Below are 72,089 nucleotides of genomic sequence, written 5' to 3'. Positions count from 1 at the left end.
TCAGGCCAACTTCAACCTTATGCAGTTGTGGCTCTGTGAGCACACTGAATCTTCTGTTGTGGGGACTCCATCTGGAGGACTAAAGAAAGTAGCCTCTTCACTCAAACATGTCCTGTATCATTGAGACATTTGGCAACATCATCCCCAAGGAAAAGATCCTGATATGTTCCATGAGAACTCCATAGGTGGCATGTATTTCTAAAAGTGGCATCCCAGCCCCGCAGGCATAGGATGGAATCATGACTAAATTGTGTCTGTGAGAGGGGCTGAGCAGCTGGCTCAAATCAGCCAGGCTTCTCCCAGCTCAGTAGCCAGGCCTCCTTGCCTACCGGGGCCCACATTCTCAGTGATGGTGGCGGAGAAAATGAAAAAGAGGACCCCTTCCTGCTCTCACTTTGAGCCAAATTTTGTTTTCTTGAGATTAAAAATGCTTTGGTATGAACATAATGGTATTTTTGTAGCCCTTCTCTTGTCAAGTCATAACACATTTGCCTGATTTCAACCATGATGTTCTCACTCACCTAAAATGTTGACTTCTATTTCAGCTGGAGGATATAAAGAACTACGGTCACTGCTCAGTGAGTGCTTTCCTTCACACAGAGGCCAGCAGGCCTAATCATTAGTGACTTGAAGGGCTCCATAGTAAGGTATTAAAATAAAATAACCTTAAGGATGGATCTAAGGGCTGTACATACCAATAGGCAATGGATTATCCCCTGGTAACATTTTCAGGGACTGGGTGCTTGGTAGGTAATTCCCTTGTACTTCTGAAAAGTAGGCAATGTGAATGAACACGTGAGCAGAGATGAATACTTCTTCTTTCCCCAGGGTGTAGGCTAAATGTCACTTCTTTTCTATAACTATCAACATTTCCTGACTAGTCAGTCCCCAGATTCTGAGGTCCACCTGGGGCAGGTGCAAAGGACATCCCTCTAGGCACAAGCTTGCCAAGGACTTCAGAGTCCTCAGTTACCCAGCAGTGGTTCTCAACCTTCTGGCCCTTTAAATACAGTTCCCCATGTTGTGACCTAACCATAAAATTATTTTCGTTGCTACTTCATCACTGTACTGTTGCTACTGTTATGAATCGTAATGTACATATCTGATATGCAGGATGGTCTTAGGCGACCCCTGTGAAAGGGTCATTTGACCGCCAAAGGGGTCGCGACCCACAGGTTGAGAACCGCTGCCCTACAGCCTTCAGCTTCTATCCATTGCCCACAGTTCAGGATTGCAGTGATGTCAGGATAGGTAATAGGAAAGTCCAGCCTTCTGCCCAGCCAGTGTGGCTCAGTGGTTGTGTCTAGATTTATGAACCAGGAGGTCACAGTTCAATTCCCGGTCAGGGCACATGGCCAGGTTGCAGGCTCGATCCCCAGTGTGGGGTGTGCAGGAGGCTGCCAATCAATGATTCTCTCTTATCATCGATGTTTCTATCTCTTACTCCCTCTCTCTTTCTCTCTGCAATCAAGTTTAAAAATATTTTAAAATAAGAAAGTCCAGTCTTCTTGCTAAGGACACACAAAGGCCAACCATACATCTAGACTAACACTCTATGACAGGGGTGGGCAAACTTTTTGACTCGAGGGCCACAGTGGGTTCTTAAACTGGACCGGAGGGCCAGAACAAAAGCATGGATGGAGTGTTTGTGTGAACTAATATAAATTCAAAGTAAACATCATTACATAAAAGGGTACGGTCTTTTTTTTTTTTTAGTTTTATTCATTTCAAACGGGCCGGATCCGGCACGCGGGCCGTAGTTTGCCCACGGCTGCTCTAGGAGGAGAGAGACACCTCCCAGAGTCCTGTGGTTCACAATGTAACTCAGGAAAATAATCACAATTTTCCAATCCACAGTCAATATGGAGAGGAGAGAGCTTACTTGGGGGTTACCTCTGTTGCCCTTATTAACCAGAGAGAGACAGAGTCTTAGAAAATACAAATTGATCTTGGCAAGAAAAACCTCGGGGAAAATAATTAGAGGTGTATGCCAACCACATTACTGAAGTTGTGAGTAGCCTCTAACGGCAGCCTCAATTATAAACGTGGCCTTGATGGAACAAACAGATTGACCCTTTGTGCCAAAGAGTGACAACAAATAACAAGTTCATGCTGCAACCTCACAGCCCAACACCTGGGACTTCTGCACTCCTTGTCCAAAGCTGCATTTCAGATCCTTTGAGGAATGAGTGATTCTTGTTCAGACACCAGAATTATTAGACCATTACCATCATTTACTATGCCTCTCTCCTGTGCCAGAGTCTATGCAAGAGTTACAGACTAATAAGGGACCAAACACGGACCCTTGAGGTACACAAGAATCGAACATCAGTCTGCTTAGAATAGAAACTGAGAGCAAGACTTGACTGAGGGGTAGACTGGAGCTGGAGTTTCAAGCTCAACTCCACCCCTTCCTGGCTGTGTGATTTGAGATGAGCTGTGATACTTAATCTCAGCTTTAGAATTTTTTCCTCCTTGACATGGGACAAATACTAGTTATCTCACCTCATTTGTGGCGAGCCAGCAAGGCCATGGCATACTCAGCCCCAGGGCACCTTATGTGCCACGCCAGCTCAGCCAGGTTCAGTGACCCTGAGAGGGGGCGATGAAGGATTGAGAAAAGACAGATAAGAAAAGAAGGCTGGGTCTGGGTAGGACACTGTCCTCTCTGATGGAGAGCCTCTCCGACGGAGAGCTACCGATAGCGCCACAGACTACAAGCTGAGTCTTTATTTTATAGCAGATTCCACGAGGCAAAGTCAGGGCGTGGTCAAGATGTTTACAACATCCTTGTGGGTTTTGACCCTAGTCAACTACATGCACCTGAACTCTATCAAGCCCACATCACTCAGGCACGTGGGGCCACGTGTTCGGACCATAGGTTCAAGCTTACAACTATAGCTGTTGGCTATAATTGTGCTGGGAGGGCTTTGCCCTCCAAGCTGGGACGTGCACGTGGCAATGAGAGGACTGTTGACCTCTCATTAGTCCGAGGCTTGAACCTGTCCAAACACTGTAGCCGCTCTCCACACTCGTTGTTTGGAGGAATATCGAGAAAATACATGTGTAACTAACTGGTCTGTAAATACAGGTGTTCATTCAGGAAAAAGCCCAGCATTTCCCCACCCACCCCAGCAGGGCATTTACACTGGAACACAGTTGCCTCATATCAGCACCAGCAGGTTGAGCATCAGTCGTCTAGGCCAGTGAATTCTCTTTGTCTCTTCCCTGGTGCCAAGGTGGAGACAGACCTCAGACATGTTTCCCATGAATGTTGAATGTTCAACATGTTCCCGAGGGACAGAGAGGTGGCTGAATGTAAACCAAACTGGACAGCCCTGTGGTCAGGAGTCAGGCATGATATCATAGTTACTGGGGATCAGACATGATGATGATGTACAACTCAGGAGTTCTCTACCATGATTAGTGTTCTTAGATGCACGGTGGTGATAGAGTTGCACTGATGAAAAGAATGTTTCCACTGAAGTTGAGAGAGGGTCTAAAAGTCAGGTGATGGTGCAGAGCCAGGAGTTAGGGATGCTGGCACTCAAAAGGGTTTTAATTAATGACACTTTCATATATCACCTAAGGTTAAACAGAAATTTTCAACTCTAGGTCAAATCTGGCATGGTTAAATACTCACGCAGGTTTGGACAATTTTCTTCATGTACACTTGAATGTAAGATTGCTAAGGAACGCCTGTGAAATGCATTTGTAAGTATTCACATAGCAATCATAGCCTAAATGCTGATTGATATCACTATACTGAGATGATGGGGAGGAGGAAGCATGTGTGTGGTGTGTGTGAGAAGGCTAACCCCTATTTTTGTAAAAAACTACTGTTTGAAATTCCCTGCTATTAGATGATCCCTTATTCTGTGAGTCAACTCTGTTATTTTTAGATGGCCCCTTACTCTGTAAATTAACTTTGCTGTCTAGCTGCTTGAATAATAGGGAAGATAAACTTGGCTGTCTGACCTTGTAGGCTAGTCACCTAACATAAGGTCTGGAATAACCCTTATTTGGGAGACAAAAGGGGTAGGAAGATATAAGTAGGGAAAGCTTCCTCCATGGTTTTGCCCAGAAATTTGAGAAACATCTCCCTCTGGTCCCACTGGCAAATAAATGGTGTAACTCCATTTCTCTGGGCATTGCTTGGTTTTTCTCCAGTCTTCTGTAAGCATCATTTCTTTCATAACATGTGCATGGTGGTTTCTATGAAAAGTGGTGAAACAGGGTTAGATTCTGAACTTCCAGCGTGGGATATAAAACAGAAAGCAACAAGTGAACTCATAGACACAGACAATGGTATGGTGGTTGCCAGAGGGTAGGGAGGTGGGAAGAGGAGAAACTGAAATAATATGATTTATGTTCTTTTCCATCTGACTTATTTCCCTTAGCATTATATTCTCAAGATCTTATCCATGTTGTCATCATTTCTTATGGCTGAGTAGTATTCCATTGTATAAATGTACCACGTCTTTATCCAAGCATTCATCAAAGGACACTTAGGTTGCTTCCATGTCTTGGCTACTGTGAATATTGCTGCAATGAACATGGGGTTACATAACATCTTTACAAATAAGTGTTTTCAAATTAGCCAGGTATCTAAGAGTGTTTGCTAGGTCATATGTTAGCTCTATTCTTAATTTTTAAAGGAACCTCCATACTATTTTCCATAGTGGTGTTACCAGTTTACATTCCCACCAGCAGCGAAAGAGGGTTCCTTTTTCTCCACATCCTCTCCAACACTTGTTATTTCTTGTCTTATTGATAACTGGAGTCCCAGTGCACGAAATCCATGCACTGGTAGGGTCCCTAGCAGCTGCCAGCTGGGTACTCCCTCTCTTCCCCCAGCTGCCTGCTGCTGCCTGGGCCTCCCTCCCTTCCCCCAGCCAGCTGTCTCGTCAGACTCCTGGAAGAACTCCTGGTCAAGGGGATAATTTGCATACTACGCTGTGGCGAGCTAGCTCGGCCATGGCATACAGCCCCACATTGGGCGCCTTATGTGCCTCGCCAGCTCAGCCAGGTTCAGTGAGCCAGAGAGTAGGCAGTGAAGGATTGAGAAAAGACAGACAAGAGAAGAAAGCTGGGTCTTGGTGGGACGCTGTCCTCTCTGATAGAGAGCTAGTGACAGCGCCATGGACTACAAGCCGTGTCTTTATTTTATAGCCAAATTCCACAAGGCAAAGTAAGGGCGTGGTCAAGATGTTTACAGTATTCTCATGGGTTTCGATCCTACTCAATTACATGCACCTGAACTCTATCAAGCCCACATCACTCAGACACGTGGGGCCACGTGTTCGGACTTTGCCCTCCAAGCTGGGACTTGCACATGGCCATGACAGGACTGTGCCCTCTCATTAGTCTGAGGTTTGAACCTGTCCAAACACTGTAGCTGCTCTCCACACTACACTTTTATTATATAGGATAGCCACTCTAAAGTTGTGAGGCGGTATCTCATTGTGGTATTCATTTGCATTTCCCTTATAGCTAGTGAAGGTAAGCATCTTTTCACATATCTGTGGCCATTTGCATGTCTTTTTGGGAAAAGTGTCCCAAAGTACTCTGTCCATTTTTAAATTAGATTGTTTTTTGTTGTTATGTTGTATGAATTCTTTATATATTTTGGATGATTCCGTTTGCAAATATCTTCTCCCATTCTGTCGGTGGCCTTTTTGTTTTGTTGATGGTTTCTTTTGCCTTGCAGAAGCTTTTTAGTTTAATGTAGACTCATTCATTTATTTTTGCTTTTACTTCCCTTGCCTTTGGGGTCAAGTTCACAAAAACCTCTCTGAGACCAAGGTTCATACGTTCGGTAGCTATGTTTTCCTCTATGCATTTCATTAAGATCTTATATTTAAATCTTTAATCTATTCCAAGTTAATTTTTGTGTATGTTTTTAAAGAACAGTCCAGGTTGTGGCTTTCCAATTTTCCCAACACCAATAAATATCACTTTAAACAATTGGCTTCCCATGCACGTGCACACAAAGGTGGATCCCTATCTCACTACTTACTTCAAAATAAATCTCAGATGGCTCCAAGAGTAAATACAAAAAAAATGAAACATTAAAAGAACTGGAAAATCACAAGGGTGGATATGTTATATTCTGAGAGTGTTGCAATTAGTCTGAGCTCAGAAACCCCAGAGGAGAAAAACAATCAAGTCACTACTAAAATTTAAAATGTATGTGTGGCAAAAGGCAAATGGGAAAAATACCCATCTCGATTTAAAGGAGCTGATTTCGTTAACAAATATTTTTCAAGACAAAGCAAACAACCCAATATAAAAGTAAGCTACGAATCTGTCAATGTAAGTAACAATCAAACCTGTAGTGAATTTTTGTGAGCTTATTTGAGCCAAACTGGACAATTGCCGGGAAGCAAAATCTCAATGGATTGAGAAAATGTTCTGGAAAAAAATGGCAGTTCTGTACCCTGCTTCATACATTACAATGAATAGGTGGGTTACATGATATCCATTGGTGATAGATTAGAGAGGTGGGAGAAAGCAAAGCAGGGAAACCTCTGCGATTGGATAAAAAGGAAAATGATGGACATACACTTCTTTTACGCTGGTGGCTACGGGATAGTTAACAGTCAACAATTAACTCAATAACAGTGAGGGGATTTCTGGTCTCCGCTGTGGTGCAGTATCTGTGCTTTCAGGGCTCCAGAAAAAGGAAATTACTTTGACATTCCAAGGTAGGTGCAAAAAGATAACAGACAGGCTTAATTAAGGTAAAGACTGACTTTTGTCAGGGAAGATTTTAGCCTAGGACATGACCACCTGCCATAAACTGCTTTTAGTTGATAAGTTTCCATCTCAGGCCATCCTTTGTGCTTACTGTAGGTCTCTGAGTTTGGAAGGCTGCCATGCAGGCCTGCCCTGAGCTTGTCAGGGTTAGCATGTGGCCCCTTTTTGTCCACAAATCTATGAATGTGGACATGGAGGTCATAAGAAAAAAAATACAAAGGCAAATAAACCAAGAAAAATATGCTCAGCCTCGCTAATATATTTTTAAATGCAAATTAAAACAAAGAGTCGTTTTTGCCCATGAGATTGGCAAAATCGTAAACAACTGGTATCCGTTTGAGTGAGGCTGTTATGCTGTTGTTGGAGCAGCCTCTCTGGAGGCCAAGTTGGCAGCATTGTTCCAATGTGAAATGTGCACAGCAAGCTCAGCAGGGGGGAAGCAGAGAGGGTCCAGATGGTCGCGGGAGAAAGTTCGGAAGGAAAGAAAAAGACAGGCAGGCTTCCTGGGCTGCTATTTCTGTGTCTCGGTTGAAGGGCTTCCTGTCGGCCTCGCCCTGTGCACTGCAGAGAGTACAAGTGGAGACTGTGGAACAGCCTGAGCAGCAGAAAACCAGAATGCTTTATTTTTGATTTTTTAAATATATTTGTATTGATTTCAGAGAGGAAAGGAGAGGGAGAGATTAAATAGAAATATCAGTGATGAGAGAGAATCATTGACCGGCTTCCTCCTGCACGCCCCCTACTGGGGATCAAGCCTGCAACCTGGGCGTGTGCCCTGACCGGGAATCGAACCCAGGGCCCTTCAGTCCTCAGGCCGAGGCTCTATCCACTGAGCCAAATCAGTTAGGGCCAGAAGATGCTTTAGAACCTCTCTCAAACCCATGTTCAGCATCAGTCCTGTTTGGAGCTCCTTTCCTGGGGTTAGACACTCAGGTCTGGAGGACACAGGCCTTCAATCTCAAGGCCATGGTAGCACCCTTTGCTCTCCTCTTTACTCATTCAATGACTGAATGGTGCGCCTGATTGCAGACTCCCAGGGTAGCCACTAGGCAGAGACAGAGGAATGCTCAATAAATGCTCATTCCAGAACTGAGAGCGCGTGGTCTGGAGAGGAAACATGGAAAGAGGAAGTGGGGAAAAAAATAGATGTTTGCTGGTCAGCTTTGAATAGGTAATTCCCGTACTCTTGAGCTGCTTTTGCATGCCAAGACCCTCCCTTCTCATTCCTCCTGGTGGCCTAGGATATGACCTGGCATGAGAGTGTGGTGATAATGAGGCAGCTTTCACCATTAGATAACACCATAGTGGAAGGTGAAGGGAGGAATCAGACACACTTAGGTAGGTCTTCATTGACTGCTATGCCTTGACATCATCTTGCACATGAATTTATGCTTCGAGTTAGCTGGCCGACATCCATATTCCCAACATCTCCTCCTACCATTCTCATTGACCAGCTTTTCTGGCTTCTGCGTGGAGATTTGGGACAGGCAGAGAATCCCGAGGTTGCTTGTGGCAGTAGGGTTTTGAAGTTATCCCACACCGGAACTGTCTCCTCTAAATTTGGGAACTGTTGGTAGTCATGTTTGCCGCCATTTGGGAGCTGAATCGCCCATAAAAGGGGCCACCCCAGAGTTGCAGCCACGTACTTTCCTTCCTTGCCACAATGTGCAATGCATAGTTTCCCAAACAAGTACATGAGACCGGCCAATGTTTTGGGGGTGTCCCCACACTCACACAGTCGTCCATGTGCATCTAGCATACAGGCCACCCCTCCCCACATGGAATTAGATGGCCAGCTCAGGATTTCCCCCACATAGGACCCTTTCCCAAGACCCATTTCATCAGTCTCCTGGATGGCTCGCCGATTGTTGGGATATACAGACCCAGGGCAAAATCCAGGACTGAAAACTCTACCTTGGTAGTCGGAGGGCAGGGGAAGACCAGAGGGAGGCTGGCTACTCCACTATGGTAATCGAGTTTATGAAGGGAATCTTACACCTGAGGCACATTTGGGGCGGCTGCAAGACCAAATGAATCCCCACACCACTTGACAGGCAGCAAAGAATTATGTAAAGGGAGGGAGAGTCACAGGTACTAGTACATGAGTGCTACCAATATGGAAATTGCATGCTTGATCAGGTCAGGACAGTGGCCTACACCAGGAACTAGCCACAGTGGGAGGCAGAGGAGGGGTATGGAACCCAAAGTGAGGGAGGTGAGTCTGGAACCCAAGATGATGGCAGCACAGAGGTTCTTTCACTACCTTAATTGGCAGCCAATAGGTAGATGGGCACATTTCCCCTCAGGAAGCCACTCCATGGCCGTGTCCAGCCCTTTCCCTGGCATTGTCAAATGCAATCAGTATCAGCTGGGAATAATGACTCTGATGGACTCCTATTTCATTCATTAAATAGTCGCTTGCACCCCAGTTGGTTGAGCGTTACCTGGTGCACTGAGAGGTCAGGTCAGCACTTGGTTTCCCGGTTTTCAGGCTCCATCTCCAGTAAGGGGCATGCGGGAGGCAGCCGATTACTCTCTCTCTTTCTCTCTCTCTCCAAAATCAATAAAACATTTTTTTTAAAAGTCTTTTGGTCTGTGAGCTAAAGATGAAAGAAACTGAAGTCCCGACTCACTCTCTCCAACCTCCCCCCGCTCAGACTCAGAGGTGCTTGGTGGTTAGCGGAGCCAGAGTTCTGCATCTGGGCCAGCATCTAGAGCAGCAGTTCTCAACCTGTGGGTCGCGACCCCTTTGGCGGTCGAACGACCCTTTCACAGGGGTCGCCTAAGACCATCCTGCATATCAGATATTTGCATGACGATTCATCACAGTAGCAACATTACAGTTATGAAGTAGCAACGAAAATAATTTTATGGGTGGGTCACAACATGAGGAACTGTATTTAAAGGGCCAGAAGGTTGAGAACCACTGATGGAGGAATTGGCCTTGACAATTAGGTTATTTCAGTGCCAACTCACCCAGGATTTTCTCTGTTAAAGAGTCCAAATAGTTAATAGGATGCACACAAATCTCTACCCCTGGCCATATAGTCCTAGCAGAATGATGGTCCCAGAACTCAGTGCCATATTGGTCAAGAATCTGTGATGTCTAGTGGGAAAGAGATACTGAAAATCTGGATGTTTTTGAGCCAGATGGTAGCTGAGCTATCACTGCTTTAGAACATCTGGGAATTTGCAAAGGTGGCAGCGCCAGTTACTTTGGTCTCATTTGAAGTGACTTTCTTTCAAAGTACTAAATTACTCTTTTAAAACCTCTTACTTTTGCCCTAGCCACTTTGGCTCAGTGGATAGAGCATTGGCCTTCAGACTGAAGGGTCCCTGGTTCGATTTTGGTGAAGGGCACATGCCTGGGTTGCGGGTTCAATCCCCAGTGAGGGGTGTGCAGGAGGCATCCGATCAATGATTCTCTCTCATCATTGATATTTCTATCTCTCCTTCTTTTATCCTCCCTGAAATCAATAAAGATATATTTAGAAAAAATACATAAAACCTCTTTCTATTCCTCCCTTTGGGCCCCATTTCTAGGTAATGCCGGCTCTAAAGCGAGTCTTTGCACTACCTGGTGCAAGCGCGGGCACTTTCAGCCCTGGGCCACGTGGTGTGTCCACGGTCCTTGCCAAAGAGCTGCTGCGGACTTGACCTCTGCCTCCAGACCAGATTTCTGTCTTGGGCTTCCGTTGGTTTTTGCGGAGCCAGCTTGCTCCAGGAAAGCTCAGTGACTGTGTTTTCCACACGTGCAGGACAAGGTCGCATTGAGAAGGTGTTCCCAAAGCCTGGTGCATGGCCTCTGTCTCCATTAGGAAGCAGAAGAGCTTTTGTGTTAAAAACTGTGGCCAGTCCAGCCAATGTTGCTCAGTGGTTGACCGTCGACCTATGAGCCAGGTGGTCACAGGTCAATTCCCAGTCAGGGCATGTGCCTGGGTTGCCGGGTAGATTCCCAGTGTGGGGAGTGAAGGCAGCCGATCAATGATTCTCTCTCATCATGGATGTTTCTGACTTTCTTTCCCTCTCCTTTCCTCTCTGAAATCAATAACAATATACAGTGGGGCCTTGACTTACGAGTTTAATTCTTTCCAAGACCGAGCTCGTTAAGGAGCTCGTTAACTCAAATTACTCTATCAACTCAATGCAAAAAATCGGCCAAGAGACAGCTGGTATCTCAAAAAACTCGTTAGTCGGGACACTCGTAAGTCAAGGCCCCACTGTATTTTAAGAAAAGAAAGAAACTGTGGCTGAGAGGAGAGAGGGGGAAGAGGAAGGTGGAGGGACTGGAAAAGTGGCGCACACCCACCGTTGACAGTTGGAAGACCCTAGGCCCTAGGGTCTTTGGCCCCTTGAGTGTGGTCACGAAGTTTCAATCGCACTGTACATGTGCGCTCGCACGTGGTGTTTTGTGGAAGAGCCACACTCAAGGAGCCGCAGTTTGCTGACCACGGCCCTAGGGGAAAGGGTCGGAGACAGAGTGTATGGGAATGATTTAAGGGGATAGTATGTGATTCTAAGCACAAACAAGCCTGTTTTGGGGTCCTGTTTCCTTTTTCCGGGGTGTGGCAAAATGCTGGAAAGAGGACCTTCTTCCTGCTGCTGCTAGAAGCCAGCACCACCCTGGCCCTCAGAGGACTGGTAGATTCTAAGATATGACAATGGCCTTGGCTTGGGCAGTAGTGCTAAGGAGGCTTTTCTGAGCAAGCCCTGTGGGCAATGGAGGTGAACAAAATGGAAACCGGCGGCGGCCAGCCCAAAGTGGCTGCTTCATGAATGCAGGGGACCCCAGAAGTATCTTGGGTCCTGCTACTAAGATGCACAACATGGTGCAGGTTAGACATTGAGCTACCTGTAGACCAGGACTGGGGAGATGAAAGTATTAGATGGAAGTTTAGGGCAGCTGAGTAGGAGCATTCTCCAAGGTTCATAGCTCTTATTCTGCCACTTCATTCAGTGAAGCTACTTTGATGGCATGGAATAATGTGAAGCTGTTAAAACTTATTCGGGGGAGACAATACAGTTCAAAATTCTCCGTGCAAGATGAAGTTTAAAGACATTAGAGGAGCCAGAGCCGGTTTGGCTTAGCGGATAGAGTGTCGGCCTGTGGACTGAAGGGTCCCAGGTTCGATTCTGGTCAGGGGCATGTGCCTGGGTTGCGGGCACATCCCCAGTGGGGGATGTGCAGGAGGCAGCTGATCGATGTTTCTCTCTCATCGATGTTTCTGACTCTCTATCTCTCTCCCTTCCTCTCTGTAAAAAATCAATAAAATATATTTTTTAAAAAAAGACATTAGAGGAAAGCCCAGAATAAAAGTCTTTCAGCCCTGGCTAATCTTTATGCATGGTTGTCACTTTTAAGATTAGAAAACACAAGTTGTCACACAATAAGTATAATCTGGTGTCAATTTGTTAAATATATTTTTATTGATTTCAGATGGGAAGGGAGAGGGATAGAGAGATAGAAACATCAATGATGAGAAAGAGTCATTGATCAGCTGCCTCCTGCAGGCCCCACACTGGCGATCGAGCCTGCAACTTGGGCATGTCCCCTGACTGGGAATTGCGACCTCCTGGTTCATGGGTTATGCTCAACCACTGAGTCACACTGGCCGGGTTGGTGTCAATGTTTTTAAAAGAAAAATTACATATGTGTATGTATATGCACACATCTAGGTATGTTTGTGAAAAGGCCTGGCATCTTATACTCTGTAGATCCCTAAAAATAGGAGGTAGTGGTAGGTAATCACCCTCATTTTTATTCACTTCTGTGTCGTTTGAATTCTACAATGTCATGTGTTATATCTATCATTCAATATATATATACACTCTTCATTTAAAAAATGGAGGCCCTGATCACACTGATAATGTCCCTTGTGGACATTACAAAAAATAACAGAATCTTAGTGTTGACGGTTGAGGGGCTTAAAAGACCTCCAGTCTTGTGCTCCATTGCCCACTTTGTGCTTCTTGCTAGCAAGGCTTGATCACTTGATTCGAATCCAGCCAAGCCTGTGCATTTCTGCCTCTAAAATTAGCCCAAGACCCAGTCACATGCTGGTGATTGCACAATGGGGCTTTAAGTTTCAGCAGATCTGCGTTAAATCACATTGTCAAGATCTATATTGTATTTTTTGACAGTATGGCTCTGTTTATAGAAAGTCCAAGAACAGACAAATTTAATCAAAGGTGGTGGAAATCAATTCTGGTGTTGGGGGGGTGGGGGTATGGAACTACTAGGAGGGGACAGTAGAGAACATTCTGGGGTACTGGAAATGTTCCCTATGTATATTTAAAGAAACTTTTTTAATTTGTCAATTGGTTAGACAAATTATAAATTATATAAGTTACGAAGGATACCCCGATAAGTCTAGTACCCACAAGGTACGATACATAGTTATTACAATATCATTGACTATAGTCCCTATGCCAGGGGTGGGCAACCCCTGGCACGCGTGCCAAACATGGCACGCCAGTAACTTTTGCTGGCACGCGAAACCCTCTCTTATAATCTTCCATTTACAATTTTGTTCTTAATATCGGCTTTTTTATTTTTCAGATAAATTCAGTGTAGGTGCATCTTAGATAAATAAATAATTTTACATAACAAGTTATCTTAAAGACCATAGACATGGACTGACGAGAGAGGGGAAGAGCAATTTCTATGCCTCTGCCTTAACTCTCCCTGCCTTCCTAGATCCAACCAGTGTTTTGGTTTCAGCCTCAGATGCAATGGGTTTTCATTGACAAGACAACCGCCTCACCTACTTATTCAAAATTTCACTCTATAAAAATGAAACCTTCTCTCTCGCTTTGCCCACCAGTACTAACGAAAGGGGAATAAATTTCTATGTTTCTCTCAGCAGCAAAAGTCCCACTGATAATATCAAACGGAGTCATAAAGTTTTCTGTCGGACTATCAGTGTACATGTATACATTAAAAAATAAATGTATTTTTCATCATCATATGCTGTGTTTTTTGTCGCGCGAATGAATTTTATAATTTCTTCAAGGTTCTTCACATACGTACACCTTAAGAGATATCAAGTAGGCGTAACATGTTCTCAAAAAATTAGGGTTGGCACACAGAAGAACTCTGAGTCAGAGATGTTGCTGGTTTTGGCACGCACTCACAAAAAGGTTGCCCACCCCTGCCCTATGCTGAACTTCACATCCCTGTGACTATTTTATAACTGCCAATTTGTACTTCCTAATCCTTTCACCTTTTTCACCCAGCCCCTAACCCCCTCCCACATGGCAACCATCAGTTTGTTCTCTGTTTCCATGAGTCTGTTTCTGTTTTGTTTGTTCATTTATTTTTTCTTTAGATTCCACATATAAATGAAATCATATGGTATTTGCCTTTCTCTGTTTGACTTGTTTCACTCAGCATAATAGCCTCTATGTCCATCCATGTTGTCACAAAAGGTAACATTTCCTTCTTTTTTTATAGCTGAGTAGTATTCCATTGTGTGAATGTACCACAGCTTTTTTTATCCACTCATCTACTGATGGACACTTGGGCTGCTTTCAAATCTTGGCTATTGTAAATAATTCTGCAATGAATATAGTGGTGCATATATCTCTTTGAATTAGTATTTTGGGTTTCTTTGGGTAAATACCCGGAAGTGTAATTGCTGGGTCATAAGGTAGTTCTATTTAAAAAATTTTAAAGAACCTCCATACTGCTTTCCATAGTGGCTCTACCAACTTAAAATCCCACCAACAGTGCAGTAGGGTTCCCTTTTCTCCATATCCTCACCAGCACTTTTTGTTTGTTGATGATAGACACTCTGACAGGTATGAGGTATATTTTTATTGATTTCAGAGAGGAAGGGAAGGGAGAGATAGAAACACCAATGATGACAGAGAATCATTGATTGGCTGCCTCCTGCACACCCCCTACTGGGGATTGAGCCCGCAACCCAGGCATGTGCCCTTGACCAGAATCGAACCCGGGACCCTTCAGTCCGCAGGCCAACACTCTTTCCACTGAGCCAAACCAGCTAGGACAGGTATGAGGTTTTAATTTGCATTTCACTGATGATTAGTGATATTGAGCATTTTTTCATATGCCTATTGGTCATCTGTATGTCATCTTTGAAAAAGTGTCTATTCAGGTCCTTTGCCTGTTTTTAATCGGATTGTTTTTTTTTGGGGGGGGGTTAATTATAAATTATAACATATGAGTTTCTTATAAATATTGGATATTAACCTCTTATTGGATGTATCTTTGGTGAACCTGTTCTCCCAATCACAAGGTTGTCTTTGCCTTTTGTTGATGGTTTCCTTTGTTGTGCATAAACTTTTTAGTTTGATGTAGTCCCATTTGCTTTCTTTGTTTTTTTGTTTGTTTTCTTTGTCTGAGGAAATATATAAGAAAATATATTACTAAGAGCAATTCAGAGAGTTTACTGCCTATGTTTTCTTCTAGGGGTTTTATGGTTTGGGGGTCTTACATGTCAGTCTTTAATCCATTTTGAGTTTATTTATGATGTAACAGGGTGGTCTGGTTTCATTTTTACTGTGTCTTTTGCGAAGGAAATGTAAGTAATTGGGTTTGCGCTGTGACCTGGGAAAAGCACTCCCCTCGATGGGGTGGACCACAGGGATGGCCTCCTTCCTGACCTCTCCCCTAGGACTTCTGGAGGCCTGCCTCCACTTCTATTTAACGTGAGTGACAAAGAATAGCAACTCCTCTAAGGACACTTTCTTCCTAATAGCTGTCAGGCAATACTTCTGAGAGCTGCTCCCTGTGGTCCAGACATGCAGGAAAGCCACTTTCTGGGCTCTGGGAATCTGTGCCACCAATCCAGGCCACTCACCCCACCGCTGCTCTCCTTCTTGCGCTTCTCACTAACAGCAGATGGTGACAGAAGAATCCCTGACAGGGCTTCTCCCCGGATTTCCACTTCAGCACTGATCTGCCCTTTCCAGGTAACACCAAGTCTGTTATCCAGGGCTGTTCAAGGGGCATGAGAAAAGAGCAGGGAGGACACACCAGTCATATTCCCAGAGGGACAGTTGCCCCACACTCTCTGTGAGGATGTAGGTTGTACCCCGGAGTGTGATAAATAGCTAAAAATTTCTTCAATGCCAAAGTAATAAAAGACTGATTAAGTTATCATCTATTTTGATTTTCTATTTACTTTTGTTTATAGACTTTGTTTGTTATTATGTTATTATTTAAATGATAATTAATTGCCTTAGAATGCATCCATACTGTAGAATGCAGTAGTTAAAAAGAATGCAGTAAACCCGTATGTACTGACTGAAAATCTCTCCCAGACATATTATTAGGTCAAAACACTAAGGGCAATAGGTTTGTACACTATGATCTCATTTAAGCTTTGTAATGTGTGAGTGTAGTGAATATGTGTATATATGAGTGTGTATGTTTTTATATGTGCATTGTGTATTGTGTGTGCCTATATGTGTATGTGCACATATGTATGTGTGTGTTTGGTGTTGTGTACATGTGTACATCTGTGTGCATCTGTGAATATGCACACATATGTGTGAATATGCATCTGTGTGTACATGTGAATGTGTGTGTGTGCATACCTGCGTGTGTGTGTGTGTACGAACGTGTGTGTGTGTGTACGAACGTGTGTGTACATGCATGTGAGGGTGTGCATGTGTGTGTGTGTGTGAGGTTTGTGTGTTTATATGCACAGGACAAACCAGGGAAGGAACTGAATCTCACAGCTAAGAATGTCTAGGAGAATGGGAAGCATCATTGAAGGAGCAGCAACTTTCACATTGTCTTTTACTTCTCCCTTTTAAGTGTTTAGATCATGTGTGACTTTTAATTCCATTTTTGTTTATCTCAATATTTTCAAGGTTTAGGGCCCAAATCAAATAAGAAGTCCCTACAGTCTTTCATGGCAGAAAGAGTGGAGTGAGTTGGTGTGGCAAAGCTAAAACAAGGGTCCAAGTGTGAGGAAGATAAATACCAACCCAGAAAGCACACTCTCACCCATAGACAGTTATCACAGGACGAACAAGAGGCTGAGAGCGGGGAGGTGGTGGAAGAGGAGATTCAGGCAGGGTTGTGTGATTTGTGGACAGGGCTGTTGATGGGGAAGAAGAATTCATGACCAGCTGTTCTAAAGGGTGGAGTGGGCAAGTTGCCCTCTAGGGAACCGTCCAGCTCAAAGACTCCAGGTGCCCATTAGGTCAATAAAAATCAAAATGATACTCAGTGAAACATGCAAGTGGCTGCAAAATTGGAATCACAACGACCGCCTGGGCCTATCATCAGAATGCGTTTTTGGGTCTCACTGCCCACTTTGAGTCTCAGTAGCCCTGGGAGAAATTGTATGTCCCTAAGTGAGTTCCTGTGCTTTAGGTGACAACTCCACTTCCACGGGACCCTTACCTCCTATTAATTTTAGATTTTTTAGCTCTCTAGAATCTTTAGAAATCTTGTCCTCTTTTCTTCTGGGAGGGAGGGACACACAGAAAGAAATTGAAGGCTAAACACAAGGCTTCCTACTTATAACTTGGGTCCTGCTAAGGGAAGAGAGAAGCAAACATGTCCCTATAGGCCAGGAAGCTGCCTGGCCTTATCCCCTTGCTCCCACACTCTAGACCAGCCGTAGGCAAACTACGGCCCGCGGGCCGGATCCGGCCCGTTTGAAATGAATAAAACTAAAAACAAAACAAAACAAAACAAAAAAAACCTGTACCCTTTTATGTAATGATGTTTACTTTGAATTTATATTAGTTCACACAAACACTCCATCCATGCTTTTGTTCCGGCCCTCCGGTCCAGTTTAAGAACCCATTGTGGCCCTCAAGTCAAAAAGTTTGCCCACCCCTGCACTAGACACAGAGCATTGAAAGTCACTGTCCTGCCAGGCACTCTTGCCCCATGGTCCTGAGAGTTCTCATTTCCACCCCAACTCTCTCTTAGCTCTGTCCTATTCGCTCCCACCTTCTGACCTGGCCCACCCTGTGCCTCTGCTCTTCTCACTCTACAACCTCCCTGGACGATCATGACCTCAGTCATCCCCAATACGTGAAAGATTTCCCTGCTTTTACTCAGCCATTTATTCAAGCATATATGGTAGTCAGCTCCTCAATGCCCGATGCTGTACTAACTCTAGAGGATGCAGAAAAAAAGCAAGAGGCATTTATTTATTCAACAAACATGATCAATGTTTCTGATATGTGCCAGCCACTATTTGAGAGGTTGAGTAAGACACCATTCTGGCCATTACAGAGCTCCCAGGCTGTTGAGGTAGACAGACAAATAGTCAAAGAATTACAGGACTCAATAGTGAGTAATAAGGTTGGGGAAGCCTGGAGTGCTGTTCGTATCTAAAGGAGGGACTAACTCAGCTTACGCATCAGGGCAGGTGTCTGGAAGGAGGCGACACATAAGCTAGGGTCCCCCTGCAACTGAGGAGCGCTGAAACAGGAGAGGCAGCAACTATTGCTGGTGACACTTCTTCCTCTCTGGGTATTGTGTTCACAGCCCTTTGGATGCAGGAGTCCTGGGAGATGGAGATTGCGGGGTGGGGGTGGTAAAGAAGGGACACTATAGCCAATGCGCAAAGTGAAAAGTGTGTTTAATATCAACCCGCCAGACCTTATATCCTACAGGAATTAGGGCCAGTCTCCTCTATTTAAACCTATTCAGTAACATCAACCTCAGCGCTTCCCCACCCAGGCAACTCTTCAAAATGTAAACAGAAAGACTATCATTAGGGTCTATGAAAAACAACTCCATGTGTGGGCTTTACTTATCCCAGTTCATTTTTTTAATAATTCAACAGGTGAACTAAAGTGACATCACAAAAGCAGCTCTTTATTCTCATTGAACGGAGGGCAGAATGTAAGAAGCTCACAGAACGTAGACCAGGGCCAAGCCTGGCAAAGTGGGTTGGAGGCCCTGGAGGGGTGGCTACACTTCTATCTGTGGAAAGGGCTGCAGAGTCTCCCACAACTTGGACAATTGCTAGAAAACTCCCCAGGAGTTCTACAGGGGAATATAGGATGGCCCCGCTGCAGAAAAACCACACCTTCAGCTCAGAGTTTATTATCTTGGGCTTTGGGGATCTGGCAGAACTGCAAATCTTCTTTTTTGGACTCTTTTTAATCATGCATCTTGTCACCCTAGCAGGCCACACAACCATTGTGCTCATCACCCTCATTGACTCCTGCCTCCAGACCCCCATGTATTTCTTTCTTCGCAATCTGTCCACCATTGAAATGTGCTATACATTGGTCATTGTCCCCAACATGCTGGCCAGTTTCCTGTCCCGCAGCCAGCGGATGCCCATGCTGGGCTGTGCTCTGCAAATGCACCTCTTCATCGCTCTGGGAGGAGCAGAATGTTTCCTCCTGGCCGTGATGGCCTACGACCGCTTCGTGGCCATCTGCACGCCCCTGCGCTACACACTCATCGTCACCAGGGTCCTCTGTCTGCAGATGCTGGCTCTGGCATGCGTCAGCGGCTTTGCACTCTCGCTCACTCTTACCACCCTGATATTCCTCTTGCCCTTCTGTCAGTCCCATGAGATCAATCATTTCTTCTGTGACATCCCTGCTGTGCTGTTCCTGGCCTGCTCAGACACACGAGCCAATGAGATTGCCGTCTTCGTGGTCTGCACGCTCATCCTGTTGATTCCCTTCTTACTGATACTGCTCTCCTACGGATTCATTATCACCGCCATCCTCAGCATCCACTCAGCCCAGGGCAGGAGCAAAGCCTTCTCCACCTGTGCCGGGCACCTGCTGGTCTCTCTTCTGCACTACGGCTGTGCAATATTCATCTACATTCGCCCCAAGTCATGCTACACCCCAGAACAGGACAAGATCGTGTCCTTAATCTACACCAATGTAACTCCCATGCTCTACCCCATGATCTATAGCCTCAGGAACAAGGAAGTCAAGGGTGCCCTCAGGAGACTCCTAGGGAGCTATAACCAGATGAGGCGGCAGCCTAAAGCCAGGTGAAGGGCAAAGTGGAGTCCACCAGGACTAACCTGGCCCCTGACAAGAACCCAGTGGGTCATCGCACTGCACCCTTTGCGGCTCCACTCCCCCCACTGAGAGCTGCTCCCTGGTTCTGCATGCACCTGAACCTTACCACCCTCTTCTATGGTCACAGAGATGGAACGGATCCTGAGGCTGTCCAAAACGCAGCCGTCCAGGGGTATTTTGCTGTCCCTTCATGGACAATGACATTCATCATCTGGGACACTGTCAGTGGAATGGACACCGACAGGAAGAAGGTTATGAGCCTTAGCTGGTTTGGCTCAGTGGATAGAGCATCAGCCTGCAGACAGAAGGTTCCCAGGTTGGATTACAGTCAAGGGCACCTGTTTCGGTTGCAGGCTCCTCCCTGGCCCCGGCCCTGGTCAGGGCGCATGCAGGAGGCAACCAATCGCTGTGTTTCTCTCACTTTGGTATTTCTCTCTGTTTTTCCCTCTATCACTCTCTCTAAAAATTAAAAAATTAAAAGAGGTAATGAGATGACTCAACCAAAACATTAAGGCACCACTTCTCTGGACAAAGAGTTAGCAAGGATAAAATACAAGAATTTCCCAAGCCTAAACTAGGCAAAGTGAAGGCGTGGAAAGGCAGAGCCTCCCAGAAATTTAATCTTGCATCACCACAAAACAACCTAGCGATCACTTGAGATACAACAGTGCAAAGCAAACAGCAGCAGCCCTGGGGGCCTGTGACCTGCTCTGCCCCATCAGCTCACCATCCTCACGAAGGCATTTCACTCACTGTCCACCCCAGTCCAGCCTCTGGGCCAGGTGACCCTCCTCCTTGCGTTGCTTAAAGGGCCACTTGCTCCTGGTAGGCAGTGCAGACTGCCCTTCCTCCCCCCTGCCCTGCCCTGCTTGGGGAGGTGCCCCTCCACCGTGGCCACAAGTGCTTACTCATCGCCCAGCACTGAAATGAATTGTCCCTGCCTGGCCTGGGGGCACCTGCAGGCAAGAGGTGTGATTACTCTCTGTTACCAGAGACCTGGCACCTAACAGGCACTCAGTACGCAGTAACCAAACTGTGAGCCCCATGGCTTCGGCTTACCTTCCCACCCCGGCTGCTAGTGAATGAAAGCCTTCACACCTGCTGAGCCGAGGCCACTGTGTTCAGGGACTCCTGTCAGACGGAAAGATCTCAAGAGAGTGTTTGCTGACCCCACTCCCACCCACAGGCTGGGCTCTGTGCCATGGACCCTGAATTTTCCTCCATCATGGCACTTAGCAAGCAAGAATTGTTGATGGAATAAATGAATGAATGATTGGGCACCTTGTGTGTAACAGGCACTGGGCATAGCACTGGGGCTACAGAAGAGCAACACAGACCCTGCCCTCAAGGAGCTCACAAATTATCCTGGGGGATTGGGCACCGAAACAACTTTATTTCACACAATCGTTACCAGCTCTTCAGAGGAAGGAGTGACTTGTCCCAACCCCAAACCTAGGAACACCCACATTCTGCTAAAAGGGTCAGGAATGGGGCGACTGGGTCCTTGATGACCCTTCATTGGACAAGTAAACCAGCATGATGACCCTCTCCCTGTAGACTTCACAATCAGTCAATACATGTCTTTATAGTTTAAGCCCCAAAAGCATTCCTTACTGACACACAAAAAAACAGTATCTTTAATTTTTACTCCAGTAGTCATAATATCTGCTCTGTTATGTTTGTAAACAGCTCCTTGGGACACAAAGGTGCCCTAAGCCCAGTGCAAAGGTTATTTTGCCCTGCTTTAACTTCCCAAAAGTTTAAGGCAAAAGACATGCAAGTCAGCCCTCTGGGATGGCATCTCCGGCTGCATTTTAAATTAGTTCCATTTAGCCCGGTTCATAGGTCAGATGTTGAGCATGGACCTATGAACCACGAGGTCACAATTCAATACCTGGTTAGGGCACATACCCGGGCTGCAGAGTGGAGGGCAGAGGCCCCTGACCCACTCTCAGGCCCAACGACAGGGACCCCCAGCGGCAAGCTGTTCACCGGGAGGGTAGCTGGGCGGGCACCCGCACAGGCTGTGAGGCTCACCCGCCAGCCTGTTGCTGGGCAGGCTTCGCGGGATACAGTCACGTGCCCAGGGCACTCATTGGCTGGGTTTCTGGCCAATGGCACAGGGCCTGTTTGCGCCAGCCTGTTGCTGGGCAGGCTTCGCGGGATACAGTCACGTGCCCAGGGCACTCATTGGCTGGGTTTCTGGCCAATGGTGCAGGGCCTCTTTGCGCCTGCGCTTTGGGGAGTTCAAGCTGGGTCACTGGCTAGGGGGCGGAGCTTCCTGTCAGACCATTAGTGCCTCAGGGGGAGCGGCTCTCAGAAGTCCCAAGGAGAGGCTGAGAGGCCATGGAGGATGACGACGGTGTCCCAGGCCGCGGGGCCGAAGATGGGGAAGAACAGGCCATTCCGAGAGACCCTCGCAACCCAGATGGCCCTGGAGGCCACGAGGGCCCCGGGACAGGTGGCAGCGGGGAGGCCGGTGCTGTCGCCATGGAAGTGCCACAGGTCGCCTGGGCCCTCGACGATCCTGGGCCAGACGCAGAAGCCGAGCCAGAGCCCATGGCCGGAAGGCCAAGAGCAGGCACTGTGCACTTGTATCCTATTTGAGGAGGGGCCGGGTGGTCAGGGGCACGGTCGTAGGCCAGACACTGGGTCGGGAGGAGGGGTCAGCCTGGGGTAGGGAGGGAAGAGGGGCGGGGCCGGCCGGGGGTGGTTGGGCGGGGGGCTGAGGTGATGGGTAATGGCAGACAGTGGAGATGGTGGGGGAGGCGGCCTGAGGGACCAGGAAGGAGGGACCATAGGTGAGGGGACTAAGACGCGGGAGAGTGGCCTGAGCGGAAGCAGCAAAGTCTGGATGGGATGATGCCTTAACTGACTCTCCTCTAGCGTCCTCCTGGTACCCTTCAGGTCATCCTTGGAGGCACAGATAGCCTATTTTTTCCTGACCCTTGGTTCCCAATCTGATGCTGCAGGAAGTCACCAGGAGGTCACGGTGTCTGGCAGACTTATTGTTATGTTAGTTCTAAAGAGGGTCATGGTGGGGACTGGAGGTAGGGCGGGCAGGTGGCTAGCGTGAGTCTCCCGAGGGTCTTTATAATATTGAATTGGGGATTTCCCCCAAAAGTCAGATCAAGCCCTGGCCAGTGAGGCTTAGTGGTTAGAGCCTGGGCAGGCACCGTGGAGGGTGGAAGGTCCTATTCCCTGTTAAGGGCACCTACCTGGGTTGCAGGTTCAATACCTTCCCCCCAGTCAGTTCATGGCCAGTGTGTAAGAGAAGCAACTGATCCACGTGTTTATCCTCTCACATTTGTATTTCTCTCTCTCCCTCTCTCTCTCTGCCCCTCTCTTCCTCTGTCTCTCTCTGGTCTCTCTTCCTCCCACATCCTTTCCACTCTCTCAAAAAAATAATAGCCCTAACGGGTTTGGCTCAGTGAATAGAGCGTCCGCCTGCAGACTGTAAGGTCCCAGGTTGGATTCAGGTCAAGGGCATGAACTTTGGTGCAGGCACATCCCCAGTAGGAAGTGTGGAGGAGGCAGCTGATCAATATTTGTCTCATTGATGTTTCTAACACTGTATCCCTCTCCCTTCCGCTCTGTAAAAAAAAAAAAAAATGAAAATCAAAAAAGTTATTTTAAAAAATAATAATAAACAAATAAAAAGTTCTAGGGATGTACTCATAGTGAACTGGGCCTGTCGCCCCCTGAGGGGACAGAGAGCGCTACGTGAAAATTTATCATATTTTATTTGATTTTCTTTTTCCCTCATTTAGCCTGCTAACTGCTGAAGACATGGATCAACTGGATATTTACATCTCTGCCTGTCTCCATGAGCTTTTCTTGCTGATTCAAACCATGCCAAATATTTTACCCCCATTTTTTCCTTGTTAATGCCAGGACAGTACATGGGGACTAAGACTTAGAGTCCCTATTGGTGCATGCTTCCCTGAGGCATGGAACCCTACAGAGTTGCCACATCATCATGGGGGCCTAATTGTTTACTTGTACAAGCCCTTCGGTACTCTCAATTCTATTGTTTCCCCATTTCTAGATTAGGGGGTTCTAAATTGCTTGTTATAGCAGAAATTAAAAGTGAACTGCTACTCTTCTCTGAGTGTGTTTTGTTATAAGAGCCTCCACATTCACTTGACTTTGCCCCTCATGTGGAACTGAGGTGTGCAATTCAGTTACTCTAGTCAGTGGGGAACAATTTAGGAAATGGAGGAAAATGAAAATGAATTGTGTCATGCCATTCAGCATGAACAGCTGTCAGTATTTTGGAACATTTTCTTGGGTTTATGGATGCATTTACAGATTGGATGCACAAAAATAACATGCAATGTGTACTGGTAAGGTTTTCACGTTCAGGGTTACATTTTTCCGAACTACTTGTATTTAACATACTAGTAGCCTGGTGCATGAAATTCGTGCACATTAAAAGGGAATTAATTGCCCTAACTGGTTTGGCACAGTGGATAGAGCATCGGCCTGCAGACTCAAGGGTTCCAGGTTCGATTCCAGCCAAGGGCATGTACCTTGGTTGCGGGCACATCCCCAGTGGGAAGTGTGCAGGAGGCAGCTGGTCGATGTTTCTCTCTCATGGATGTTTCTAACTCTCTATCTCTCTTCCTTCCTCTCTGTAAAAACTCAATAAAATATATATTTTTTTAAAATATATTTTATTGATTTTTCACAGAGAGGAAGGGAGAGAGATAGAAAGTTAGAAACATTGATGAGAGAGAAACATAGATCAGCTGCCTCCTGCACATCTCCCACTGGGGATGTGCCCGCAACCCAGGTACATGCCCTTGACCGGAATCAAACCTGGGACCTTTCAGTCCGCAGGCCGACGCTCTACCCACTGAGCCAGACCGGTTTCGGCAAAATATATTTTTTTAAAAGGGAGATAATTAGCGGAGATATTTTAATATTTCTATTTGCCCTTTTTCTATAATAGAAGTGTGAGAGATGAAAGGAAATTAATAAAATGTATATGAAAATAGTATATGAATTTATTAATAAATAAAGTAACAAAAGGATATAACAACAGAAGCATGATATAAAAACCACAAAAACATGATATAAAAACAATAGTGATGCAAACAATGACTCATAAAGTGATTAAACTTATTCTAATATCTCCCTGTACACCACATTAAGAGTGAAAACACTTTCAGAGTGCTTGACTAATTTCCCTTGTGATGAAGTATTTAGAACTTTAACTGTAATGTCACATGCTCTTCAAACTCGAGAGAAAGCAACATATAACTGACCATGTACAAAAACGGGTTCAGGTAAGAATATGCCTACTCTGTCTAGAGTTTGTCCTTGTGATTTATTAATAGTCATCACAAATGCTGGCATCACGGGAAACCGTCGTCGATTCAATTTAAATGGGAGGCCAGTGTCAGATGGGGACAAATTAATTCTTGAAATCAGAACAACCTCTCCCTCTGCAAATCCTGTTAATACTTCAGCTTCAATAATGTTAGGTCATAATTTTTTGATAATAAATCTGGTACCATTACAAAGACCCCATTTACTATTGAGATTTCTCAATAGCATGATGATTGCACACACTTTCAATTTTCATTTATGACACAGCATTCCCGAAGAAGTAATACTATTAACACATTGTTTGCGGGTAGTTTTTATCGCGCGCTAACAGGTGGCGCGGGCCATTTTTGCTAATTTTTTGCACAAATGGCAACGTTCAGTAAAATTACGATAACTTTAGTTTACGTATTTATACGTTACCCGCATTCTACCGCTAGTCTATAAAAAACGTATTAATACGTGTCCCGCGCTCTACTACACTGGTAGAACGTATAAATACGTAAAACGTGTAAACACGTTTCCCGCATACAATGTGTTAAGAAATTCGATGGGAAAATTTTCCTTTTCAGCATCGTCTGTGGACTCAATGGAATCATCACTCATATGTGTGAAAATCTCCGAGTATATCCAAAATTTTTTCATTTAATTTTTGAACATGCTCATTTTTTGGACAAAGAATTGCACATTTAGATATGTTTTTAATATTATCTATAGATATAGTATTTCCAATGGTAGCTTCAATAATAGATCCATTACAAATCATTTCACAGGGGATTTCAATAATACCCATTCCTAAATGAAAACTGCTATCAAGTTTTCCATCTCCAAGTTTTACTAACCATCCACTATAAGCAGAATCCTCTGATCTCATATGCGTTGTAAGAGACAACGTTCTGAAACATCCCCAAACATTGTAGTACTTCAAACTCGTTTGTACTATTGCTAATCCTATAGCATGTGGTACAATACTGAGACATTGTCGAAAATCCCCTCTAAGAAGGAGAACTTTCCTACCAAATACAACATTCAAATTCATAGTTTCCCTTAGTAATCTGTCTATGGCATTTATATATAGTATGACTGGATGCCATGGTGCATTCATCAATAATGAGAAGTTGGGCCTTTTGAATAGTTTTAGCAACTTCACTGATTATATCGAGTCTAGAAATTAAAGTTTCATTTAATGGAATCGGTAATTTATACTGGGAATGAAAGGTGCTTCCACCAAGAAGTAAATTTGCAGCAATTCCTGTAGACGCTGTGGGTAAAATAGTACCACCACGACCTCTAATATTATGTACTAAAACTTTATACACATATGCAGGTGAATAGGATTCCTAGCTGGCAGGCCCCTGACAGCAAGCTGGCCAGCTGTCAATTCTGTGAGGAATGGGGCTCCCTCCTCTCTCCTGTCTGGGTCCAGGGTGCAGGTGAATGGGGTTCCTGCCTGGCAGGCCACTGATAGCAAGCTGTCCAACAGCAGATTCTGTGAGGAATGGGGCTGCCTCCTCCCTACTGTCAGGGTCTGGTTTGAAGGCCAGCCACGCCCCCTGTTGGGCCAGACCCAGAGTTCTACCACGCTGTGGCCTCCGCCTCAGCAACCCAGGACTGACTGCTGCTGGGCGCTCCTGGCGCTCTGAGGATGGATTCTTCCATAAGGCCTTGTGGGAAGCAGCTCGGGGAGGGCGAAGCCCTTGGCATGGCAATCCAGGACTCAGTACTTCCATACTCAGCTCCGAGGGCGGGTTCCGGCCTGAAACCTTGCCCTGAGGGTGGGTTGCTGCCTGAAACCTCGCCCTCCGAGGGAACAGCTGGGGGAGGGCGCAGCTATTTCCAAGACAACCCCTGCAGGACTGACTTCCTTCCTGTTGGACGCGCCTGGGGTTGTGATGTTACACCCAGGGTTTTTATATAAGTAGATGATCTCTCCCTCTTTCTAAGAAAAACTTGAAATACATGTCACTGGATGCATAAAAGAAGTACAATCATACAGTTGCTTAACATTTAGTGTTTCTGTTTTCCTTCTGGTATAAATAATAATTCAATGCAATTCTTCAATATGATAGTGCATGGATGGTTATTTCCTCAAGATACATTCCAAAAGGCATAATTCCCGAGTTAAAATGTTATGTTTATTTTTTAAGGCTATTAATCTATACAGTACACAATTGCTACCAAAAAGTGTGCCCTTCTCCCTAGCTGGTTTTGCTCAGTGGATAGAACATCTGCCTGCAGACTGAAAGGTCCCAGGCTCAATTCTGGTCAAGGCCACATGCCCAGGTTTCAGACTCAGTCCCCGGTGTGAGGTGTGCAGAAGGCAGTCAGTCAATGATTCTCCCTTATCATTGATGTTTCTATCTCTCCCTCTCTTTTCTTCTCTGAAATCAATAAAAATATATGTTAAAAAAATATAGTGGCTCCATTTATGTTAGTGTTTACAAACCTGTCCGGTAAGCGATGATGCCATCCTGGCCTTGGGCGGACTGGGGAGGGTGGCTCGGGCACAGTCAGGGGATTGAGTAGACGGGAGGTGAGGTGAGAGATTGGGAGGCTGCGGAAATACCCGTCACCAAGACAGTGAATGAAGAGAGGGAAGCATTTGGAGGTCGGGAAAATAGGACGTCATTCGGGGGCGAGTTGGGATCCAGGTGCCAGCAGGACATGCAGGTTCCGGTGGCTATGCTGATTTGAAGCTCAGGAATTCAAGAGAGGTGTTGAGAATCTTGCAACTAGTAAAAAGGTCCTTGCCGATGTAACCATCAGTTTCCTTGAATGTATATTCCCTGGCCCTGACACTTCTTAGGCTTAGTCATTACATATTGTGCCTAGTGTGTTTTTAAATATATTTACTACATTCTCAACAAGTCTTCTTTGATTCAGAAATGCAAAGGCCTTAACCGCTGTGTAGACAGAAGTGTTCAGGCTAGACCTGGCGCTACGGACACGAGGCTGTGCTGTGAGAGCACCTCCTGAGTATGTCACTGCGTGTGCATGTGTTTCTTGCTCATGCACACATGTGCACGTGTACTGCGGTACGTGGAAGGGTTAGAAGAGCAAAATATTACCTTGTGTCATCCTGAAAATGCTGATGACAGCAAACTTGCAGTTGCCTCTAAGTGGCCATGTCAGATAGGCTTTATGTGTGGAGTTTAGGAAGGATTGCTCTTGGGAAGCAGCTCAAAGTCATGAGGACAGCAGGGCTGTGCCACACGGGCCCCACAGTCATTAGACTGGGTCCCCAGGCTCTGTGACTTCAGGGACTTCACCACAGTCCTCCTACCTGCATCAGGAAAAAGGGCCAAGGGCAAACACCTTCAAAGTAAAGATTGGCCTTCAGTGAATAGAAGAGGATAATTCAAACTTGAGCAAAGTAGTTCACTTGGGAACTAATTCAAAGGTTCTCTGAACCACAATTGCTAAAAAGTTCTATTAATTTTTCTCTGTTTACAAATGTAATTGATAGCCACTGTCAAAATTAGAAAAAAAATGGGCAAGTTTGCAAAAAAATAATTACCCATCATCTCCCTACTAAAGATAACCACAATGAAATGAGGTCATTCATGTTTAGTATTTAGGACAGTGACTGGGACATGGTAATCACTCAAAGCATGTAATTCCTTATTTTTGAAATACTCACCTGAGGAGTTGTTCTTACTAATTTTTAGAAGGAGAGGAAGAGAGAGAGAGAGAGAGAGAGAGAGAGAGAGAGAGAGAGAGAGAGAGATTTCTGAGGTGTCCATGACTGTTTAATGAATGAAATAGGATGGGACAAATGAGCACTGAGGTCATAAGCTGTTCTTACACATCTCACTGAGACACAGGAGGGAAGCATGTGAAGGAATGCATTTCCATTTCTGCTACTTATTTGTATGAGGTAGAAATGTTTATAATGAGTAGGCGTTTATGTATCATACACACAATAAAATCAAAGTGTAAATACCAGAAGGAAATTTAGATGAACTTTGGTTTTTCGGTAGAGAAAGACTTTCCTAAGCCTAATAAAATAATAATACTCAATAACATGACCGTGGCCGGGTGGCTCAGGTGTTTGGAGCGTCATCCTGTACATGAAAAGGTTGTGGGATTAATTCCCTGTGTGAGCACATCCTAGGTGATGGGTTTGACTCCCAGCCATGCCCTTTGGGAGGCAACTGATCCATGTTTCCCTCTCACATCTATGTTTCTCTCTCCCTCTCCCTCTCCTAAAAATTAATAAGAATAACTCAGGTGAGTATTTAAAAAATAAGAAATGTCATGCTTTGGATGATTACCATGTTCCAGTCACTGTTCTAAATGCTAAACACGAATGACCTCATTTCATCCTAAAATGCGCCAACATTTTCACTGTGGTTATCTTTAGTAGGGAGATGATGGGTAATTATTTATTTTCCAAACGTGCCCATTTTTTTCTAATTTTGACAGTGGGCATCAATTACATTTGTAAACAGAGAAAAATTAAGTTATTCAACAACTGTTGTTTAGAGAAACTTCTAATTAGTTCCCAAGTGAACTACTTTGCTCATGTTTGAATTATCCTCTTCTATTCATTGGGGGCCAATCTTTCCTTTGAAAGTGCTTGCCCTTGGCCCCTTTTCCTGATGCAGGTAGGAGGACTGTGGTGAAGTCCCTGAAGTCACAGAGCCTGGGGACCCAGTCTAATGACTGTGGGGCCCGTGTGGCACAGCCCTGCTGTCCTCATGACTTTGAGCTGCTTCCCAAGAGCAATCCTTCCTAAACTCCACACATAATGCCCATCCGACATGGACACTTATTCCTCTAGAGCAGCCATGGGCAAACTACGGCCCGCGGGCCGGATCTGGCCCGTTTGAAATGAATAAAACTAAAAAAAAAAAAAAAGACTGTACCCTTTTATGTAATGATGCTTACTTTGAATTTATATGAGTTCACACAAACACTCCATCCATGCTTTTGTTCCGGCCCTCCGGTCCAGTATAAGAACCCATTGTGGCCCTCGAGTCAAAAAGTTTGCCCACCCCTGCTCTAGAGGCAACTGCAAGTTTGCTGTCATCAGCATTTTCAGGATGACACAAGGTAATATTTTGCTCTTCTAACCCTTCCAAGTACTCCAGTACACGTGCACATGTGTGCATGAGCCAGAAACACATGCACACGCAGCGACATACTCAGGAGTCGCTCAGCACATCACAGCCTTTTGTGTCCATAGAGCCAGGACTAGCCTAAACACTTCTGTCTACACAGCGGTTAAGGCCTTTGCACTTCTGAATCAAAGAAGACTTGTTGAGAATGTAGTAAATATATTTAAAAACACACTAGGCACAATATGTAATGACTAAGCCTAAGAAGTGTCAGGGCCAGGGAATATACATTCAAGGAAACTGATGGTTACATCGGCAAGGACCTTTTTACTAGTTGCAAGATACTCAACACCTCTCTTGAATTCCTGAGCTTCAAATCAGCATAGCCACCGGAAACTGCATGTCCTGCTGGCACCTGGATCCCAATTCGCCCCCAAATGACTTCCTATTTTCCCGACCTCCAAATGCTTCCCTCTCTTCACTCACTGTCTTGGTGAAGGGTAATTCCGCAGCCTCCCAATCTCTCACCGCACCTCCCAACCACTCAATCCCCTGACTGTGTCCGAGCCACCCTCCCCAGCCTGCCCAAGGCCAGGATGGCATCATCGCTTACCCTACAGGTCTGTAAACACTAACATAAATGGAGCCGCTATATTTTTTTTAAAAAAAATTTTATTTCATAGAGGAAGGGAGAGGAGAGAGAGATAGAAACATCACTGATGAGAGAGAATCACTGATCAGCTGCCTTCTGCACACCTCACACAGGGGATCGAGTCTGCTACCTGGGCAGGTACCCTGGACCAGAATCGAACCCAGGACCTTCAGTCTGCAGGCAGATGTTCTATCCACTGAGCCAAACCAGCTAGGGTAGAGGGCACACTTTTTGGATAGCAATTGTGTACTATAGATTAACAGCCTTAAAAAATAAACATAGATTTTTAACTCAGTCATTATGCCTTTTGGAATGTATCTTGAGGAAATAACCATTCATGCACTATCATATTGAAGAATTGCATTCAATTATTATTTATACCAGAAGGAAAACAGAAACACTAAATGTTAAGCAACTATATGATTGTACTTCTTTTATGCATCCAGTGACATGTATTTCAAGTTTTTCTTAGAAAGTGGGAGCTACCATATCCTATATAATCCTATTTAATACAGAGCAAATATGCAAGGGTGTCATCACACCGTCACACCTTTGCACCCTCGTGCTGGGGCCAGGGGACCTGAGGCCACACCACCTGCCCTGGTGCCAGGGCCAGGGGACCTGAGGCTGAGCCTGTGGATCTCAGGCCATGCCACCCGGCCCCAGCGCTGGGCCAGGGGTCCTGAGGTTGTGCCCCCCACACAGAGCAGCTTGATGGGGGACCTGAGGCCACATCCCCCGCCCCGACTCCAGAGCATGAGGATCTGAGGCAGTGCCTCTCACCCTGGTGCCAGGGCCAGGGGTCCTGAGGCTCTGCCCCCCGCCCAGCACAGCTTGATGGGGGACCTGAGGCTGCACTCCTGCCCAGTAGGGCTTGACAGGGGAACTGGGGCTGCGCCCCCCACTCTGATTGGCTTGATGGAGGTGGGGCCAGCCGGGTTGGGTCTCACGCGATTTCAAGGCACACGCAGGTGGGCAGGGACTTGACTCTGGGTCCGGAGGCATGTCCTAGACCAGGAGTCCTCAAACTACGGCCCGTGGGCCACATGCAAAAACAAATACTGTATTTGTTCCCGTTTTGTTTTTTTACTTCAAAAGAAGATATGTGCAGTGTGCATAGGGTTTTTTTCATAGTTTTTTTTTTAAACTATAGTCAGGCCCTCCAACAGTCTGAGGGACAGTGAGCTGGCCCCCTGTTTAAAAAGTTTGAGGACCCCTGCCCTAGACCGACAGGAGGGAGATTTTCATAAACATTTTACTAATTTTCTTTCATCTCTGACACTTCTATTATAGAGTAAGGGCAAATAGCTATATTAAAATATTTCCTCTAATTAATTCCCTTTTAATGTGCATGAATTTCATGCACCAGGCCACTAGTGTTAAATATAAGTAGTTAAGAAAAATTTAATCCTGAACTTTCACAACTTATACATTGCAAGTTATTTTTGTGCATCCAATATATAAATGCATCCATAAACCCAAGAATATGTTCCAAAATACTGACATCTGTTAATGCTGAATAGCATGACACACTTCATTTTCATTTTTTCCCATTTCCTAAACTGTCCTCCATTGACTAGAGTAACTGAATTGCACACCTCAGTTCCAAACCAGGGACAAAGTTGAATGAATGTGGGGGCTGTGGTAACAAAGCACACTCAGAAAAGAACAGCAGTTCACTTTTATTTTCTGCTGTAACAAACAGCTTAGAACCCACTCCTCTAGAAATGGGGAAACAATAGAATTGAGAGTACTGAAGGGCTTGTACAAGTAAACAATTAGGCCCCCATGATGATGTAGCAACTCTGTAGGGTTCATGCCTCAGGGAAGCATGCACAAAGAGGGAATCTAAGTCTTAGCCCCCATTTACAGTACTGGCGTTAAAAAAAACATGGGGGCAAAATGTGATTCATGGTGTGAATCATCAGGGAAACCTCGCGGAGACAGGAAGAGGCAGAAATTCTCAGTTGGTCATTGTCTTCAGCAGTCAGCTGGCTAAATGAGGGAAAAAGAAAATCAAATAAAATATGATAAATCGCCTTAACCAGTTTGGCTCAGTGAAGAGAGCATCGGCCTGTGCACTGAAGGGTCCCAGGTTCGATTCCGGTCAAGGGCATGTACCTTGGTTGCAGGCACATCCCCAGTAGGGGGTGTGCAGGAGGCAGCGGATCGATGTTTCTCTCTCATCAATGTTTCTAACTCTATATCCCTCTTCCTTCCTCTCTGTAAAAAATCAATAAAATATATTTTAAAAATATATATATATATATATATATATGATAAATCTGCACCTAGCTCTCTCTGTCCTCTCAAGGTGGTGACAGGCCCAGGTCACCATGAGTATCTCCCTAGAACTGACTTTTTATTATTTTTTAGAGAGAGTGGAAGGGATGTGGGAGGAAGAGAGACAATAAAGACACAGACAGAGAATCAAGAGTGAGAGAGAGGGAGAGAGAAACATAAATGTGAGAGGAGAAACACATGGATCAGTTGCTTCTCTCACACACGGGCCATGAACTGACTGGGAGGAAGGTAATGAACCTGCAACCCAGGTAGGTGCCCTTAACAGGGAATAGGACCTTCCACCCTCCAGTGTGCCTGCCCAGGCTCTAACCACTAAGCCTCACTGGCCAGGGCTAGATCTGACTTTTGGGGGAAATCCCCAATTCAATATTATAAAGACCCTCGGGAGACACACCCTAGCCACCTGCCCGCCCCACCTCCAGTCCCCACCATGACCCTCTTTAGAACTAACACAGCAAGAAGCCTGCCAGACACCATGACCTCCTGGCGAACTGCCCCAGGATGAGGTTCGGAATGGATGGCCAGGAGATGGAACGCTATCTGTGCCTCCATAGATGAGCTGAACGGCACATTAAGGACGCTAGAGGAGAATCAGTTAAGGCACCATCCCATCCAGACTTTGCTGCTTCCGCTCAGGCCACTCTCCCGCGTCTTAGTCCCCTCACGTATGGTCCCTCCTTCCTGGTCCCTCAGGCCGCCTCCCCCACCATCTCCACTGTCCGCCATTACCCATCCCCTCAGCGCCCCCCCACCCCCGGCCGGCCCCGCCCCTCTTCCCTCCCTACCCCAGGCTGACCCCTCCTCCCGACCCAGTGTCTGGCCTAGGTCCGTCCCCCTGACCACCCGGCCCCTCCTCAAATAGGATACAAGCGAAAAATGTCTCGTCTTGGCCTTCTGGCCATGGGCTCTGGCTCGGCATCTGCTTCTGGCCCTGGAGCATTGAGGGCCTCAGGGACCTGTGGCGCTTCCCTGGGAACTGCACCGCCTTCACCTCTGCCGCCTCTCCCGGGGCCCCCGGGGCCTCCAGGGCCATCTGGGATGCCAGGGTCGCCTGGAATGGCCTGTTCTTCCCCATCTTCGGCCACGTGGCCTGGGACACCGTCGTCATCCTCCATGGCCCCTCAGACTCTCCTTGCGACTTCTGAGAGCCAGTGCACCTCTAAGGGAAGATGGGTTGGTCCGGAGCCTCGCCCCCTAGTGGGTACCACCACTTGAACGCCCAGAGCACATGGGCAAGCAGGCCCTGCGCCATTGGCCAGAAACCCAGCCAATGAGTGCCCTGGGTATGTGAATGTTTCCTGCGAAGTGGGCCCAGCAACAGGCTGGCGCTAACAGGCCCTGCGCCATTGGCCAGAAACCCAGCCAATGAGTGCCCTGGGCATATGAATTTTTCCTGCGAAGTGGGCCCAGCAACAGGCTGGCGCAAACAGGCCCTGCGCCATTGGCCAGAAACCCAGCCAATGAGTGTCCTGGGCATATGAATGTTTCCTGCGAAGCCTGCCCAGCAACAGGCTGGCGCAAACAGGCCCTGCGTCATTGGCCAGAAACCCAGCCAATGAGTGCCCTGGGCATATGAATGTTTCCCGAGAAGTGGGTCCAGCAACAGGCTGGCGCAAACAGGCCCTGCGCCATTGGCCAGAAACCCAGCCAATGAGTGCCCTGGGCATATGAATGTTTCCCGCGAAGCCTGCCCAGCAACAGGCTGGTGGGGGAGCCTCACAGCCTGTGCGGGTGCCCGCCCAGCTACCCTCCCGGTGGACAGCTGGCCGCTGGGGGTCCCTGTCGTTGGGCCTGAGAGTGGGTCAGGGGCCTCTGGGCCGGTCCCCCGGCAGTCCCGCCTGGCCCCGCCTGCCCTGCCCCCGCGAACCCCAACTCAGACCCTGGAGGAGGCGGGATGGATGGGCCTTGCTCCTTCAGCACCAGTTCCCACCCGGGCACTGTGACTTAGTGCGGTTCCCCAGCATGGGGGAAGGGTGGCTGCCGGCCCCTCTGCCTCTGCCCGCACGCACACCGCCCTGTCTCACACGTCAGGCTGGGGCGGGCGGGGTTCAGGCGCTCAGGAGGGACCAGCAAGTTGGACAAAAGCAGAAAAGGAGCCGCAGCACCAGCCCTGGTCAATACCTAGTACCTCTGCCCTCTGTTGGCTCAGTACCAGGCAGGTACCCTGGACCAGAATCGAACCCAGGACCTTCAGTCTGCAGGCAGATGTTCTAACCACTGAGCCAAACCAGCTAGGGTAGAGGGCACACTTTTTGGATAGCAATTGTGTACTATAGATTAACAGCCTTAAAAAATAAACATAGATTTTTAACTCAGTCATTATGCCTTTTGGAATGTATCTTGAGGAAATAACCATTCATGCACTATCATATTGAAGAATTGCATTCAATTATTATTTATACCAGAAGGAAAACAGAAACACTAAATGTTAAGCAACTATATGATTGTACTTCTTTTATGCATCCAGTGACATGTATTTCAAGTTTTTCTTAGAAAGTGGGAGAGACCATATCCTATATAATCCTATTTAATACAGAGCAAATATGCAAGGGTGTCATCACACCGTCACACCTTTGCCCCCTCGTGCTGGGGCCAGGGGACCTGAGGCCACACCACCTGCCCTGGTGCCAGGGCCAGGGGACCTGAGGCTGAGCCTGTGGATCTCAGGCCATGCCACCCGGCCCCAGCGCTGGGCCAGGGGTCCTGAGGTTGTGCCCCCCACACAGAGCAGCTTGATGGGGGACCTGAGGCCACATCCCCCGCCCCGACTCCAGAGCATGAGGATCTGAGGCAGTGCCTCCCACCCTGGTGCCAGGGCCAGGGGTCCTGAGGCTCTGCCCCCCGCCCAGCACAGCTTGATGGGGGACCTGAGGCTGCACTCCTGCCCAGTAGGGCTTGACAGGGGAACTGGGGCTGCGCCCCCCACTCTGATTGGCTTGACGGAGGTGGGGCCAGCCGGGTTGGGTCTCACGCGATTTCAAGGCACACGCAGGTGGGCAGGGACTTGACTCTGGGTCCGGAGGCATGTCCTAGACCAGGAGTCCTCAAACTACGGCCCGTGGGCCACATGCAAAAACAAATACTGTATTTGTTCCCGTTTTGTTTTTTTACTTCAAAAGAAGATATGTGCAGTGTGCATAGGGTTTTTTTCATAGTTTTTTTTTTAAACTATAGTCAGGCCCTCCAACAGTCTGAGGGACAGTGAGCTGGCCCCCTGTTTAAAAAGTTTGAGGACCCCTGCCCTAGACCGACAGGAGGGAGATTTTCATAAACATTTTACTAATTTTCTTTCATCTCTGACACTTCTATTATAGAGTAAGGGCAAATAGCTATATTAAAATATTTCCTCTAATTAATTCCCTTTTAATGTGCATGAATTTCATGCACCAGGCCACTAGTGTTAAATATAAGTAGTTAAGAAAAATTTAATCCTGAACTTTCACAACTTATACATTGCAAGTTATTTTTGTGCATCCAATATATAAATGCATCCATAAACCCAAGAATATGTTCCAAAATACTGACATCTGTTAATGCTGAATAGCATGACACACTTCATTTTCATTTTTTCCCATTTCCTAAACTGTCCTCCATTGACTAGAGTAACTGAATTGCACACCTCAGTTCCAAACCAGGGACAAAGTTGAATGAATGTGGGGGCTGTGGTAACAAAGCACACTCAGAAAAGAACAGCAGTTCACTTTTATTTTCTGCTGTAACAAACAGCTTAGAACCCACTCCTCTAGAAATGGGGAAACAATAGAATTGAGAGTACTGAAGGGCTTGTACAAGTAAACAATTAGGCCCCCATGATGATGTAGCAACTCTGTAGGGTTCATGCCTCAGGGAAGCATGCACAAAGAGGGAATCTAAGTCTTAGCCCCCATTTACAGTACTGGCGTTAAAAAAAACATGGGGGCAAAATGTGATTCATGGTGTGAATCATCAGGGAAACCTCGCGGAGACAGGAAGAGGCAGAAATTCTCAGTTGGTCATTGTCTTCAGCAGTCAGCCGGCTAAATGAGGGAAAAAGAAAATCAAATAAAATATGATAAATCGCCTTAACCAGTTTGGCTCAGTGAAGAGAGCATCGGCCTGTGCACTGAAGGGTCCCAGGTTCGATTCCGGTCAAGGGCATGTACCTTGGTTGCAGGCACATCCCCAGTAGGGGGTGTGCAGGAGGCAGCTGATCGATGTTTCTCTCTCATCAATGTTTCTAACTCTATATCCCTCTTCCTTCCTCTCTGTAAAAAATCAATAAAATATATTTTAAAAATATATATATATATATATATATGATAAATCTGCACCTAGCTCTCTCTGTCCTCTCAAGGTGGTGACAGGCCCAGGTCACCATGAGTATCTCCCTAGAACTGACTTTTTATTATTTTTTAGAGAGAGTGGAAAGGATGTGGGAGGAAGAGAGACAAAAAAGACAGACAGAGAATCAAGAGTGAGAGAGAGGGAGAGAGAAACATAAATGCGAGAGGAGAAACACATGGATCAGTTGCTTCTCTCACACACTGGCCATGAACTGACTGGGAGGAAAGTACTGAACCTGCAACCCAGGTAGGTGCCCTTAACAGGGAATAGGACCTTCCACCCTCCAGGGTGCCTGCCCAGGCTCTAACCACTAAGCCTCACTGGCCAGGGCTAGATCTGACTTTTGGGGGAAATCTCCAATTCAATATTATAAAGACCCTCGGGAGACCCACGCTAGCCACCTGCCCGCCCCACCTCCAGTCCCCACCATGACCCTCTTTAGAACTAACATAGCAAGAAGCCTGCCAGACACCATGACCTCCTGGCGAACTGCCCCAGGATGAGGTTCGGAATGGATGGTCAGGAGATGGAACGCTATCTGTGCCTCCATAGATGAGCTGAACCGCACCTTAAGGACGCTAGAGGAGGATCAGTTAAGGCACCATCCCATCCAGACTTTGCTGCTTCCGCTCAGGCCACTCTCCCGCGTCTTAGTCCCCTCACGTATGGTCCCTCCTTCCTGGTCCCTCAGGCCACCTCCCCCACCATCTCCAATGTCCGCCATTATCCATTCCCTCAGCGCCCCCCCACCCCCGGCCGGCCCCGGCCCTCTTCCCTCCCTACCCCAGGCTGACCCCTCCTCCCGACCCAGTCTCTGGCCTAGGTCCGTCTCCCTGACCACCCGGCCCCTCCTCAAATAGGATACAAGCGAAAAATGACTCGTCTTGGCCTTCCGGCCATGGGCTCTGGCTCGGCATCTGCTTCTGGCCCTGGAGCATTGAGGGCCTCAGGGACCTGTGGCGCTTCCCTGGGAACTGCACCGCCTTCACCTCTGCCGCCTCTCCCGGGGCCCCCGGGGCCTCCAGGGCCATCTGGGATGCCAGGGTCGCCTGGAATGGCCTGTTCTTCCCCATCTTCGGCCACGCGGCCTGGGACACCGTCGTCATCCTCCATGGCCCCTCAGCCTCTCCTTGCGACTTCTGAGAGCCGGTGCACCGATAAGGGAAGATGGGTTGGTCCGGAGCCTCGCCCCCTAGTGGGTACCACCACTTGAACGCCCAGAGCGCATGCGCAAACAGGCCCTGCGCCATTGGCCAGAAACCCAGCCAATGAGTGCCCTGGGCATATGAATGTTTCCCACGAAGCCTGCCCAGCAACAGGCTGGCGCAAACAGGCCCTGCGCCATTGGCCAGAAACCCAGCCAATGAGTGCCCTGGGCATATGAATGTTTCCCGCGAAGCCTGCCCAGCAACAGGCTGGCGGGGGAGCCTCACAGCCTGTGCGGGTGCCCGCCCAGCTACCCTCCCGGTGGACAGCTGGCCGCTGGGGGTCCATGTCGTTGGGCCTGAGAGTGGGTCAGGGGCCTCTGAGCCGGTCCCCCGGCAGTCCCGCCTGGCCCCGCCTGCCCTGCCCCCGCGAACCCCAACTCAGACCCTGGAGGAGGCGGGATGGATGGGCCTTGCTCCTTCAGCACCAGTTCCCACCCGGGCACTGTGACTTAGTGCGGTTCCCCAGCATGGGGGAAGGGTAGCTGCCGGCCCCTCTGCCTCTGCCCGCACGCACACCGCCCTGTCTCACACGTCAGGCTGGGACGGGCGGGGTCCAGGCGCTCAGGAGGGACCAGCAAGTTGGACACAAGCAGAAAAGGAGCCGCAGCACCACCTCTGGTCAATACCTAGTACCTCTGCCCTCTGTTGGCTCAGTTCCTCCTGAGCGCTGGGCAGGCTTGTGGGAAACAGACACCTGCAAAGGGCACTCATTGGCTGGGATTCTGGCCAATGGCGCAGGGCCTGTTTGTGCGCATGCGCTCTGGGCCTTCAAGTGGTGGTACCCACTAGGGGGCGAGGCTTCCAGACAACCCCTCTTCCCCTGAGAGGTGAGCGGCTCTCAGAAGTCCCAAGGAGAGGCTCAGGGGCCATGGAGGATGACGACGGTGTCCCAGGCCGCGGGGCCGAAGATGGGGAAGGACAGGCCATTCCGGGTGACCCTGGCATCCCAGATGGCCCTGGAGGCCACGAGGGCCCCGGGAGAGGCGGCAGCGGGGAGGCCGGTGCTGTCGCCAGGGAAGCGCCACAGGTCGCCCGGGCCCTCGACGCACCTGGGCCAAACGCAGATGCCGAGCCATTGCCCATGGCCAGAAGGCCAAGACCAGACATTTTCCAGTTGTATCCTATTTGAGGAGGGGCCGGGTGGTCAGGGGGACGGACCTAGGCCAGACACTGGGTCGGGAGGAGGGGTCAGCCTGGGTAGGGAGGGAAGAGGGCCGGGGCCGGCCGGGGGTGGGGGTGCGGGGGGCTGAGGGGATGGGTAATGGCGGACAGTGGAGATGGTGGGGGAGGCGGCCTGAGGGACCAGGAAGGAGGGACCATGCGTGAGGGGACTAAGACGGGGGAGAGTGGCCTGAGCGGAAGCAGCAAAGTCTGGATGGGATGGTGCCTTAACTGACTCTCCTCTAGCGTCCTCCTGGTGCCCTTCAGGTCATCCTTGGAGGCAGAGATAGCCTATCATTATCTGGGCCTTCCTTTCCAACCTCACCCTAGGACTGTTCGCCAGGAGGTCACAGTGTCTGGCAGGCTTCTTGCTATGTTAGTTCTAAAGAGGGTCATGGTGGGGACTGGAGGTGGGGCGGACAGGTGGCTAGGGTGGGTCTCCCGAGGGTCTTGATAACATTGAATTGGAGATTCCCCCAAAAGTCAGATCTAGCCCTGGCCAGTGAGGCTTAGTGGTTAGAGCCTGGGCAGGCACCCTGGAGGGTGGAATGTCCTATTCCCTGTTAAGGGCACCTACCTGGGTTGCAGGTTCAATACCTGCCCCCCAGTCAGTTCATGGCCAGTGTGTGAGAGAAGCAACTGATCCACGTGTTTCTCCTCTCACATTTGTATTTCTCTCACTCCCACTCTCTCTCCTTCCCCCCTCTCTCTTGTCTCTCTTCCTTCCACCTCCCTTCCACTCTCTCTCTCTAAAAGAATAATAAATAGAAAGTCAGTTCTAGGGAGATACTCATGGTGAACTGGGCCTGTCGCCACCTGAGGGGACAGAGAGAGCTCGGTGCCGAGTTATCATATTGTATTTGATTTTCTTTTTCCCTCATTTAGCCGGCTGACTGCTGGAAACACTGACCAACTGGCAACTTCCATCTCTGCCTGTCTCCGTGATCTTTCCCTGATGATTCACGCCATGCAGCACATTTTGCCCTCATTTTTTTTTTGTTAACCCCAGTACTATAAGTGGGGACTAAGATTTAAGTCCCTATTGGTGCATGCTTCCTTGAGACATGTACCCTAGAGTTGCCAAATCATCATGGGGGCCTAATTGTTTACTTGTACTTGCCCTTCGGTACTCTCAATTCTATTGTTTCCCCATTTCTAGAGGCGGAGGTTCTAAGCTGTTGGTTACAGCAGAAAATAAAAGCGAGCTGCTGCTCTTTTCTGAGTGTGTTTTGTTACCACAGCCCCCACATTCATTTGACTTTGTCCCTGGTTTGGAACTGAGGTGTGCAATTCAGTTACTCTGGTCAGTGGGGAACAATTTAGGAAATGGAGGAAAATGAAAATGAATTGTGTCATGCCATTCAGCATGAACAGCTGTCAGTATTTTGGAACATTTTCTTGGATTTATGGATGCATTTACAAATTGGATGCCCGAAAATCACATGCAATGTGTACTGGTAAATTTTTCAAGTTCAGGGTTACATTTTTCTGAACTACTTGTATTTAATATATGTTCTCTCCCTCTTTCTAAGAAAAACTTGAAATACATGTCACTGGATGCATAAAAGAAGTACAATCATGTAATTGCTTAACATTTAGTGTTTTTCCGGTTTGGCTCAGTGGATAGAGCGCCGGCCTGCGGACTGAAGGGTCCCGGGTTCGATTCTGGTCAAGGGCATGTACCTGGGTTGCGGGCATATCTCCAGTGGGGGATGTGCAGGAGGCAGCTGATCGATGTTTCTCTCTCATCGATGTTTCTAACTCTCTATCTCTCTCCCTTCCTCTCTGTAAAAAATCAATAAAATATATTTTTTAAAACATTTAGTGTTTCTGTTTTCCTTCTGGTATAAATAATAATGCAATGCAGTCCTTCACTGTGATTGTGCATGGATGGTTATTTCCTCAAGATACATTCCAAAGGCATAATGACTGAGTTAAATTTTTACGTTTATTTTTAAGGCTGTTAATCTATAGTACACAATTGCTATCCAAAAAGTGTGCCCTCTACCCTAGCTGGTTTGGCTCAGTGGATAGAACATCTGCCTGCAGACTGAAGGGTCCTGGGTTCGATTCTGGTCAAGGGCACATGCCTGGGTTGCAGGCTCGATCCCCAGTATGGGGTGTGCAGGAGGCAGCTGATCAATGATTCTCTCTCATTGATGTTTCTATCTCTCCCTCTCCTTTCCTCTCTAAAATCAATAAAAATATATTTTAAAAAATAATAAATTAATAAATAAAATAAAAACCAAAAGTGTGCCTTCCCACCAGAATTCTAGTTTGCCCACCTTCTGATACCAATAGGCCAGCGGGCACAGGGTTACTTCTCAGCTGAGGGGCCCTGGCACCTCCATCCCCACCCCTACCCCCACTTTCCACCCCCACCCTTGAGCAGCAAGACTTTGCTTCTAGGAAGAAGGACAGCCCATGAGGGCTGTGCCAGCAGAGGGCAGAGCAACTGGGAGTTGTCCTAAGGTGGTGCTCACACTCCTGTGGCCCTTGTGTCAAACTGGTCCCTCGTGAGCACCTGGGCTGGACTGGCCCAAGCCTGGGGCCTGGAGACATGGCAGCATGTGTACCGGGCTCCTGGCAATCACAGAGCAGATGCAGTGGGTCTGGCAGCTACCTCCCTCCCCCAGGTTGGGAGGCACCATGGAGTGTAGACAGAGAAGTGCAGAATGGTGTGGAAGGAGCAAGGCCCATCCATCCTGGGCTGGAGGATGCTGAGGGGGAGGCAAGGCCCAGGAATGACTCCTGTTGTAACTGAAAAACGCATGTTCTGCTCTGTGGGCTCACCAGAACTTGCCAGGCTTGTGCTGGTGCAAAAGGAAAGAGGTTTTATTCAGGTGCCAGCCCTGGAAGAATGGTGGACTCGGGTCTCAAAGACAACCCCCCTTCTTTCTCAAACCCAGTTCTTAATAGAGATAGCGAGGGGAGAACTTTTTTCTATCCAATTATCTTGCTAGCTTTTGGGGTGTTTGGGACAAATGCATTGCTCCTTCTAGCCTTTGGGTGCTTGGGCCCTATCCACTTATAAATTCTGGCTTCTGGCGCTTGTCCATGCATCTTTTGGCATGCTGGGTGTAAGAACCACCCCCTTGCCATCTTGGCCAATGTGGGAGACTCCCCAGTGCTCCTTCAAGGCACGCATGTCCCACCCTCAGGAAGCCTGAGGTTGCTGCTGTACGCAACGTCCACACATCCAGGACAAGCCCGTTAGAGTCCCTGGGGAACCCCTGCATCTTGGGCGCCCACATGCTCTGAGCAGCCCCTGTGCAGCTGCCCCTCCATAGTGGCCAGCCGGGCCTGCGCTCCGACTGAGAGCTGCCTAAGGTAACTCTGCTGGTAATACCCTCAGGGCTGGGTCCTGCACAGGCTTTGCAGACTCTGGCCACATGTGGAGCCCTGGGAGGACAGGCTGGGACTGGCCCAGAGGCACCTGACTCACTCCCAGAACTCGATGACAGGGACTGGCAGTTAGCAAGCTGGTCACCCGTGAGGGTAGCTGGGCTGCACCAGCTCAGGCTTTGAGGCTCACCACAAGCTGGGGGCAGGGCAGGCTGGGCAGGAAACAGTCTCGTGCCCAGAGGCCTCAAGAGGGGTTTCTGGGAAGTGGCACAGGACCTGAAGGGTTGAACAATTTCTCCCGCTAGAGGGCAGAGCTTCGGAGGGAGCCTCATTCCCTCTGCCATTAAGCTGCCTCTCAGAAGTCAAAAGGCTGAGGAACCATGCAGGCTGGAGACCAAGGTGCAGGCGGTGTGGCGGAAGATGCTGAAGGCCAGGGCAATCCAGATGGCCCTGGAGACCAAGAGGGACCCGGTACAGGCAGCATGGGAGAGGCTGGTGCTGAAGGCGGAGGAGCTCCAGTCATGAGGGCACTCGACCCTCCCGGGCTGGGCGGAGGTGCCTTGCCAGGGCCCAGTTCACATGCTGGGTCCACAACCAGAAGGCCAGGAAGACAACAGCTCAATTAGTATCCTTTTTTGAGGAGTGGCTGGGAGAGGCAATGGGATGGGGAAGAGGGGGTCAGCCTGGGGGTACTGAGGGGAGAGGGGAGCCCCCGGTGGCTGAGGGGATGGGCCAGTGATGGGCAGTTGAGATGGTGGGGGGAGGTGGTCTGAGGGACCAGGAAGGAGGGAAGGGCGGGGGAGGGAGGGCTTAAGAGGGGTGACAGTGACCTGAAGGGAAATAGGACAAGTGTGGATTGCATGGTGCCTTAACTAAACCTCCACTAGCTTCCTCCTGGTGCCTTTCCCATCACCCATGGAGGCAGTGAGGGCTGTCCAGGCCCTGGCCCGCCATTCCCAACCCCTCCCCAGGGCGGTTCGGAAGGAGCTTATCCTATCTAACAATCTTCTAATTATGGAAGTTCTAAAAAGGGCCAACTGCCGAAACCGGTTTGGCTCAGTGGATAGAGCGTCGGCCTGCGGACTGAAAGGTCCCAGGTTCGATTCCGGTCAAGGGCATGTACCTGGGTTGCGGGCACATCCCCGGTGGGGGATGTGCAGGAGGCGGCTGGTCGATGTTTCTCTCTCATCGATGTTTCTGACTCTCTATCTCTCTCTCTTCCTCTCTGTAAAAAATCAATAGAATATATTAAAAAAAAATTAAAAAATAATAATAAAAAAAAGGGCCAAGTGGGGAGTGGTGGCAGGTGGTTAGCGTGGTTCTGCGGAGGGTCAATCTAATAGTGAATTGGAGACACCCCCCCCCCCAAAACAAAACAAGTCAGGAGGTCCTCCTGGTGTACTGGGCCTGTCACCACCAGAGGGGCCAGAGAGCTAGATGCAGAGTTATCACATAACTTGATTTTCTTTCCCCCTCATTCAGCCGACTGAGTGCTGAAGACCCTGAACAAATGGGACTTTCTCTCTGCTCCTGTCTCCGTGAGCTTGGCCTATTGGTTCTGAACACGCAGCGCATTTCGCGCTCATGTCTGAAAAGGGGCTGGGACTAAGCTAGAGGCCCTCCCTAGGTAGTGCATGCTTCCCTGAGGCATGGAACCCTACAGAAGCTGCCACTTCATTATGTGGGCCTAATTGTTTGCTTGTACTGCCCCTTTGTTACTTTCAATTCCATTGTTTCGCTGTTGCTGGAAGAGGGTTTCTAGATTGTGTGTTACAGCAGAAAATAAAAGTGAATTGCTACTCTCCTCTGAGTACATTTTCAGTTACCCAATCCTCCATATTTACTTGCCTTTGTCCCTGGGTTGGAGCAGAGATGTGGAATTCAGCTTTTCTAATCAGTTGAAGACACTTCAGGAAATGGAAGAAAATGCAAATGATTTGTCATGCCATTGTGCATTAACAGCTGCCAGTATGTGGGAATATTTTCTTAGTTTTATAGTTGCTTTATATATTACATGCACAAAAATAGCATACAATTCAGTCAAACGTCATTTCTCCACCATCTCCCATCTTCAAAAATTAGGTTCTCAACCAAGCTGTTCACAGAAAAATGCCTAGATTGTGGAACCAATCTTCAGTTTTTGAACTGACAATCCTTTCAAGCTGATACGTCAGCGTGACAAAGCATCTCTCAGGCAACAAACAGTGGAAAGAATGCTTTTGTTGCTGGCTCAATCAACATCAAGGATAAGCACAATTTTAAAACATAAGGAGGCCATCAAGAGTGCCAATGTTGCTAAGGGTGTGAAAGAAACTGATCACAGCCCTAGCCAGTTTGGCTCAATGGGTAGAGCGTCAGCCTGTGGGACCAAGGGTCCCAGGTTCGATTCTGGTCAAGGGCACGAACCTCGAATACAGGCTTCTCCCTGGTCCAGGCCCTGGTTTGGGTTCCTTCAGGAAGCAACCAATTGATGTGTTTCTTTCACATCGGTATTTCTCTCTGTCTTTCCTCTCTCTTCCACTCTCTCTAAAAATCAATGGGAAAATATCCTCTGGTGAAGATTTTAATAAAAAACTGATCACAGGCAATGGAAGAGGTAGGAAAACTGTTGTTGATTTGGATAAAGGAAAAGCAGTTAGCCAGTGACAGCATTTGGGAGGCAGTGATAACTGAACAAGAAAAGATGCTGCATGCTGACCTGAAAGACATCCCTGGACCAAATGCTAAAAGTGATTCCTTTAAGGCTAGTAGGGGTGGTTCGATAAACTTAAGAAAAGAAGTGTTTATTTACACCTTAAACAGTACATTAGACATGCACTGTATATATGAAAAGTTACAACAGAATCATTTGGGGGTCTGGAATGGATTAATTCAATTTACATTATATTTGATTGGGGGGAAAATGATTCGGTTTTCGAACAAATCACTTCTCCAACAGCCCTCCAGAATGAATTAAGTTAGAGGTTCCACCATATATAATTTTTGCAAGATCAGGATTAAATTCTTTCTGAACTATTTTCATTTAACATATGAGTTTTCCTCTAAGAAAAAACTTTAAACACATATCATTGGATGCATAAAAGAAGTACAATAATTTAATTGTAAAACATTTAATCTTTCTGTTTTCCCTCTGCTTATAAATAACTAGAGGCCTGGTGCATGAAATTCGTGCACAGGTGCGATCCCTAGGCCTGGCTGGCGATCAAAGCATGAGCGTCTGGTGTGGAAGGGCAAGTCCTAGCCGACCTCTGGGCCCTGGGCAGCACCTGGGCCCCTGGGCCCCCACCTGCCTGAGTCATGGCGCCCGAGTCCCCATGCAGAGATGCGGTGAGCACAGCTAGACGACATGGGCCAGGGTGCAGCATGGGCCTCTGGGCCACCCAGTAGCGCCACACAGAAGCCGGGCGGGCAGCGTGTTCTCTCCCGGCCAGCCTCACAGACCAGCTCCTGTGGACTGCGGCCTGGCTCACCTGAAAGAGGCCGCGCGGGTGCAGGATGAGCTCCTTGTGGGTGCCTAGCACCTGAGCATGGGGGCTTCCCCAGCATTCGAGCCCTGGCGTCCTGGAGTAGAGTGGCAGGGGGAGTGAGAGCGAGCTCAGCGGATACCCCGCATTCGCATCACACCTCTGTCCCAGTCACCCCAACCCCCAGGTATCCGGCAAGAGGTCGCAGCCCTCTGCCCGGGCTCCAATGGAGGTTGGTTGCTACCACCCACCCCAGTTCCTCATCCGAGCCCAGGGCCTGCTGGCCACTGGTCACTGTCGACAGGGCGATCGGTCGGGGCTGGGCCCCTCCACCCAGCTCCCTCAGTGCCTGGGAGCCAGGCAGCGGCCCTGCCCCCTGCCACTGCTGCTGGTCGCCGTCTGCAGGGCAATCAGCTCTCCACTTGCACCTGCCTTGGCCTGGTGCTACCCACTCACCTGCTCCACCATCCCACTGCAGTCCCACTCTCATCGGGCCAGCAGTGCCTCCACTGCCGCCTGCTGCTAGCACCGCATCGCCAACACCCGCCATGTTCCAGCTGCTCCCTGGTGGTCAGTGCACATCATAGAGAGTGGTTGAACTCCTGGTTGAACAATTTGCATATTAGGCTTTTATTACATAGGATGATTCATTGGAATTATTCTATATGATTTTGCGTGAATGGTTATTTCCTCAAGATAGATTCCAAAAGGTAGAATTACTGAGTTAAAAATTTGTTCCTATTTATTTTTTAATGCTGTTAGTCTGCAGTACGCAATTGCTATCCAGAAAGTGAACCCTCCCACCAGAATTCTAGTTTGCCCATGATTATTTCTTACCATTAGTCCTGATTCCTGCCAAAATTAAAAACAAAAACAACAAACTTAGTTTGCATGGGAAGATAAAACAACCCAGTACTGGAATTAGAATTTTGTCCTTACTAAGATTTCAAAGAAGTAAAGAAAAGTGTTGAGAGGATTAGTTACACATTTTGGGGGAGGAGTTAGCTCTCTCTGATATACCTTGTTTTCAACAAATTTGCCTCCCTAACCCGGTATGACCTCATCTATAATAATAAAAGCATAATATGCTAATTAGACCAGACGTCCTTCTAGACGACCTTCTGGACAAAGTCGGGGTTGTGAGGGAAGCCTGGGTCCTGGGTGCAAGAGGGAAACCAGTGACAGCAGCCAGGGGAAGGAAGGTCTACTCTTGCATGAATTTTCTACGTTGGGCCTCTAGTCTTAAATAATTACATCCGCAAACACCCAATTTCAAAATAAGATCTTATTAACAGGCACCGGGGATTAGGACTTCAACATATCCTTTTTGGAAGACACAATATAACCCATAAGAATCCTCCATTATTTCCCATTTCACTCAGAGCACAAGCCCTTAGTATGACCTCTGAGGTCTTACAGCAACTGGCCCGTCAATTCTCTGACCCCTATCCTGCCACTCTCTTCTTCACTCACACTGCTCCAGCTCACTGGTCTACTCCCTCTCCCCACCACCTTCTAGCCTTTGTTCCAATTTCACTCGCACAATGAAGTCTACCCAACCACCCCATTTAAAATTGAAAACCACTCATCCCAGTACTCCTTATCTTTTCCCCCGCTTTATTTCATACCATAAGACTCCCCACCTGCTCACACACTACATAATTCAGTTATTGTTTTTTTAATATATTTGTATGGATTTCAGAGAGGAAATGAAGAGGGGAGAGAGAGAAAAAGAAATATAAATGATGAGAGAGAATCATTGATCAGCTACCTCAAGCATGCCCCACATTGGGGATCTAGTCAGCAAACCGGGCATGTGGCCTGACTGGGAATTGAACTGTGACCTCCCGGTTCATAGGTTGATGCTCAACCACTGAGCCACACCAGCCTAGCTGTAATTATTTGTTTTGTTTCTTGACTGTCGCTCCCCATTAGTATATAACTTCTATGGAAGCCTGGAACAGTGTCTAGCAATAATGTTTCTTAAATTATTGATTAAAGTTAATAAAGAAAATATTCTTGTGGCCAAAGAGTAGGGTAGAACTTAAATGTTATTTAAAATTAGTAAGGGAGAAAAAAACCCAAGATGGCAGCATAGGTAAACACCGGAGATTGCTGCTTAGCACAACCACTTCAAGAATACAACTAAAAGATGGAACGGACATCATCCAGAACCACAGGAAGGCTGGCTGAGTGGAAATTCTACAACTAGAAGGAAAGAGAAAAGCATACCGAGACTCAGAGGAGCTGCGGTGCGGAAGTACAGAGGTACAGAGGTGCACATGGAGAGGGCTGGCGGCTGAGGACACGGTTGTCTTTTTCAATCAGTAGGGAGTCTCAAGCTCTGAGTTCCAGTTCCAGGTGAGTCTCTGGGGAACCTGACTCATACGGGAGAAATTGGACTGTCTGGTATCGGTCGGAACTTGAGGGCAGCTTTCTCTCGGAAGTGCTTGCATCGATTGCCAGGACACTGAGAAGCAGAGCCTCTGAGAGCAGCCATAGCTGCTTTCTCCACCCTGTTGATCCCCTGGAACCCCCACCCCGCCCAAGCTTTGCACCGGCTTTTGCATATGAAAGGCCTGGCCCTTTGCAATCTGAAAATTACCTAACAAAATTGTAGTTGGCCCAAGGCCCCAGAAAACTTGCATTGCTTCACAGCTGAGCTCCTGCTGGGTAGCCTCAGGCAGAGGCTAGATTAGCACCTCCTTAGAGATCCAGGAGCCAGTGTGCCAAGTGGTCAGAGTGGCACCATCCAGATTGCAGCTCCTTGGATCCATAAAGGACACACTAAGGGGGCAGACTGAGTGAGCACCAAAGCCCCACTGAAGCAAGTTTTGCCCCAGAAGGGTGTTTCCAGCACACAAGTTCTCCCACTGCAGACACAGCTGATTCTCATAGCCAACTGGCCTGGAGGTCAATTCCTCCCATTGATACCTACAACAATCAAGGCTTAACTAGGACAAGACTGTTCACAAAGCCCACAAGGGGGTGCACCAAGAGTGTCCACCTCAGGTAATTAGGGAGGCTGAGCCACTGGGCCCTATAGGACACCTAACACAGAAAGCCACTCTATCAAGACAGGGAAGAATAAAAAAAGCGGAGACAAAGAAACAGGACACAAATGACAGAAATGGAGGAAAGCAAACTACTGGATATGGAGTTCAAAACCACACTTTTAAGGTTTTTCAAGAACTTTCTAGAAACTGCCAATAAATTTAGTAAGACCCTCAAAAAGTCTGGTGAGACCACCGATAAATGTAGTGAGACCCTCAAGAAATCTAGTGAGACCCTCGAGGTTATGAAAAAGGACCAACTAGAAATTAAGCATACACTGACTGAAATAAAGGATATGCAGAGTTCCAACAGCAGACTACAGGATCGCAAGAATCAAGTCAAAGATTTTAAATACGAAGAAACAAAAAACACTCAACTGGAAAAGCAAAATGAAAAAAGAATCCAAAAATAGGAAGATAGTGTAAGGAGCCTCTGGGACAGCTTCAAGCATACCAACATCTGAATTATAGGGGTAGCAGAAGAAGAGAGAGAGCAAGATATTGAAAACCTATTTGAAGAAATAATGACAGAAAACTTCCCCCACCTGGTGAAAGAAATAGACTCACAAGTCCAGGAAGCGCAGAGAACCCCAAACAAAAGGAATCCAAAGAGGACCACACCAAGACACATCATAATTAAAATGCCAAGAGCAAAAGACAAAGAGAGAATCTTAAAAGCAGCAAGAGAAAGACAGTCAGTTACCTACAAAGGAGTACCCATGCGACTGTCAGCTGATTTCTCAACAGAAACTTTGCAGGCCAGAAGGGAGTGGCAAGAAATATTCAAAGTGATGAATGCCAAGAACCTACAACCAAGATTACTTTACTCAGCAAAGCTATCATTCAGAATTGAAGGTCAGATAAAGAGCTTCACAGATAAGAGAAAGCTAAAAGAGTTCATCACCACCAAACCAGTATTATATGAAATGCTGAAAGGTATCCTTTAAGAGGAGGAAGAAGAGGAAAAAGGTAAAGACACAAATTATGAACAACAAATACACATCTATCAACAAGTGAATCTAAAAATCAAGTGAATAAATAATCTGATGAACAGAATAAACTTGTGATTATAATAGAATCAAGGGCATAGAAAGGGAGTGGACTGACTATTCTTGGGGGGAAAGGGGTGTGGGGGATGCGGGAAGAGACTGGACAGAAATCGTGCACCTATGGATGAGGACAGTGGGGCGGTGAGGGTGAGGGTGAGGGCGGAGAGTGGGTTGGGAACCGGGAGGAGGGGAGCTATGGGGGCGGGGGGAGAGAAACAACTGTAATAAACTGAACAATAAAGATTTAATTAAAAAATAAAATAAAATTAGTAATGGAGCCCTGGCCAGTTTGGCTCAGTGGATAGTGTCGGCCTGCAGACTGAAGGGTCCAAGGTTTGATTCCCGTCAAAGGCACATGCCCAGTTGCAGGCCTGGTCCCCGTAGGGGGCGTGCTGGAGGCAGCTGATCAATGATCATCTCTCATCATTGATGTTTCTTTCTCTCCCTTTCCTTTCCACTTTGAAATCAATAAATATATACATTAAAAAATAATAAAAAATAAAATTAATAAGGGAAGAATATCAAGAATATATTTTTAAAACAACCTCCTGGTCATCAAGAAGATAACGGCAATCCTAGTTTTGTAACGGGGCAAAGGATATGAATGGTCTAGTTACAGAAGAAGAAACCCCCAAAGATCCCAAGGATATGGTGCAGTGGAGATGGCCACAGTCCTAGCAGAGGGCACCCTGACACAACTGTGTCAAATAGTCTGCCCATCCGGAAAACCCGGCAACTGTGCCCTTGGGAAGCTGTCACCTACCCCCTTAAGGAGTTTATATGAGGATGTTCATCACAGCATTCTTTGTGGAGGTGGCAGACGGGGCCACCTAGGTGTCCAACTGACTTTCTCTTCTGCCCTTGGTTCAGACCATTGGGTGTGTCAGGCCACAGGCACTGAATGTTCCCCATCTCCACCGAAAGCTTTTCCAGGGAGGCTCAGAGCTGACCAGGGTCGTCTGTAGTCCATTTGCTAAAGGTGGGGGATAAAAATCACGTTAAAGGTGATGACTCCCTTACACCCAGCGCACACCCCCTCTCCTGAGACCTGACACTCGAGTGTCTCCTTGTATGCACGACGCGGCCCCTCTCTGCCTAACACTGGCTCTTAGGCCCTGAGCACTTGCCCCCACTCCATCTCGGCTCCTTCTACAGCTGACACAGCCCGCGTGCTGCCCTTCACGGTGAACATCTTTTGAACCGCCTGCAGGTGGTGTTGGTCATCTGTGGCCATGGACCTGCCGGCCATCTCTGCCTCCAGGAGGCAGCTGAAAGCACAGTGAGCTTGCTGGGGAAGACGTGGTTAAGGCGCCATCCGCAGCTGAATTTTCCAGTGCCTCGGGCTTCCTTATACCGCAGAGGCTGGCCTTCACCCCAGGCTCCCGCTCAAGTTGATTACCAACAACTCCCCACAACAGCCAGGGCCACACCTGGGATAATTTTGATAGCTGTGTTCACTTCGCTCTATTTGTACACATGGTCAAACTTCCAGGCCAGGATAAAATTCCCATATTCCCATTATTCATCACCATGGGACCTGCCTTGTTGATGGCCATTTGAAGTTCAACCATGCCCCCAAACTCAGCTCACTGGGACGTGAGTCATTGGGATGACCTCGATGGGGAATCACTTGCACCCCTGATCCACAAGGTTCTTTGAACCTTTCCTGAAACTGGCATCACAATAAAGCACTGGTATAGCCCACCACAATCTTCTCCTGGGTCAGGCAGCCTCCACCGCCTTTGATGAGATTGAGATCAGCATCTGCTTCATCAGCACCATCGAGGGCAAGGGCGAGGGCGATCTGTGGGTGTTGGTCCAGGTCACTGAGAGTTAAGCCAGACTGCAGGATGAGCTGATGGACCTGGAAGGAGGTGGGAACACAGACAAGGTTCACATTCCCTTGTGTCATTCTCTCGGCTATTTGCTGCACAGCGTGGGCAACTGTAGAACCACTTCCAATCCCCAGTACTTGGTTATTCCTCATGAGATTCTCCTTCTTTGAGAGGCCTACAAGTTTCTTGGCCTCCTTACCATTGGTGCTTGTTCTGCCTGAGCCGCCTCGAATCGCAGACAACTCACACCGGGGTGGGCCGAGGACCAGCCCTGGGTGCTAGAGTGGCAGGGCTAGGACCAGCCTGTAGATGGTGCTCAGGATGGTGCCCCTTTACATAATCCTCTTAGAAGTCCCAATGTTTGATCTCACATGTAGTTCACTCGCACTCTGCAGCTCAGTTGGCCAGGGTGAAGGTATGCCTAAGTCCAAGGTCAAAACTGTCTCTCTGAACCTTAACAACAGCTCTGCTTGGTCCATTAACATGGTTGTCTGGGTCAGTACAAATTCCCTGCTCAGCTTAGCAGTGATGACGAACCTATGACACGCGTGTCAGAGGTGACACGCGAACTCATTTTTGGGGTCGATTTTTCTTTCTTAAATGGCATTTAAACATTTAAACATATAAAATAAATATCAAAAATATACATTTTTGTTTTACTATGGTTGAAAATATCAAAAAATTTCTATATGTGACACAGCACCAGAGTTAAGTTAGGGTTTTTCAAAATGCTGACACGCCGAGCTCAAAAGATTCGCCATCACTGGCCTAGGGAATCAGATGAACAGAGAATCTATGTGGGCAATCAAGCATTAAAGCAGCTTATGGCTCAGACAGAGAAAAGTGGTTAAAGAGGAGGCAGGGAGGGAGTGTCCAGAATTAATGACCCCTTTTATGGTGCACTTGATACCAAATGTGGCACTTTCCCAATGAAATGCTTGTTACCTTGTCTACGGGAATATTCTTTCGGGCTCTTTACAGCATTCAATCATTCCACAAACTCTCTGACTACTTATGATTTATCAAGCACTCTTCTAAGCACTGGAAAAAAAGAGATAAGAAAGTCCATGCCCTCGGGAACCAGCAGTCGGAAAACTGGATACCCGACACATAAATAAATGCATGCAAAAGAGGGTTATGCGCTATTAAAAAAGCAAACCTGAAATTAGAGGGCTTTCGGGCAAAGAAACCATATTGGAGGCCAGGACAGATGACATAATTTTCAGAGCCCAGTACAAAATGAAAATGCTGAGCCCCTAAGTTAAAAATCATTATGAATCTCAAAACAGCAGCAATAAAGAGTTCATTCAGAATCACTCCCGGGCTTTTCCTGCACCAAGGATAACTGTTATGAGACTGAGTATCATGGCAACCCGGTATGCAGACACTTGGGTGATTCTTTGTGTCTCAATCCTATTTCTACATCCCCTGAAACCAGCAGAATACTTGTCCATATTTCCTGGAACAGCTCCTCAGGATTCACAGACAAGTGATTCCAAGGCAGCTTATTCTGTATCTAGACTGTTAGCTAGCCGAGATCAGTCTTCAGTGATGTGGTAAGAGGCGAGTTCAGTTGAGTTCAGCCAGATATCCTGAGTTTCTGAAAATGCACGCCTTGGTCCACTGGTGACCAAGAGCAGCAAATGTTCTTGAACATGACAAGAGCTCTAATAAGAGCGAGGAGTGCTTAATTAAAGAAGTAATTAGACACATTTGTAATACCTTAACTAATAATAATAATAATAATAATAATAATAATAATAATAATAAAAGAAGTAATTAGCTTTGTACATAGGACGCTTAGAGTTTGAAAGAGAATACTTATTTGATGGTTTGTGGGGAGAATGCAATGCTCCCTCTCCTCTTATCCCACCCTAGAAAAGGGTGTGTTTGAACTGAGTGAAAGTAAAGGACATAAGGGGGCTGTGGCATGAATGATAAAACTATTTCAATGAGCAGCTCTTTATTCTCAGTGATCAGAGGGCAGAATGTAAGAAGCTCATAGAACATAGACCAGGGCCAAGCCTGGCAAAGTGGGTTGGAGGCCCTGGAGAGGTGGCTACACTCTCATCTGTGGAAAGGGCTGCAGAGTCTCCCACAACTTGGACAATTGCTAGAAAACTGCCTTTTCCAGCCCAGGAGTTCTACAGGGGAATATAAGATGCCCCGCTGCAGAAAAACCACACCTTAAGCTCCAAACAGCCGATCAGTGATTCTCTCTCATCGTTGATGTTTCTGTCTCTCTCTCCCTCTCACTTCCTCTCTGAAATAAATGCACCTCTTCATCGCTCTGGGAGGAGCAGAGTGTTTCCTCCTGGCCGTGATGGCCTACGACCGCTTCGTGGCCATCTGCACGCCCCTGCGCTACACACTCATCGTCACCAGGGTCCTCTGTCTGCAGATGCTGGCTCTGGCATGCGTCAGCGGCTTTGCACTCTCGCTCACTCTTACCACCCTGATATTCCTCTTGCCCTTCTGTCAGTCCCATGAGATCAATCATTTCTTCTGTGACATCCCTGCTGTGCTGTTCCTGGCCTGCTCAGACACACGAGCCAATGAGATTGCCGTCTTCGTGGTCTGCACGCTCATCCTGTTGATTCCCTTCTTACTGATACTGCTCTCCTACGGATTCATTATCACCGCCATCCTCAGCATCCACTCAGCCCAGGGCAGGAGCAAAGCCTTCTCCACCTGTGCCGGGCACCTGCTGGTCTCTCTTCTGCACTACGGCTGTGCAATATTCATCTACATTCGCCCCAAGTCATGCTACACCCCAGAACAGGACAAGATCGTGTCCTTAATCTACACCAATGTAACTCCCACGTTCTACCCCATGGAACAAGGAAGTCAATGGTGCCCTGAGGCTCTAACTGGTTTGGCTCAGTGGATAGAGCATTGGCCTGCGGATTGAAAGGTCCCAGATTCGATTCCTGTCAAGGGCATGTACCTTCGTTGCGGGCATATCCCCAGTAGGGGGTGTGTATAAAGCAGCTGATTGATGTTTCTAACTCTCTATCCCAGCCGTGGGCAAACTACGGCCCCCGGGCCGGATCCGGCCCATTTGAAATGAATAAAACTAAAAAAAAAAAAAAGACCGTACCCTTTTGTGTAATGATGTTTACTTTGAATTTATATTAGTTCACACAAACACTCCATCCATGCTTTTGTTCCGGCCCTCCGGTCCAGTTTAAGAACCCATTGTGGCCCTTGAGTCAAAAAGTTTGCCCACCCCTGCTCTATCCCTCTCTCTTTGTCTCTGTAAAAAATCAATAAAGTATAATTTTTAAAAAAGGTGCCCTCATGAGACTCCTAGGGAGCTATAACTAGATGAGGCGGCAGCCTAAAGCCAGGTGAAGGGCAAAGTAGACTGACTCCACCAGGACTAATCTGACCCCTGACAAGAACCCACTGGGTCATCTCACTGCACACCTTGTGGCTCCACTTCTCCCTTTGAGGGCTGATCCCTGGTTCTGCATGCACCTGAACTTTACCACACTCTTTCCTATGCTCAGAGAGATGGAACAAATCCTAATCCTGAGGCTTTCCAAAACGCAGCCATTCAAGGGGTGTTTTGTTGTCCCTTCGTGGACAATTACATTCATTATCTGGGACATGGTCAGAGGCATGGCCACCAACAGGAAGAAAGTCATGAGCTGACCCAAAGAAAACATTAAGGCACCACTTCTCTGGACAAAGAGTTAGCAAGGATAAAATAGAAGAATTTCCCAAGCCTAAACTAGGCAAAGTGAAGGCGTGGAAAGGCAGAGCCTCCCAGAAATTTAATCCTGCATCACCACAAAACAACCTAGCGATCACTTGAGATACAACAGTGCAAAGCAAACAGCAGCAGCCCTGGGGGCCTGTGACCTGCTCTGCCCCATCAGCTCACCATCCTCACGAAGGCATTTCACTCACTGTCCACCCCAGTCCAGCCTCTGGGCCAGGTGACCCTCCTCCTTGCGTTGCTTAAAGGGCCACTTGCTCCTGGTAGGCAGTGCAGACTGCCCTTCCTCCCCCCTGCCCTGCCCTGCTGGGGGAGGTGCCCCTCCACCGTGGCCACAAGTGCTTACTCATCGCCCAGCACTGAAATGAATTGTCCCTGCCTGGCCTGGGGGCACCTGCAGGCAAGAGGTGTGATTACTCTCTATTACCAGAGACCTGGCACCTAACAGGCACTCAGTACGCAGTAACCAAACTGTGAGCCCCATGGCTTCGGCTTACCTTCCCACCCCGGCTGCTAGTGAATGAAAGCCTTCACACCTGCTGAGCCGAGGCCACTGTGTTCAGGGACTCATGTCAGACGGAAAGATCTCAAGAGAGTGTTTGCTGACCCCACTCCCACCCACAGGCTGGGCTCTGTGCCATGGACCCTGAATTTTCCTCCATCATGGCACTGAGCAAGCAAGAATTGTTGATGGAATAAATGAATGAATGATTGGGCACCTTGTGTGTAACAGGCACTGGGCATAGCACTGGGGCTACAGAAGAGCAACACAGACCCTGCCCTCAAGGAGCTCACAAATTATCCTGGGGGATTGGGCACCGAAACAACTTTATTTCACACAATCGTTACCAGCTCTTCAGAGGAAGGAGTGACTTGTCCCAACCCCAAACCTAGGAACACCCACATTCTGCTAAAAGGGTCAGGAATGGGGCGACTGGGTCCTTGATGACCCTTCATTGGACAAGTAAACCAGCATGATGACCCTCTCCCTGTAGACTTGACAATCAGTCAATACAGGTCTTTATAGTTTAAGCCCCAAAAGCATTCCTTACTGACACAGAAAAACCCAATGAGCATCAGCTATTTCCAACCTTGCCTGTCTCCTCAATTTGTAGCTCCTCCTACCCACCTCATGATGCGTAGGCGATGACCCCATCTTCTACACCAAAGAGGCCCCAGGGCCACCAGAGGGGCACTCCTCAATGGCAGTGGCAGATCTGGGTGGACAGGAACCATGTAGATAGATCATTTTTCCCAGTGCCCAGCCCTGCTTGCTTTTTGGTCAGAAGGATCACCTAGAGCAGTGGTTGGCAAACTGCGGCTTGCGAGCCACATGCGGCTCTTTGGCCCCTTGAGTGTGGCTCTTCCACAAAATACCACATGCAGACGCGCACATACACTGCGATTGAAACTTCGTGGCCCATGCGCAGAAGTCGGTATTTTGTGGAAGAGCCACACTAAAGGGGCCAAAGAGCCACATGTGGTTCATGAGCCGCAGTTTACTGACCACTGCCCTAGAGCAGCGGTGGCCACCTGGTGATCCTCAGACCACTGGTGGTCTGTGAGGTCCGAAAGGTTGGCGACCAGTGCCCTAGAGGCTCTGCCCAGGAGCTTACACACCAGCAGATTCCTGGTCACAGTCAGGGCTATGGGTGCTGTGCCAAAGTTAGGCTCAGGTTGCTATCAATGGGCAATGCTATTCCCCATCTTCTGGGATTGTGGTGAGGATTCGTGGATAAGCCCGGAAAGCGATGCCTGGGCAGCACCTGGCATACAGGGTGCCGATCAATGGAAACAGGGATTAGCGAGCTGATGGGTACTGGGTCCTTCCATGTTGCCCCCTCACCCTCCGGATGCCCTTCCTTCGGTGCCCTCAGAGCTGGGAGAGGCTGCAGCCTGGAAGGTTTGGGGGGCTGACTCCCTGAGGAGGTCCTGCGGGAAACTTAGATGGCGACTCCAGCTGGATCCCAGGGAAGGTGGTGATCATTGATTCCATATGGCTACGGAGAGAGCGATCAGGAGTGAGGGGGAGACAGACAGCGACCAAAATGGTAGCAGTTTGTTGCCCACAATACCCCACTGCAGCCCCATGTGGGCCCTGTGCTGCTGGGCCATCTGATGCCCTTACAAACGGTGCACGGATGCCCATCTATTTGGACAAGGCATCGTGGTTCATGCCAAATATCTTTTTAGATATATTTATTGCATTCCATACAAGTCCTCTTTGCTTCAGAAATGTGAAGGTCTTAACCGCTGTGCAGCCAGAGGGTTTAGGCTAGATCTGGTGCTATCAAGATACAGGCTGGATGTGCTGAACACCTACATCGCTGCGGGTGCATGTGCTGCTTGCTCATGCACACATATGCACCTGTACTTAGAAGGATTAGAGAGAAAAATATTACTTTGTGTCATCTTGATGAAATGCTGATGACATCAAACTTGCAGTTGCCTCTAGAGCAGCGGTTCTCAACCTGTGGGTCGTGATCCCTTTGGCGGTCGAACGACCCTTTCACAGGGGTCGCCCAAGACCATCCTGCATGTCAGATATTTACATGACGATTCATAACAGTAGCAACATGACAGTTATGAAGTAGCAACGAAAATAATTTTATGGTTGGGTCACAACATGAGGAACTATATTTAAAGGGCCAGAAGGTTGAGAACCACTGCTCTAGAGGAATAAGTGTCCATGTCGGATGGGCATTATGTGTGGAGTTTAGGAAGGATTGCTCTTGGGAAGCAGCTCAAAGTCATGAGGACAGCAGGGCTGTGCCACACGGGCCCCACAGTCATTAGGCTGGGTCCCCAGGCTCCGTGACTTCAGGGACTTCACCACAGTCCTCCTACCTGCATCAGGAAAAGGGGCCAAGGGCAAACACCTTCAAAGGAAAGATTGGCCTTCAGTGAATAGAAGAGGATAATTCAAACTTGAGCAAAGTAGTTCACTTGGGAACTAATTAGAAGTTTCTCTGAACAACAATTGCTGAATAACTTAATTTTTCTCTGTTTACAATTGTAATTGATGCCCACTGTCAAAATTAGAAAAAAATTGGGCAAGTTTGGAAAAAAAAATAATTACCCATCATCTCCCTACTAAAGATAACCACAATGAAAATGTTGGTGTACTTCGGGATGGAATGAGGTCATTCATGTTTAGTATTTAGAACAGTGACTGGAACATGGTAATCACTCAATGCATGTTATTGCTTTTTAAAAAAAATCTCATCTAAAAGTTGTTCTTATTAGTTTTAGAGGAGAAAAAGTGACAGAGAAACCTTGATGTGAGAGAGAAACAGGTCGGTTGCCTTCTGACTGGCCTGACCGGGAATCAAACCAACTACCTAGGACAGTGGTTGGCAAACTGCGGCTCGCGAGCCACATGCGGCTCTTTGGCCCCTTGAGTGTGGCTCTCCCACAAAATACCGATTTCTGCGCATGGGCCACGAAATTTCAATCGCACTGTATGTGCGCGCCTGCATGTGGTATTTTGTGGAAGAGCCACACTCAAGGGGCCAAAGAGCCGCATGTGGCTCGCAAGCCGCAGTTTGCCGACCACTGAATGTTTCCACACAGGGAATTGAACCTGTAACCTTTTGATGTATAGGATGACGCTCCAAACACCTGAGGCACCCGGCCGGGGTCATGTTATTGGTTATTATTATTCCCTTGTTAATAAGCTTAGGAAAGCCTTGCCCTGTCCAAAAAGCAAAGTTCATCTAATTTTTTTCTAGTATTTACACTTTGATTTTATTGTGTGATAATACAAAAAAACCTACCCATTATAAACAATTCATATCACTTAAAAATCAGTAGCATAAATGGAAAAGCATTCCTTCACATACTTACCCCCGTGTCTCAGTGTGATACATTAAAAGCAGCTTCTGACCCCAGTGCTCATTTGTCCCATCCTATTTCATTCATTAAACAGTCACTTGCACCTCCGAAGTGTCCTTCAAAGTATTTGTCCCGTGAGTCTTGGCTGCGTCAGCAGAGAGCTGTGTCCAGGTGCAAACTCCCCTGCACTCCCAGGCCCCCTGTGCACAGGCTGTGTGGAGGCAGGAGAAGGGGGCGTGCAGGGAGCTGGAGGGGAGCGCGGGCACTGGGAACAGAGGTGTCCTCCCCAGCAGTGTGGCCTCAGGGGACACGAGGGGCGCAGGGGCCCAGATTCTCAGCAGGAACAGGCAGCCTGCAGGCGAGGGTGGGCAGGAAGATTCCAGAGATAAGTAGACAGCACAGGAAGGCGCTCCTTAGCGGGTCAGAGCAGAGCCCTTCACGTGTCACCTGTCCAGCCTGCTTCTCCCTCCTCGGCCCCATGGCAGCGTGACCCAGTTATGCCAATCCCTGGGGGTCCTCCTTGTCACCACACTGTTCGCCCTCCCCACTCAGTCCTTGCTGGATCTGTGGCTCTTACCTGCTAACAGCTACTTCCTGTGTTTCCTCTTGAATCCCTTCACCCACCTGCCCTGCTTGCTGTGTTCCTGTCTGGGATTCTGTCATCCTTTCTCCCCAAGGAGACAGCGCCCTGGGAAAGGCTTTCTGCAGGCTTCCCTCCCTGCTGTACTATTCCCAGTTCCCGGAACAGTGTGGGGCGTGGAGACCCCAGAACAAGTACTTCCCCATGGGAGCAGCTGGATGTGGGGAGGCCTCCCCTGTACCCTCCGTCCCTTCCCCTCTCCCATCCCCCAAACACAAGCAGAGGTGGAGCAGGAGCGGCTTTGTAAAATAACATTTCAATTGTCACATTTCCAGGTTGATTTATTAGTGGGGTTTTTTTTGGTGTTTATTTTTTTAGGAGAAAGGGATGTCCCCTTTGATAAGTCCCATCCCCTCTCACCCCTCAACGTGATCTCAAGGTGTGGGGAAAGTCTTTTGAGAATCTACTCAGCTGTAAGATAGCACGGCCTGTCTTACAAAGCTTTCCCGCCAGGTTTGGGATTAGCTGTGACACAGACATGGCTTAAGTAAAGCTGCTACATGGAATACTTGAGATGTGGGAAGTGCATCAGCCTTAAGCTCAGATAGGGGCCCATTCCCTGACCCCTTCCCTGGCTGGTGCCCACAGTTGTGCCAAGCCAGGGGAGGAGTCCCTGATCCTTGGGAGGGACAGAACACCACATCTACCTACTCTTAACTTGTGGGCAGAAGGAGAGTGTTGGCACAGAAACACCCCTCCAGGCATTGCCCTAGCCCTGCCCACCTCTCTGTACCTTTCCTGGTGACTTGATCTCCTTTACAGACAGATCAGCTGACACAGGGTGTCCTACCAACTGAGGGCTCCTGGCACCTCTGACACCACCAGCCTTCTCCCCATCTCCAGCACACCCAGCCTCCCACACCTAGGGGGAGGGAGAGCCCCCAGGAGGGCTGAGCCAGCGGAGGGTAAAGCAGCTGGGTTGTCCCAGGGCTGGTGCTGCGGCTCCTTTTCTGCTTGTGTCCAACTTGCTGGTCCCTCCTGAGCGCCTGGACCCCGCCCGCCCCAGCCTGAGGTCTGAGACAGGGCGGTGTGCGTGCGGGCAGAGGCAGAGGGGCCGGCAGCACTAAGAGGTGCTGAAGGAGCAAGGCCCATCCACCGCCTCCTCCAGCGTCTGAGTTGGGGTTCACGGGGGCAGGGCAGGCAGGGCCAGGCGGGATCCCGGGGGACCGGCCCAGAGGCCCCTGACCCACTCTCAGACCAACGACAGGGACCCCCAGCGGCCAGCTGTTCAACGTGAGGGTAGCTGGGCGGGCACCCGCACAGGCTCTGAGGCTCCCCCGCCAGCCTGTTGCTGGGCAGGCTTCGCGGGATACAGTCACGTGCCCAGGGCACTCATTGGCTGGGTTTCTGGCCAATGGAACAGGGCCTGTTTGCCTGCATGCGCTCTGGGCCTTCAAGTGGGGTCACCGGCTAGGGGGCGGAGCTTCCTGTCAGACCGTTGGCGCCTCTGGGGGAGCGGCTCTCAGAAGTCCCAAAGAGAGGCTGAGGGGCCATGGAGGATGACGACGGTGTCCCAGGCCGCGGGGCCGAAGATGGGGAAGGACAGGCCATTCCGGGTGACCCTGGCATCCCAGATGGCCCTGGAGGCCACGAGGGCCCCGGGAGAGGCGGCAGCGGGGAGGCCGGTGCTGTCGCCAGGGAAGCGCCACAGGTCGCCCGGGCCGTCGACGCTCCTGGGCCAAACGCAGATGCCGAGCCATTGCCCATGGCCGGAAGGCCAAGACCAGACATTTTCCAGTTGTATCCTATTTGAGGAGGGGCCGGGTGGTCAGGGGGACGGACCTAGGCCAGACACTGGGTCGGGAGGAGGGGTCAGCCTGGGGTAGGGAGGGAAGAGGGGCGGGGCCGGCCGGGGGTGGGGGGGCGGGGGGCTGAGGGGATGGGTAATGGCGGACAGTGGAGATGGTGGGGGAGGCGGCCTGAGGGACCAGGAAGGAGGGACCATACGTGAGGGGACTAAGACGGGGGAGAGTGGCCTGAGTGGAAGCAGCAAAGTCTGGATGGGATGGTGCCTTAACTGACTCTCCTCTAGCTCCGTCCTGGTGCCATTCAGCTCATCCGTGGAGGCAGTGAGAGCGTGCCATTTCCTGGGCCCGCGTACCCAATCTCATGTAGCAGCAGTGGAGCAGGAGCTTATAGTGTCTGACAGTATTCTAACTATGTTAGTTCTAAGGAGGGTCATGGTGGGGGACTGGAGGTGGGGCGGGCAGGTGGCTAGGGTGGGTCTCCCGAGGGTCTTTATAACATTGAATTGGAGATTCTCCCCCCAAAGAAGATCCAGCCATGGCCAGTGAAGCTCAGTGGTTAGTGCCTGGCGAGCACACTGGAGGGTGGAAGGTTCTATCCCCTGTTAAGGGCACCTACCTCGGTTGCAGGTTCAATACCTGCCCCTGCCCCCATCAGTTTATGGGTCAGTGTGTGAGGGAAGCAACTGATGCATGTGTTTCTCCTCTCACATTTATGTTTCTCTCTCTCTCTCTCTCTCTCTCTCTCTCTCTCTCTCGAGCGCGCGCGCGCTCTCTGTCTCTCTCCCCTCTCTCTCCCCCCTCCCTCCCACCTTCCACTCTCTTAAAATAAAAGAAAATAAATAAAATAAAATAATAGAATAGAATAAATAAAAGTCAGTTCTAGGGAGGTATTCAGGGTGAACTGGACCTGTCGCCACCTGAAGGGCCAGAGAGAGCTACGTGCATGCCGATTTTTGTATTTTCTTTTTCCCTCATTTAGCCAATTCACTGCTGAAGATCTTGACCAACTGCAAATTTCTATCACCTCCTGTATCCATGAGCTTTGCCTGCTGATCCGGAACATGCGGCTCACTGTGCCCCCATTTTTTTACTTTATCCCCAGGACGACAAGTGGGGGCTAGGACTAACCTAGAGGCCCTCCCTAGGTAGTGCATGCTTCCCTGAGGCATGGAACCCTACAGGAGTTGCCACTTCAGTATGGGGGCCTGATTGTTTGCTTGTACTGGCCCTTTGTTACTTTCAATTCCATTGTTTTGCTGTTGCTGGAAGAGGGGCTCTAGATTGTGCGTTACAGCAGAAAATACAAGTGAACTGCTACTCTTCTCTGAGTGCGGTTTTCTATTACCTGACACCCTCCACATTTACTTGCCTTTGTCTCTGGGTTGGAGCGGAGATGGGCAATTCAGTTAATCTAGGCAGGAGAAGACAATTTAAGAAAAAAAAGAAAATGAAAATGAATTGTGTCCTGCCATTCAGCATTAACAGCTGCTGGTATTTCTGAATATTTTCTTAGCTTTATAATTGCATTTATATATTGGATGCACAAAATAATATACAATGTATAAGTTTTGCAAATTCAGGATTAAATGTTTCCTGAACTATTTATATTTTCTTTTCTTGTGATGAGAACTTTAAAAATATACTCTATTTATTTGCTTGTTTGTTTATTTTATAATTCTTTGTTGTTGTGTTGCATGTCACCCTTTTCCGCCCATTGAACCCCTCCAGCCCACTCCCGCCCCCCACCCCAAGCCCTTACCACCCATTGTGGCCCTGGGCCATGCATATATGCATACAAGGTCCTTGGTTGATTACTTCCCACCACCCACCCTCCTCCATCTTCCCTCCCATATTCCGCACTCTGTTCCATGCCTCCATGTGTCTGCATCCGCTCCATTCATCAGTTTATTTTGTTATCTGAGAAAAACTTTAAGTACATGTCTCTGGATGCATAAAAGAAGGACAATCATATAATTGCTTAACATTCAGTGTTTCCGTTTTCCTTCTAATACAATGATTCAATGGGATTCTTCTATGATTTTGCGTGAATGGCTATTTCCTCAAGATAGATTCCAACAGGTATAAGGACTGAGTTAAAAATGTACGTTTCTATTTCTTTTCTTAAGGCTGTTAGTCTACAGTACGCAATTGCTATCCAAAAAGTGTGCCCTCCCCCCAGAGTTCTAGTTTGCTCACCTTCTTATACCACTAGGTCAGCAGACACAGGGTTATTTCTCAGTTGAGGGACCCTGGCACCCCTAGCCCTCCCCTGCCATTTGCCACCCCCACCCCTGAGGAGCAAGACTTTACTCCTAGGGGTAAGGACAGCCCATGAGGGCTATGCCAGCAGAGGGTAGAGCAACTGGGAGTTAGTTGTCCCAGGGTGGTGCTCCCGCTCCTGCTACCCTTGTGTCCAGCTGGTCCCACCGGAGCATGTGGATCCAGCCGGCCCAAGCCTGTCACCAGGAGACATGGCAGTGTGCGTGCCTGGCAGAGGCAGTGGGGCTGGCAGCTACCCCTCCCCCCGGCTAGCACCACGAAGTGACAGTGCCCGGGTGAGAAATGGGTGGTGCTGAAGGAGCAAGGCCCATCCATCCCAGCTCCTCCAGGGTCTCAGCTGGGGGTGCATGAGGGCGGGCAGCGCCCAGGAGGGACTCTTAGCGGACCTGTACAGGCTTTGAGGCTCGCCCAGAAACATGGCGTTGGGCAGGCTTAGGGACGGGGGCGGGGGCGGGGGGGGGGGCGGGCAAACAGTCACGTGCCCAGGGCCGCTTCTGGCCAATGGGGGCAGGGCATGTTTGTGCATGCGCTCTGGGGCGCCGAGTGCGATCACCTGCTAGGGGGCAGAGTAGCTTCCGGTTAGAACTTGGGCGCCCCTAGATAGGCGCTCTCAGAAGTCACAAGCAAAGGCCGAGGAGCCATGCAGGCTGAAGAGGGAGGCGCAGGCGGCGTGGCCGAAGATGGGGAAGGCCAGGCCAGGCCAGGCGACACTGGCAACCCAGATCGCCCTGGAGGCCACGAGGGCCCCGGGAGAGGCGGCAGCGGGGAGGCCGGTGCCGATGCCGGGCCAGCGCCACAGGTCTCGCGGCCATTCGCTGCTCCTAGGCCTGGCGCAGATGCCGGGCCAGGGACCAGAGCCAGAAACCCACAGCCACCACGGCGAAGAAGGCTCCAGTTGTATCCTATTTGGCAAGTGGCCGGATGGCCAGGGGGACACAGTAGGCAGGGAGGAGGGGTCGGCCAGGTCTAGGGAGCAAAGAGGGGAGAGAGGTGAGTCGGGCGGCTGATGGGATGGGCCAGTGGTTGGCAGTTGAGATGGGGCGGGGAGGTAGCCTCGGGGACCAGGGAGGGGACTAAGATGAACGAGAGTGGCCTGAGGGGAAGTAGCAACGTCTGTATGGGATGGTTCCTTAACTGAATCTCCTCTAGCTCCATCACAGTGTCTTTGCAGTCACACAGGGAGGCAGTGTTGGCCTTCCAGTACCTGGCCCGGTGTCCCCAGCCCCAACCCATGGTCGTTAAGCAGGAACTCATCGTGGTGGACCACCTTCTAACTATGTTAGTTCTACACAGGGCCACGGTGTGGGGGACGTGGGGTGGGTCAGGTGGCCAGGGTGGTTCTCTGGAGGGTCGTTATAATAGTGAGCTGGAGACCCACGGAAACGTCAGGTCCAAGGGGTTACTTGTGGTGAACCGGGCCTGTCGCCACCTGAGGGAACAGAGAGAGCTCGGTGCAGAGTTATCATATTTAATTTGATTTCCTCCCCCCTTCTTTCAGCCAACTGACTTCAGAAGACCCCGGCCAGCTCCTAATGTCTTTCTCCTCCTGTCTCCATGAGTTTTGCCTGCTGATTCGGACCATGCAGCACATTATGCCTCCGTTTCTTTTCATTAACCCTAGGTCCGAAGAAGAGGACGAAGGCTAACCCAAGGTGCCTCCCTAGGCACTGCATGCTTCCCTGGGCCATGGGTTCCTACCGGGGTTGCCACTTCATCATGGGGGCCCAATTGTGTGCTTGTGTTGGCCCTTCCGCACTCTCACCTCTATTGTTTCCCTGTTGCTGGAGGATGGGGTTCTTAATTGTTTGTTACAGCAGGAAATAAAGGCGAACTGCTGTTCTTGTCCGAGATTATTTTCAGTTACTGCACCTCCAAATCTTTTTTCGCCTTTGTCTCTGGTTTCGTGGGGAGGTGAGAGATTCAGTATTAACTGCTGTCGGTATTTTGGAATATTTTCTTTTATAGTTCCATTTATGTATGAATGGCACAGCAGTAGTATATGACGTGTAATTTTTCCAAGTTCAGGATTAACATTTTTCCGAACTATTTTCATTTAACATATGAGCTCTTTATTTTTCAAAAAATTTTTAAATACATATCAATGGATGCATAAGAGAAGTATAATAGTGTAATTGTTGAACATTTACTGTTTTCATTTTCCCTCTTATAAATAATGATTTGATGGAGTTCTGTATAATTTTATTTGAATGGTTATTTCCTCAAGATAGATCCCAAGAGGTAGAATCGGAGTTAAAAATGTATGTTTCTATTTATTTTTAAGGCTGTTAGCTTACAGTACACAATTGCTGTCCAGAAAGTATGCCCTCCCACCAGAATTCTAGTTTCCCCAGCTATTTATGACAGTAGTTCTGATTCTTGTCCAAAATACCAACAATGCCCTGACCGGTTTGGCTCAGTGGATAGAGCGTCGGCCTGGGGACTGAAGGGTCCCAGGTTCGATTCCGGTCAAGGGCATGTACCTTAGTTGCAGGCCCATCCCCAGTCGGGGGTGTGCAGGAGGCAGCTGATCGATGCTTCTCTCTCATCGATGTTTCTGACTCTCCCTCTCCCTTCCTCTCTGTAAAAAATCAATAAAATATATTTAAAAAAATACCAACAATGACACACACACACAAAATACAACTTAGTTTCCATGAGGAGATCAAACAACCCAGGAACACTAAAATAGGAATTTTTTAAATATATATTTTTATTTCAGAGAGGAAAAGAGAGGGAGAGAGAGATAGAAACATCAAAGAGAGAAATTCATTGATCAGCTGCCTCCTGCATGCCCCACACTAGGGACTGATCCTGCTGTCCAGGCACGCGCCCTGACCAGGAGCCAAACCATGATCTCTTGGGTCATAGGTCCATGCTCAACCACTGAGCCACACCAGCTGGGCATAGAATAGGAATTTTGTGGCTTACTCACATTTCAGATCAGTGATGAACTGTTGAGATGATGAGTTAAGCATTAGAGGGGAGGAAGTTAACTCCTAATATACCTAGTTTCTGGCAACCTTGCCAATCTTGCTTATAGTTTTTATAGCTTTTATGAGGATTACATCAGATTTTCATCCTAGGTGATCAGGTTGTCTGCAGATAAGGCAGTTTGAGATTATTTTGAATTGAGAAATTTTAAAAGAGAGGAAATGGAGAAAAAAACCCATAGAAAAACCGCAAAACTAAAATAGCAGACAGAAACATGAGGGAAAAGAAATAATAGAGATACAGTGCAATCAGAAAACAAAAGGTTAAATGCCTGTAATCAGTCTTCATGTAGCAATAATCACCCTAAATGTAAATGGCCTGGACTCTCCAATCAAAAGGTACAGAGTGGCCGGATCCATTAAACAATAAGACTCTGCTATACGTAACCTTCAGGAGACCCATCTCAGCCCCAAAGACACACATAAGCCCAGGGTGAGTAGGTGGAAGAGGGTACTCCAAACAAACGGCACAGTGAGAAAAGTGGGTTTAGTCCTATTTATATCAGACAAAACAGATGCCAAGGCAAAAAGGTAACAAGAGACGAAGATGGGCATTTATAATGAAAAAGGGGACAATTCATCAAGAAGACATAATACTTATTAACATACTAGTGGCCTGGTGCACAACATTCATGCACATTTAAAGGGGGGTAATTAGAGGAAATATTTTAATATTGCTATTTGCCCTTTCTCTATAGTAGAAGTGTCAGCGATGAAAGAAAATTAATAAAATGTCTATGAAAATCTTCCTCCTGTCAGAGTCTGGGGTGCGCCACGGGACCCAGAGTCAAGTCCCTACCCACCCACGTGCACCTCAAAGTTGCACGAGACCCAGACCCGGCCGGGCCTTCCCCCATTGGGCTAGATCCAGACCTGGCCAGTCCCACCCTTGTCAAGCCCCACCAGGCAGGGGGCACAGCCTCAGGTTCCCTGGCCTGGCGCTGGGGCAGGGGGCATGGCCTGAGGTCCCCCAGCCTGGGCCAGGGTGGCAGGCATGCCTCAAGGTCCCCTGTCAAGACCCGCTGGGTGGGGGACGTGGCCTGAGATCCCCGTCAAGACCCACTGGGTGGGGGGCATGGCCTGAGGTTCCCCGGCCTGACGCTGAGAGGAGGCTGCACCCTCCGGTCCCCTGGCAAGCCCCTCCAGGCGGGGATGGGGCCTCAGGTCCCCTGGCTCGGTGCTGGGGTAAGGGGCATGGCCTGAGGTCCCCCGTCAAGCTCTGCCGGGTGGGGGGCGCGGCCTCGGGTCCCGCGGCCCGGCGCTGGGAGGAGGATGCAGTCTCAGGTCCACCATCAAGTCCCACCAGGAGGGGAGCACAGCCTCAGGTCCCCCATCCAGCCCTGCTGGGCGGGGGGCGCAGCCTGAGGTCCCCTGACCTGGGGCAAGGGGAGCAGCCTGAGGTCCCCTGGCCCAGCACTGGGGCGGGAGGGACACACCTTGAGGTCCCCTGTCAAGCCCTGCCAGGTGGGGATGCGGCCTCAGGTCCCCCAGCCCGGCACCAGGGCGCAGGGTGCAGCCTCAGGTCCCCTGGCCCGGTGCTGGGGCAAGGGGTGTGGCCTGAGGTCCCACATCAAGCCCTGCCAGAGCAGGGGGTACGGCCTGAGGTCCCTTAGCCTGGTACCGGGGCGGGTGGCATGGCCTGAGGTTCCCCGGCCTGGTTCTGGGGCAAGGAGGCAGCCTGAGGTTCCCCAGCTCAGCACCGGGGCAGGGGCTCACCTTGAGGTCCCCTGTCAAGCCCCACTGGGCAGGGGTTACGGCCTCAGGGCCCCTGTCAAGCCACTCCAGGCGGGGACGCAGCCTAAGGTCCTCTGGCCCGGTGCCAGGGCGCAGGGTGCAGCCTCAGGTCCCCTGGCCCAGTGCTGGGGCAAGGGGCATGGCCTGAGGTCCCCCGTCAAGCCCTGCTAGGGTGGGGGGCATGTCCTGAGGTCCCCCGGCCTAGTGCCGGGGCGGGGGGCACAGCCTGAGGTTCCCCAGCCTGGCGCTGGGGCAGAGGACACAGCCTGAGGTTCCCTGGTCCAGCACCAGGGTGGGGGGCGCACCTTGAGGTCCCCTGTCAAGCCCTGCCGGGTGGGGGGGCATGGCCTCAGATCCCCTGGCCCGGTGCTGGGACAGAGGGTGCGGCCTGAGGTCCCTTGGCCTGGCGCCAGGGCCAGGGGCATGGCCTGAGGCCCCCCATCAAGCCCTGCCAGGTAGAGGGCGCAGTCTGAGGTCCCTGGCCTGGCTCCAGGGTGGGGTGCGCGGCCTGAGATCTCCTGTCAAGCCCCATGGAGTGGGGGTGTGTGGGCGCGCAGCTTCAGGTCCCTACTGATTGCTCATTCGGGCTCGTTACAGAAACTCAGCCTCCACTGTGGGTGCAGCCATCTTGTGTTACAGAAACCCCACCTCCGCTGTGGGTGCAGCCATCTCGTATTAGGGAAACCCCCGCCTCCGCTGTGGGTGCCGCCATCTTTGTGGCAGAGTGATGGTCAAATTTGCATATTCCCTCTTTATTATGCAGGACTAGTGGCCTGGTGCATGAAATTTGCGCACATTAAATGGAAATTAGAGGAAAAATTTTAATATTGTTATTTATTCTTTCTCTATAATAGAAGTGTCAGAGATGAAAAAATTAGTAAAATGTATATGAAAATCTCCCTCCTGTTAGAGTCTGGAGAGTGCCATGGGACCCAGAGTCAAATGCCCACCCACCTGTGCATGCCTCTAAATCCAGAAGACCCAGACCCACCTGGTCCCATCCCCATCAAGCCCCACAGGATGGGGGGCACAGCCTCAGGTCCCCCATCAAGTCCCGCCAGGTGGGGTTTGCAGCCTAAGGTCCCCCAGCCCGGCACCTGGGTGGGGGGCGTGGTGTGACAGCATGATGGCATGACAATCATTTGTATGTTAGCTCTTTATTATATAGGCTGTACACCCAATCTGGAAGCATCAAAATATACAAAGCAATTATCAATAGACTGAAAGCGAGAAATTGATAATTATCTATAATAATAAAAGCATAATATGATAATTAGACCAGATGTCCATCCGGACAACCTTCTGGATGAAGCCTAGGCTGAGAGGGAAGCCCAGGTCCCGGGTGCCAGAGGGACGCCAGTGCCGGCAGCTGGGGGAAGGCCTACTCTTGCATGAATTTCGTGCAACGGGCCTCTAGTGCAATAATAGTGGAGGACTTTAACACTCTACTTACACCTATGGATAGATCACCCAGACAGAAAGTCACAAGGAAATAATTGGTCTTAAATGACACATTTGGCTGGGTGGATTTAATGATATTTGTGGAATTTCCCATCAAATAACAAGAGATGGAAAGAACACCCTGAGATGGATTGGACTCTGAGTTGCTGGTGTTGGTGAGATAGTGGGTGTGTTCTTATTTGTTTGGAGGTTCGGCAGCACACCCCTGGGTCCAAGCCTCCTTTTTTGTGGCCCGTGCAGATGTAGCAACTGCAGTGTGGCTCTGGAAGCCAAACACTTCCTGATACTTGGACCACAGCAAGGGGAGTGTGTTCCAGGAGCCAACAGTGGAGTCAGCAGTTCCTGATTCTCCATCTGCCTTGTGACCTAGGTACCGACTCCCTTGGCAGGTCTTTTCTGTGGTGTTCTGGGCCATTCCCACAGCCTCAGCTGACATCCACTCTTTATATGTTTATACCAGCCCTTTATGTGTTTTGTAAGCACCTGGTTCTCTGTGTAAAACTAGCAGAGGCTTGCCGGATCTGCAAATGAACCCTGACCCCTACATGAGGACACTCCGAGTCATCCTAAGATGCCTGCCTCTACCGTTGGAGTGCCTGTCAGGGGACCAGCAGGACACAAGTGGAACCTGTAAAGTTTTCTACTAAGTTGTGCTTAATGAAAGGGCCATGTAGAGAGGTGTGAGCAGGGGTGAGGGACCAATAAGCAGTGCTGAGTGGGAGCAGGCTCGTGTGGGCTCCCGAGAGGTGTGTTAAATCATCGGAAATTTGGGAGCTGGATGCTCAATGCAGCCAATAATAAAAGCTTATTTTATTCTATTCTCTAAAGCACATATTGAGGTATGTTTAACATGTAGAGGGCTGTGCATATGTAATGTATACAACTCTACGAGTTTGGGGGTAAGCATACACGTGTTAGCCATCACCGCCATCAAGGGCATCAGCCAAAGTTTCCTCCCATGCCCTTTATTATTTTGTTGGGTATGTGTGATAAGAATATTTATCATCATACTCAACACAGCAAATTTAAGAATATAATACAGTATTGCTCACGACAGGCACTGTGCTGCAAAGTGATCTCCAAAGATCATTTATCTTGCATAATTCTTAGAATTTTCATTACATGAAATTACAATGTAATT

General features: G+C 48.6%; 1 protein-coding gene and 1 pseudogene across 2 annotated transcripts; one reads left to right on the top strand and one right to left on the bottom strand.

The window, feature by feature from the left end:
- Positions 1–18,762: 18,762 nt before the first annotated feature.
- Positions 18,763–19,725, top strand: LOC308511917 (olfactory receptor 10V1-like; the record flags this gene model as incomplete). Its single annotated transcript, XM_081081746.1, has 1 exon — positions 18,763–19,725. One exon carries the CDS (start codon positions 18,763–18,765, stop codon positions 19,723–19,725), a length of 963 nt encoding a protein of 320 aa, XP_080937872.1.
- A 19,764-nt stretch (positions 19,726–39,489) lies between these two features.
- Positions 39,490–52,689, bottom strand: LOC308511916 (ribose-5-phosphate isomerase-like; annotated as a pseudogene). Its single transcript has 5 exons — positions 52,102–52,689; positions 51,836–51,970; positions 46,607–46,697; positions 42,585–42,604; positions 39,490–39,679 (listed from the first exon to the last, which is right to left on the bottom strand). The product of its transcript is annotated as a ribose-5-phosphate isomerase-like (transcript).
- Positions 52,690–72,089: the final 19,400 nt, after the last annotated feature.

Source organism: Myotis nattereri (assembly GCF_964212035.1).
Source record: "Myotis nattereri genome assembly, chromosome: X".
Lineage (NCBI taxonomy): Eukaryota > Metazoa > Chordata > Mammalia > Chiroptera > Vespertilionidae > Myotis > Myotis nattereri.
Note: the sequence above shows the minus strand (reverse complement) of the source record. Positions and strands in the feature narration are given on the sequence as shown.